At 47.0% G+C, this 60,948-nt stretch overlaps 1 protein-coding gene across 1 annotated transcript; it reads right to left on the reverse strand.

Moving 5' to 3' along the window:
• Positions 1 to 19,761: 19,761 nt before the first annotated feature.
• Positions 19,762 to 59,898, reverse strand: ABTB1 (ankyrin repeat and BTB domain containing 1). The gene is made up of 12 exons (XM_088479847.1): positions 59,624 to 59,898; positions 54,747 to 54,809; positions 53,801 to 53,856; positions 53,412 to 53,556; positions 52,355 to 52,514; positions 42,920 to 42,965; positions 42,310 to 42,426; positions 41,876 to 41,991; positions 26,254 to 26,352; positions 25,145 to 25,312; positions 21,525 to 21,725; positions 19,762 to 20,180 (listed from the first exon to the last, which is right to left on the reverse strand). The coding sequence occupies exons 1-12, from the start codon at positions 59,677 to 59,679 to the stop codon at positions 19,974 to 19,976; spliced, it is 1,434 nt and encodes a 477-aa protein (XP_088335973.1). The 5' UTR covers positions 59,680 to 59,898; the 3' UTR covers positions 19,762 to 19,973.
• Between the last annotated feature and the right edge of the window lie 1,050 nt (positions 59,899 to 60,948).

Below are 60,948 nucleotides of genomic sequence, written 5' to 3' on the forward strand. Positions count from 1 at the left end.
CACCTCAGTCAATGCCCCTATATAAATCACTACACACTTCCATCATGTCTATCCTGCATTCCCCTGATGTCTCTATATTTTTGTCTTCTTGGCTCCTTACAAAGACACAGAACAATGATATAGCTTATTCCGCTGCCTGTGGTATCAAACAGATTTATTATTATAGAAGTCATTTGGGATTTCCAAAGGAAAACGACTGTGTTTGGTATTAATAAATACTTTTTCGAGAGTAATCTGTGACCTACATTGTATAGGAAGATTGTTTTCCATAAGCCCCAATTATGAAGCTATCTTTGTGTTGGTGGCTAGAAGTGAAATGTGATAGCTGGTAACACAGGTGTCATGGCGGCTGCGATGTGCGTATACGATGTCGCCCTGTGACAAAGCTGTCGTTGCATGGTAATGTCAGACACGTAGCTGAGAGATACAGCGCAGAAGAGGGAAGAACGAAGGGGCACGATCCAGGGTTCCACAACCAAGATGCACAAAAGTTTCGCACTGCTCATTCGCACAGGTTGTGTTAGTGCTTAGACACAAGTTACACGTGTTCCTTTAAGATGTGCTATTTAGATCTATGCAGCGCAGGAGCAGGGCTCTGTGCCGCCCTGTGTTGGGCCCGCCTCCAAACACGTGATGTCATGATGTCACACCAAGGGGGCGTGGTCACCAGCACCAGGAAGTACAGCACTGCATGTAACATCCTTAGGATGCTCTGTGCAGCTCTATAGTAGGGATGGCCAACGCCGTGGTTACCATTGATGGCTAAATAGCAAGTGGCCATCGATGGTTACCAACTATGCAATGGATAACCATTGATGGTGTCACCAACCAATGGCCATCCCTGTTCTTTGACTGACTGGCCTGTGGACAAATCAGACTCGGGAGGGGGGCTTCACGGGTATTGGGTGTGGAGCTATGTTCCGTGTCCCGGAACCTTGTAAAAAAATAACCGGGAAGCTGGCGATAATATTGGGAGCTATATAACAGCCAAATGAAGCAATCAGGAGGAGGAAGAAAGATCCTGAGAAACCCAAATCATTTTTAACACTATATTAGCAGAAATATTCCCGCTGCTTTGCAGTATTACAGTATGTTTTATAGCTTTATTTTCTGTGAGCTCTGTCTCCTCTTCTCATGGGTAATGTCTGTATCATTTTATTAAAACGCTGCCAACATTCCCTGAACCCGTTATAACCGCTCAAGTTAAAATACATTTTACAAGTGCACTAACAGTAATGGTGGGTACACACTGGGCGATTAAAGTGGACGACTGAACGATAACGATATCGTTATCGTTCAGTCGTCCACTTTATCGTCCATTTTTATCACAAAAACGATGAATGATAACGACGACGCGCGTTCCCACGAGTCGTTCGTCATCATCGTTCATCGGGTTAACATGCAGGCCAACCTGATGATGTCGTCAGGTTGCTGCATGTTGGGGAATGGGGGAAGAGAGCCCGGCGCTGAACGATATCGTTAATGATATCGTTCAGCGGGTGTGCTCAATGTCATGAACGACATTGAGCACACCCTGCCGGGGACACACTAGACGATATCGCTCAGGGAGCATATAGTCTAGTGTGTACGCACCATAACAGTTGGGGCGGGTTGGATGAAGATTGAGAGAAAACAAAGATTCCCGTCGAATTATGAACTTGAGCAAAGATGTTTTTCTCTCCAGATAAGGAATTATTTTACAGGGAAACATTAATACAACGGTGTTTTGCCGATCATATTCTCAAAAAAGCAAAAGGGGGTTATTTAGAAGTGGACGTACAGTACGTGTGGTTTTCTGTGTGTAAGATAAGCTTTTTTACTTTACACATCATTGACGTGCGCCTCCTTGTGCCTGGAGCGGTGGAACAAGAGGGGTGTTCCTGAGACGTGGAAGCCTCAACAGATACGTTTAGGAGGCGCCTCTCCTGCAGGTGCTGTAGAGCTGGTACAGCAATACTCAACGATAAGGATGATTATCCGCAGCGCTATCTAGCTGCTTCTGATTGGCTGATTATGTATTGCCCCTCCCTCCCCAGGTGAAAGTGCTAAATTAATATCATGGCTATATTATTGATGTTATAACCATCTATTCACATTATTTATTTGACATTTCCATTTATTCAAAGCATTACTCAAGGCACACTAACAGTCCAGGTTTTAAGGCTAGCCATATTTAAGCACATGCGTCTTAATTAGTACCTCAGTTATTTTGATTTAACCATCTGTGCTCAAGCATGGATATCACTAAACCCTGGACTGTTAGGGTGCCTTGAGGACCGAGGTTGGGAAACACTGCATTACTTATTAAAGAGCAAAAAAAAAAAACCTAACGACAGGTCCACTTTATCCGTAATCTCCCAACGTTGGTGGTGAGCAGATCAGGACTGGGGGTGTGACCAAGTCATGGAAGGGGCGTGGCAGCATCTCAGAGGGGGCGTGCCTAGTGCTGTATTCATTAAACTCCCTTCAGTGACACCCACAACAGTGGTAGGTGCATATGGCACACATTCAGCACAGCACTACTAGGCAGAGCAGCAGAGGATGGACATACCTCCCCTTGCTCGGAGACTGGGACAATACAGTCCCAGTATTGATTGAGGGACTGAGCCCTGAAATAGACCCTGTCATATTATTTTACTATCCGTCAGAAAATATATCTTTATTTTTTATTTCTGCTGTGTTTATTATTTATAGGGTGAGGAATTATGGCAAATTGCTGCTCTCACCGAGCCGGCTTCTCTCCCACTGAAGAGTTAACACCAGCCAGTGCGCCGATAATGGGAAACATTGTGATGCATCACAACCAGCTCTTTTGAAATTCATAAGCCATTTCTTTCCCCTATCATGTGCATCTCTGTGTTTACCACTAATCATCGTTCTCTTTTTCCTGAGCTGCGGCTGTCTCAGCTATTTTTCAGCGTTTCCTTTAGCAATGTGTAATAACGCGGGCTGCGCGGCCCCCCACCACCCTCTCTCTCTCTCAGGAGATGCATCCCCCTCCCCTCATTCAGAATTTGCAGCTGTAACACTTGTATTCAGTCCTGAGTGCACCCAGGCGATAGTAATTGGCAGACAAATGCGCACACACACACTGCTGCGCTCTGGGCTTTGGCGCTCAGAGCGGTGGGCATGTTTATACCTCGGTCTATTGTTAATGGAGGATCCTCACTGTGCTCTGTGCTGGTAAAAGAAGGGTTGGCACCAAGTAGCATAAAGAGCCACTATGGCCCTTACATTGACGTGAAGCACATTACTGTATTTATCAAGGGCTGCTGCATAAAACAGCAGGCGCCTCGCTTTCCAGCGGTATTGTTCCCCTGGTGGGTTTGGAATTCTTCCCCAGTTTTATAATCAGACCTGACACATTGCAGTTTTTACTAGTAGTGTGCAGGCCAGTAATAGGCAAATGGATGCACATCAGGGGCCTCTAACCTAGTCCTATCCTCAATCTCAGAAATAAGTTATAACAATTATTTAATCAAAGTGACACATATCTGTAATAATATATCAGTAGGAATTTTATACACGTGCTATAAACTATGGATATGAAAATAAAGCAGAAAACAGTTATGAGGGGTGGGGGAGGTGGAGCAGGTGACAGCTTGCAGGGTCATATCTGATTGTAGGGTGTAGACAGAGCCGGCCCTAGCCAAATTAGTGCCCTAGGCAAGATTTTGGGTGGTGCTCCCCCTCCCCGTGTGATTCTGAAAGGGGGTGTGGCCTCATGGAAGGGACTGTCACCTAGCACAACACCCCCCTCTCCCAGCACAGCGTCAGCACCCACCACCTCTCTCCCAGCAGAGCACCCTTCTCCCAGCAGTGAGCACCACGGCACCCTGGCCCTCTCCCAGTTCCAAACTTACTTTACTTGAGCGCAGCCTGCAGAGCCGTCCGACTCAATGAATGACTCCTGAATGAGCCTCTGCCAATTCGCAGAAGCTCATTCTGATTGTGTGACGCCCCAGAGCTGGCACGGCGCTAACCACTAGCCGCCGTCCAGGAGCCCGGCCCCTGCAAACTGCCGCTGCCTGCTCCGCTGCTGCCCGCTCACTGTTTGCTGCTGCCAGGCCCGATCGGAGATCACCTGACAGTAGCAGCGGCCAGAGTCTCTGCCCAGCCGGCAGTAGGTGTCCCAGCTGTGCCTGCACCAAACTTCCACCGGTCCTAGGCGGGCTTGGGTGCCCCTAGGCATTTGCTTAGGTTGTCTATGCCTAGGGCCGGCTCTGGGTCTAGAATTAATACCTCTATCCCAAAGTGCAATGCAGAATAACCACCCAGTTTGCTGCTCAGAAACGGCCATTCCACGGAACTTATGGCACAGTGCTCTTTAGACTGTAAGCTCCTATGAGCTAGGTCCTCCTCCCTCCTGTTGTCACTATCTACAGATCTTGCACACCGGCTGCACACCACACCTCCTTAGGCAGCTCACTACCCCAGGCACAACTGCCGCGCCAGAAGCGCCCTCTTTTGAACTTGGCACAGTCTCAGTATCAGGCCAGCGATGTATAATGCTCTTGCGCTTCCCATCATCCCAAGTCTCTCTGGCTCCTATAATGTGTGACTTTGTTTTTTTTCCTTAAGGTCGGTTATGAAAGACAGGCTTGGAGGTCAACATAGGTCAGGGCCCTGCAGACATGTTTCCAGCAAGAGACGCTGACACACAGAAACATAAATCTACATACAGAAATGACAGGGAATTCGTACACAGACACACCCAAAACATTATACTATTTCCCACTGGTCGATGACTGTGTCCATTTTGATAAAATGCTATGCCATGCAATTTATGGCAGATAAAAAAAAGAAACATATAATTGTGTCATTTCATCAACCAAAGTATTAAACACAGATTCAAATACCTACATCGATGCAAAACTATACTGATCTATATAAGCTGGAAGTGTAATTATTAATTGGACATGCTGTTCTGCAGGCAGGAAGAGCACAGTGCCACCTGCTGTATAGAAACAGTACTGCAGCTGTGCGCCAGTTATGCATGATGTCTTGTCAATGCTGATAAACCAAAACAACAAAAGGCTGTGCAGGATTTCTTTTAAAACCAAACAGAACTGAAACGAAACTCCATGTTCCAATGCATTATATAATCATTTTAAGGCAAACTCACCCTTTATTCTCTCCTAACTTCGCAGTATTAAGTCTGCTTGTCTACAGAGCTATTATTACCATCTAGGTCCTATAATCCCATCTCAAAACCCTCCAGTCAATTTTATTCATGTGTGATAATCCTATCCCAAATAGAAGAGATTATAGAGGGCTTGGCCCCCGTGGCAGGGTTTGACATCATTGGGTTTTTAGCCAGAGCAGGGGGCCAAAATAACCCCAAAACAAGAAAGTAGCCACATCTACCTAACAGGATCCCCTGTACTATGCTCAATGTAGTAAGGACTATTTCCTATATTAGATTATATTAGGGATGAGCGGGTTCGGATTTCTGAAATCCGAACACCCCCCCCTGATCCGAGCCGGATCCGAGCCAGGTCCGAGTTTTCCTGCCTGACTCGGATCTGAAATTGAGGAAAAAAGTCATCATCCCGCTGTCAGATTCTCGCGGGTTTTGGATTCTATAAACGGTCCCGCGTCGGCGCCATTTTCAATCCGGCTGTGGACAGTGAAGAGGGAGGGTGGGAGTTGTGCTGCTGTTGTCGTCCATAGGGGCTGTGTCCACTCCAAAGGCCATAGGGGCTGGCTGGGCTGTGTTGTGCAGTCTGTTGTCCATAGGGGCTCTGGGCCTGATTAAGAGTTGGGAATAGAGAGAGAGATAGCATTTAACTGTGTACCTGGGCAAACCATGTTGCAATACAAGGGGTGTAAATACATATTTTTTTTTGCATGTGGGGTAAATACTGGCTGCTTTTGCATGTAGCACACAAATACTGCACAGCTTTATTATTACACTGCACTTTAGATGTCAGTTTGGAAACACTCCTCCCAAATCTAAATCTCTCTGCACATTTTAAATCTGCCCCCCCTGCAGTGCAGCATGGTGTCACCAAGATGATCAGTTGAGAGAGATATCTCTCTCTATTCCCAACTCTGAATCAGGTCCTGTGTCCACTCCAAAGTCCATAGGGGCTGGCTGGGCTGTGTTGTGCAGTCTGTTGTCCATAGGGGCCGTGTCCACTCCAAGGGGGTCATTCAGACCCGGTCGTTAGCGCCGATGCGCTCGGACCCGGTCGATGGCCCCCCACAGAGCATGAGCATGACGGCGCCGTCATGTGCACGCGTGAGACCCGCTACGACCGACAGCGCCGGTCGTAGCGGGTCTCGATCCAAAGGAGGCGAGCTGTCGATGTTGATTGACAGCTTGCCCCGTTTGGAAGGCGGGCCGGGGGCTGGCAGCCCAAACGGGGGTGGTCCCATGGGAACGCCTGCCGTTTCGGGGAGGCCCCACTGACATCACCAGTGATGTCAGTGGAGAGCTTCCGGCTCAGACAGAGCCAGAAGCTCTCTGGGGCTTACGACAAGGGAGACCCTACCCTAGGGTCTCGTCGTAAGCCACGGTGGTCGCGATGGTCTCTGACCATCGCGACCATCACCCGAGCGGTCGTTAGAGCTAACGACCGCAACAGAGGTGGGCGGTCAGGATGCAAGTGGCCACCCAGTTTCTGAGCGACCGCTTGCATCCTCCGACCGCCTCTGAATGAGGCCCCAAATCCAAAGGGGCTAGCTGGGCTGTGTTGTGCAGTGTCCCATAAGGGCTGTATTCCTAAAGGGGTGCTGTAGTGTTATCCAGGGGGTGCTCTGTCCATCAGTGGTAAAATTCAGGAAAATGACCTTAAAAAATAAATTTAAATCATCTGAGGAGAAACGTAAACTTGCCAATATGCCATTTACGACACGGAGTGGCAAGGAACGGCTAAGGTCCTCCCCTATGTTCAAGACTAGTGGTTCAGCTTCACATGACGATGGAAGCCCTCATCCCGCTACAAAAATCAAAGAACTGTGCTTTCTAATTCTAAGAAGATATCACAAATCCCCAAGGAGAGTCCAAGTGTGGTGGCGGTTGCGATGCCTGACCTTCCCAGCACTGGACGGGAAGAGGTGGCTCTTTCCACCATTTGCACACCCTCTGCAAGTGCTGGAAGGAGCACCCACAGTCCACTTGCTGATATGCAAATTGAAGATGTCACTGCTGAAGTACAACAGGATGAGGATACTGGTGTAGCTGGCGCTGAGGAGGAAGTTGGCGAGGAGGATTCTGATGGTGAGGTAGTTTGTTTAAATCAGGCACCGGGGGAGACAGTTGTTGTCCGTGGGATGAAAAAGCCCATCACGGTCATGCCTGGGCAGAAGACCAAACATTCCACCTCTTTGATCTAGAAATATTTCTATCCAAATCTGGACAACTGTCTTGCCATATGTACCATATACGTCACCTGCAGCGCATTCTTAAAAAGTTACTGTCAAGTTCAGAAACTGTGGCTAAGACCGTAAGCAGTCCAGGGACACCTAAATCCCTTTGTCCTGTTGTATCCAAGCACCTGCAAACCACACCGTCAACTCCCTCCTCGTCAATTTCCTCCTTAGTCAGGATCGGAAGTAGTCCTGCAGGCCACTACCTCTTTTACTAAGCAGTCCAACAGTCCTTAGCGAGGAGGATGAAGTACGACAGCAGTCATCCTGAAGCAAAGCGGATAACTGAGTCCTTGACAGCTATGTTGGTGTTAGACGTGTGTCCCGTATCCGCCATTAGTGCAGTGGGATTTAGACAATTGATGGAGGTAGTGTGTCCCCAACCAAATCCCATCTAGATTCCACTTTACTAGGCAGGCGATACCGAGACTGTATAGAAACGTCAGAAAAAGTGTCCTCAGTGTCCTAAAAAATGCGGTTGTACCCAATGTCCACTTAACCACGGACATGTGGACAAGTGAAACAGGGCAGACTAATGACTATATGACTGTGACAGCCCACTGGGTAGATGTATCGCCTTATGCAGCAACAACAGCTGCGTCACCAGTAGCAGCATCTCAGAAATGCCAGCTCTTTCCAAGGCAGGCTACGCTGTGTATCACCGGTTTCAGTAAGAGGCACACCGCCGACAACCTCTTAGAGAAACTGAGGCCACTTAGACTCTCCTGGGGATTGTGATATCTGACAACCCCACCAATATTGTGCGGGCATTACATCTGGGCAAATTCCAGCACGTCCCATGTTTTGCTCACACAATAAAATTGGTGGTGCAGAATTTTCTGAAAAACGACATGGGCATGCAGGAGACGTTTTGGGTGTCCCGAAAAATTTGTGCCCTCTTTCACTATTCAGCGACTGCGTGCCGAAGACTGGAGCGCCAGCAAACACTCTTGAACCTGCCCTGCCATCACCTGAAGCAAGAGGTTGTGACGCGGTGGAACTCAACCCTCTATATGCTTCAGAGGAAGGAAGAGCAGCAAAAGGCCATTCAAGCCTATACATCCACCTATGACATAGGCAAAGGAGGGGGTATGCACCTGACTCAAGCACAGTGGAGAATGATTTCCGTGTTGTGCAAAGTTCTCCAGCCCTTCGAACTTGCCACACGTGAAGTCAGTTCAGACACCACCAGCTTGAGTCAGGTCATTCCCCTCTTCAGGCTTTTGCAGAAGCAGCTGGAGAAAGTGAAGGAGGAACTAAGACGGAGCGATTCCGCTCGGTATGTGGGACTTATGGATGAAGCCCTTCATTTGCTTTGCCAGGATTCAAGGGTGGTCAATCTGTTGAAATCAGACCACTACATTTTGGCCACCGTGCTCAATTGTAGGTTTAAAGCCTACGTGGTGTCTATCTTTCCGGCCTACACAAGCCTGCAGAGGTGCAAAGACCTGCTGGTGAAAACACTGTCAGCTGAAGCGGAACGTGACATGTAAACAGCTTCTTCTTCATTTTCTCCCGCAACTGTGGCTGCCAGGAAACAACTTAGATATCCTCAGCAACCTGCTGGCGGTGATGAAGGGCAGACAGGACCAAGTTTGGACATCTGGTCCGGACTGAAGGACCTGGCAACAATTTCTGACATGTCTACTGTCACTGCATATGATACTGTCACCATTGACAGAATGATGGAGGATTACATCGGTGACAGTATCCAAGTAGGGATGTCAGACAGTCCGTACCTGTACTGGCAGGAAAAAGAGGCAATTTGGAGGCCCCTGTACAAACTGGCTCTATTTTACCTAGGTTGCCCCCCCTCCAGTGTATACTCTGAAAGAGTGTTTAGTGCAGTCGGGAACCTTGTCAGCGAAAGGCGTAGGAGGTTGCTTCCACAAAATGTGGAGAAGATGATGTTCATCAAAATGAATTATCAATTCTTCCAGGGAGACCAGCCTCCAGAACGTACAGAGGGACCTGTGGTTGTGGATTCCAGCGGGGACGAGTTAATACTCTGTGAGGATGAGGATGTACACAACACTGAAGAGGGTGAGGAATTGGTGGATGAGGACGACATCTTGCTTCCGTAGAGCCAGTTTGTGCAAGGACAGATTAATTGCCAGCTTGTTTTGTGGGGGCCCAAACGAACCAATCATTTTAGCCACAGTCGTGTGGCAGACCCTGGCGCTGAAATGATTGGTTTGTTAAAGTGTGCATGTCCTGTTTATACAAGGGTGGGTGGGAGGGCCCAAGGACAATTCCTTCTTGCACCTCTTTTTTTTCTTTGCATTATGTACTGTTTGGGGCCTAGTTTTTCAAACTGCCATCCTGTCTGCCACTGCAGTGTCACTCCTAGATGGGCCACGTGTTTGTGCCGCCCACTCGTATCGCTTAGCATAGTCATCCAGTTTACCTCGGTGCAAGATTTTGGACATAAATACACTATTGTGAGGTGTGAGGTGTTCAGAATAGACTGAAAATGAGTGGAAATTAAGGTTATTGAGGTTAAAAATAGCATAGGAGCAGAAAAAACCACAAATTCTGTGATTTTAGCTGTTTTTATGCTCTTTTAAAAAAAAATACAGATCCAAAACACAAAACCCAGAACCCAAAACACGGAAGGGTGGTTTTGGCAAAACCAATCCAGATCCAAAACACGAAGAAAGATCCAGATCCAAGACACAAAACACGAAAAGTGGCCGGTGCACACCACTAGATTATATTATATATAAATTTTCTTCCGAGCTCTTTGAAGACTTCTAAGAATAACTTATTTTTCTCCTTGTAAAGTATATCTCCCAACATGACACTGAAGCGGCAGTGCGCACACAGAACCTTGCCTGGTCCCAGCCTGTTGGTATGTACGGCCATAGACACGAAGGTGTGGAGGGGGGGAACATGCCTAGCAAGTTCATGGTCATTCCAGCCCCTCTTCCTGTCCTCTAGCAAAGCTTTTGAATAGCCACAGTGAATGAAGACATAACTCTCCACTTCCCAAGAGTTACAGCAAACGCGCCAACTGGCTTGACGGCTAAAACCAGCTCCGTCCTGACCATTTCAGTACAGTGAGGGCACTCTTTTACTTTGTTTTGTTATATAAATGTAGATCTATGACCCAGCCTGGTAATATCTACAAATCACATTGCCCTGTAGAGCTCGGAATTACCAGGAAGCAGCTTTTGGTAATATTTAACACAATTTTTTGATCAATGGTGGCCCACGCTATTGCCTAACCAGGCAATAGGCCGGGCGCCTGCTTTTTGCCACCTCACAAAATGAGGGATCTGTGTTCCACAGTGGAGAGTCCATTCGCCATCCTGCGTGCCACTCACGTGACAGCGTGCACATCATCATGTCACTTGCACATCTGATGGAGCACATGACGTAATAACGTGATGTCAGCTCTCTGTCTTGGGTGGCAAGAACATCCGAGGGCAGAAAAAAAATCAGAACTGTTGGCGAGATTTATAAATAGAATCCTTACTGCATTTTGGTGTCAACGCCTCGTTTCCCCTTTAAGTGAGACACTGAAACATCCTCTAGCAGTGCGGGGGTTAAGGACAGAACACTTGCAATTCCGCAGACACCTGTAACCCCATTCTTTGGTAGATAAAGGCGAATGAAGCCCAGAGGGAGATAGCGAGGCGCATACCTTCCTTCATGCTCTCCTTGCTGCGAGGCCGTGTCCTATATTAATGTATCACTGCTCATTCCCTGCAGACCTTTTAAACGCAAGATCAAAGTATTTCCAAAGATTCTTCAGCCAACTACTGTGCAACGGGGAGAGAAAGGGAAGATACAAAGAAAACTCCAGATGAAAGAAGGAGACAGTCCGAGCAAGATGTGAGCCTCCAATGTATAAAAGGACTCTGTGGCACAATAGCATCTTAGGTTTAAACAAAAGAAAAGTGCTCTCAAAATTAGAAGAAAAAAAAAAGAAAAAGTATTTTTCACATTAATGAAATGTACATTTAGCCACATATTTGACAATTACTATACATGTGAGCTCTTTCATTTACCCAGCAATATAGGTCACCTGCAATGTTTTCAATCTAGACCCTGTTGCAGTGCATTATAAAATGCTTGGGCCCCCCCAGGGATCATTATGGGCCCCCGGAAGCGAGGGGGACTGAAATGCTGGGTTGCCTCTCAATCTGGGAACTCTGGGCCTGATTCAGACCCGCTCGTGAGCGTTATGCGTGTCGCTAGCCTGCTCAGTCGTTTGCATGCGCGAGACCCGGATAGGGACGGGCAAACCGGTCTCGTACCAAAGGGGACGTGTTGTTGATGTTGAGTGACAGCACGCCCCCTTTGGTGGGCGGGCTGGGGGCGTGGCTGCCCAGATGGAATGCCTACCGTCTGGGGCCTGCCCCAATGACATCACAAGTGATGTCAGTGGGAGAGCTTTCGGCTCTGGTTGAGCCGAGAGCTCTCTTGGGCTTGAGGCAACGAGACCCTACCACAAGGGTCACGTCGCAAGCCCGATGGTCATGATGGTCTTGACCATCGCGACCATCTTCCTGGCCACTCGCTATAGCTGTGGGTGGTCACCCACAGCTATGCGAGTGGCCAGGAGGCCGCTCTAAAAAAAACAGAAGGCCGGCCCTGATTCAGAGCGAGTGCTCTGTCAGAGCATCCGGCTCTGAATCAGGTCCGGCCTTCTTGTTTTGGTTGTAGTGCTTGCACATTAATGATCCAATTGTTCCGGGAGGCTAAAATGGCACTGCCGGGTCCTTACCAAAATTTTACAATGGATTTACTGTTCCACCCCTGGACTCATTCACACTTGTATTCACTCCATTTGTAGTCGCCCAATTTGTCAAATGTTAAAATGCATAGCGCCATCATTTACGATATAAACGGAGAAAATAAACTCTCCAAATAATTTGCCTCAGTCAGGACTTTGGTACGCCAACCAGTAAATCTAACTAAGCCCCCAAACCAGTAGAGTACAGGGTCTAAAACAAAAGGGTTCTCCAGCTAAAATGGAGGGCCTGATTCAGGGGTGGACTTAGGGTCTATGTCTGCGCAGTTGAGGGATCTGCTACTGCATACTGATAGAGCCAAAGCACTCCAGGGCTTGCGGCAATGAGACCCTACCACAAGGATCTCGTCGCAAGCCCGATGGTCGCGATGGTCTTGACCATCGCGACCATCATTTTGGCCGCTCACTATAGCTGTGGGTTGTCGTCCACAGCTATGCGAGCGGCCAGGAGGCCGCTCCAAACACTAAGAGGGACGGCCCTGATTCAGAGCGAGCGCTCTGTCAGAGTGTCCGGCTCTGAATCAGGGCCTTAATCCCAAAACCAACATTTCCACTGCATTTCAGCCCTGACTCAAAAGGACCAGCTGACATGTCAGTGATTATCTCGTTAACACAGGTGAGTGTGTTAACGAGGACAAGGCTGGAGATCACTCTGTCATGCTGACTGAGTTAGAATAACAGACTGGAAGCATTAAAAGGAGGGTGGAGCTTGAAATCATTGTTCTTCCTCTGTTAACCATGGTTACCTGCAAGGAAACACGTGCAGTCATCATTGCTTTGCACAAAAAGGGCTTCACAGGCAATGATGTTGCTGCTAGTAAGATTGCACCTAAATTGACCATTTATCGATCGGATCATCAAGAACTTCAAGGAGAGAGGTTCAATAGTTCTGACGAAGGCTTCAGGGTGCCCAAGAATGACCAGCTAATGCCAGGACCGTCTCCTAAAGTTGATTCAGCTGCGGGATCGGGGCACCACCAGAGCAGAGCTTGCTCAGGAATGGCAGCAGTCAGGTGTGAGTGCATCTTCAAGCACAGTGAGGTGAATACTTCTGGAGGATGGCCTGGTGTCAAGAAGGGCAGCAAAGAAGCCACTTCTCTCCAGGAAAAACATCATCAGGGACAGACTGATATTCTGCAAAAGGTACAGGGATTGGACTGCTGAGGAGTGGGGTAAAGTTATTTTATTTGATGAATCCCCTTTCAGATTGTTTGGGGCATCTGGAAAAATGCTTGTCCGGAGAAAGAAAGGTGAGCGCTACCATCAGTCCTGTGTCATGCCAACAGTAAAGCATCCTGAGACCATTCATGTTTGGGGTTGCTACTCTGCTAAGGGAGTGGGCTCACTCACAATTTTGCCTAAGAACACAGCCATGAATAAAGAATGGTACCAAAACTTCCTCCAAGAGCAACTTCTCCCAACCATCCAAGAACAGTTTGGTGACGAACAATGCCTTTTCCAGAATGATGGAGCACCTTGCCATAAGGCAAAAGTGATAACTAAGTGGCTCAGGTAACAAAACATCGAAATTTTGGGTCCATGGTTAGGGAACTCCCCAGACCTTAATCCCATTGAGAACTTGTGGTCAAATCTCAAGAGGCGGGTGGACAAAGAAAAACCCACAAATTGTGACAAACTCCAAGCATTGATTAGGCAAGAATGGGCGGCCATCAGTCAGTATGTGGCCCAGAAGTTGATTGACAGCATGCCAGGGCGAATTGCAGGGGTCTTGAAAAAGAAGGGTCAACACTGCAAATATTGACTCTTTGCATAAACTTAATGTAATTGTCATTAAAAGTCTTTGACACTTATGAAATGCTTGTAATGTTACTTCAATATACCACAGTAACATATGACAAAAAGGTCTAAAAACACTGAAGCAGCAAACTTTGTGAAGACCAATACTTGTGTCATTCTCAAAACTTTTGGCCATGTCTGTAGAGAAAATAATAGCTAGAATCTGATTGGTGGGAGGAAACTGGGAGCACCTGGAGGAAACCCAGGCAAACACGGCGAGTGCATGCAAACTCAACACAGACTGGCCATGACCGGGAATTGCTCTTATGATCTCAGTGATGTGAGCAGTAACGCTAAACCATTACGCCACCATGCAGCTGGACTCATCTTCTCAGACAAGCCCTCTGCTGTAAAATGATTTGAGGAAAAGGGCTGTGGCTTAAAAAGTTGTGCCTTGGTGGAAGCTGCCATGAACCACTCCCAGTGACCAGTCTAGAGGCACCACTATCACTGGACATCTTCCCTATTTAGCACCCTCTAAACCATTGTCACCAGAGGGAAAAGGTAACGGAGAGTCCCATGGCACCGACATGGTGTCTACCTGAAGTCCCCTCAAATCCCAGGTTCTAGGGCAGAACTTTTTCCCCTTGTTGTCTAAGTGAGCATCTAGGTGACCTCAGGTTTCCTCAAGATAAAGAAAGACTCAAGGATGAAGGGGCGATTCCCTGTAAGCTGAGAAAATCAGATTCTTTACGCCCGGAATGATAAACACCATGATGCAACAGCTTTCTCTCAGGTAAAGAGGACATGACATAGATAATAATGTTTCTCAGTATCATTGGGGGGTAAAAAAAATAACAAATAGAGGGGCTGGTCGGAATGGGGTATATAGCAGATGTATGATTATCAAATATCACATGGGGTCTATAACAGAACATGTAATGTCAAATACCACACGATGCATTGTCAACTAACGTCATTTAACCTTATGGTTTTTTCTTTTCTAATAGCAGCGGCACTGAAAGCGTACGTCCTGTAGAACCAAATGGGTCCCTCCAGAGATACAAAAATATTCATAAATTGTGCAAGAAAAACACATGATGTGATAGCGTCATTTTAGCAAATAGCTCCCTGTGTCTTAAAAACAGCCAAGTGTATGGCAAACATTCTTGAAGGATTTTATAACGAGTACCCACCACAATAATTGTTGGAATGGCCACGGGCCTAGTTCTTGTACCCTTCGGGAGGCAATTCCAGTCCATGTTATCAGAGGCGTTAGGTGGGTGCATGGGATAAACCACAGAGGGGACTTTTATGAGCAAGGATATCTCCCTCCCCGCAACGCATAAATCACATTCAATGACACTAATATAACATTCATATAAAATAATAGTGTGCTACACAAATTAAATTAATATATTTATCAACTAATGATGTCACTGTTTAAACAAGATGTCACCAGTAAGGTCTGATATGCTAATCAGGCCAATAATTATGCTAATCATACCGCGTACAAGTCGTGAACTATCTGTACAATAAATTCATTTATAACCTCATATCAGTACTGTGTAGTGGGATATATTTTACAGATGCACTGTGGGGGAGATTTATCAAAGCTTGGAGAGAGATAAAGTACCAACCATTCAGCTCCTGTCAGTTTACAGGCTGTGTTTGAAAAAATGACAGTTAGCAGCTGATGGGTTGGTCATTTATCACTCTCCACTTTATCACTTTCCAGAGCTTAATACACCCGCCTCAACTTGCCAACCAATCAGCTCCTGTCAGGCAGTATTTGAAAAATGACAGTTAGGAGCTGATGGGTTGGTCATTTATCACTCTCCACTTTCTCACTTTCCAGAGCTTAATACATCCGCCCCAACTTGCCAACTAATCAGCTCCTGTCAGGCTGTATTTGAAAAATGACAGTTAGGAGCTGATGGGTTGGCCCTTTATCGCTCCCCAAGCTTTGATAAATCTCCCCCACAGTCACTTGTGTACTACAAAGCTATTCAAAATCATTTATGCTCCTTGTACAAATGCCAACTGCGACCTTGACCCTTGTTGTGGCCAATTCCATCCTCAGCGACCTCTAATACTAATAAGATGTAAAGTAGGACGGCAATTACCCCATGTACTATTGAAGGGCTAGTGATTGGTGCACTAAATCTGATTTTTAGCTACAGTAGAAGAATGTTTAATCACATTTTAAGTGACTGCGGCCATTCACATAGCAGCAAATTATGGTACAAAACGCTGCACAGAAAATCCAATATTCTCCTATTTATTTAAATGCTAAGGCAAGAAAGGACGGTAAGTGAAAGAGAAGAAAAATAATTCCTTTTCCAGAGATGTCAAACCGTGAAACAGGTTTTAGTGCTGCACAGAAGAGCGGCGGGGAACCACAGCGAGGCTTTTAAAAATAGACCTGCGCTCCCCGCTCGCTAATTAGCCAGCAGACCGGTGGCAGAGGAGAAAATGCAGAGGTGGCGACAGATTTGTACACAGAAATTTTTTTTTTTGTTTCTGCCTCTAAACATTTACATACTGAATTTATTTTAATGAAGATATATTGCGTTAAGCTGCACGGCTCTTGGAGAGAAGGGAGACTGAGAAACGGGCATCCTATGGGCATGTTAATAGGGGATTAAATGGATGCCAGGAATCCGTTACCTAGCGAGCCGTTTCCTAATGAATTAATAAGGCAGGGGTTGTGAGTCCATGAGTGCGCTGGGGGGCCCTTAGCCAGCTAATAACTGCAATGAGGCTTTTTTTTTTTTTTTTAACCCCATCACCTCTGGAGGGAGGAAAACACAGAACCACAATGGCTTTTGGATGCTTCAGTGGGTGCAACAAACACTTTGGCCCTGATTCGGACCCGCTCGCAAGCGGGTCGATGGTGGGCTCTGCGCACGTGCAGCGGCCGCACTGCGCGTGCGCAAGCACCGGAGCGAGAGAAATTCTCTTGCTCCGTGGCTCACTACAAAAGGGGCAACTGTTGATGTTGATCGACAGCTCGCCCCGATTGGTAGGCGGGTCGGGGGGGTGGCTTCACAAACGGAGGCGTTCCCAAGCGAACGCCTGCCATTTGTGGGCGGCCCCACTGACATCACCAGTGATATCAGTAGAGCTTCCGGCTCTATTAGAGCCAGAAGTTCTCTGGGGCTTGCGGCCATGAGACCCTACCACAAGGGTCTCATCGCAAGCCCAGATGGTCGCGATGGTCTTGACCATTGCGACCATCATACTGGCTGCTCGCAATAGCTGTGGGTAGTCACCCACAGCTATGCGAGTGGCCAGGAGGCCTTACAAGAAAAAAAAACACACGCCCTGATCCAGAGCGAGCGCTCTTTCAGTGCGTCCGGCTCTGAATCAGTCCCTTTATTCTCTAACACTGGCTGCTCCACCTGCAGGAGAGAAATTCCAGTACAGGCGAGCATTGTTCCCTCTGTGTGACAGGCCTTGGGTACTTTTTGTATATTCTCCCTGCGTTTGCGACAGTTTCCCCGCAGTTCTCCGGTTACCATACTGGGTATAATAAACTAGTTTGTAAACAATGGAGTTGGCTTAGATCCATTTCTCATACTAAAGGGGAGTATACACCGAATAGATATATCTGCATAGAGTCTGCACTATGCGTCGTGACTGGCGTCACAACTGGGCGGGCGTTTACATGCCCGTGCATTCCATTAGAACATAAGCTCTCACGAGCAGGGCCCTCTTCCCCAAGGTGCTTTTCCTTCCCTTAGTATTACTTATGGAATCTAATCCTTGACTTCTGCCCCCATACTACTTATTTGAGTGTTATGACAGCTTTTGAAGCAATGGGTTTTTTATTTTACCATGTATTTGTTCTGCAGTCTTGTACTGTAAGTCATTGTTCTCTTGTTTATGTATTTTGTAAGGCGCTGCAGAACCCTTGTGGCACCATAGGATAATAATTATAGAGCTAGCAAATGAAACACAAAGACAACGGGCAGACTAAACGGGCACACGCAGGTAAATGCACACGCAGGCTGGTGGCGGGTATCTGCATAGAAAAATATTCAGACATGACAAAGAAAGATCGCTGGATTGGATCATTACCGGGTATTGCTGGTAATTCTTAGAGCAGCCGATACGGGCGCCAAGATAAGCCTTCCATTGCTGAAGTCACAAAACTAGTTCCTTAGAAAAGTTTAGTCATCCGTTTTGAGCGCTGACGTCATGAGTATAATACTTCGAGATGAGGCCTTAGATGTATAAGGGGGCAGGGTTGCAGAGGAAGATCTGTCTTGTTGCAGCATTTAGGGCAGATGGAAGTGGGGGGACAGAAATGCCACATAGGACGGGAGCTGCCATAGTGGAATTGGGAAAAGAGGAAAGGTTTACAGATTTCCCAGATTTTAGACACTAGGGGCTCCCTGGGGGTACTTAGGGTTAGGCACCCCCCTGGGAGGGTTAGGCACTCCTAAAGGTGGGTTAGGGGGGTGGGGGGGGGGGGAGAGAGGTTAGGGATAGTTACTCACTTACCTTGTCGGGATCTTCACTGCTGCCGATCTTCCATAGGTCCGGCGGTCATTCATACTGATCCCATTCCAGGGATACAGAGTTATAACTGGATTTTGCTCCACTCTAATTTCTATACTACAAAGTTCTCAAACATTAGAAACCCTGGAGCTGCTACTCCTCAATTCCAGCCTCCTACAACCTCACCTGGTAATGTGACATTGTCTATTATTCCTGCATTCTGTCCTCACACATGTAGCAGCATGGCATCTGTTATCAATCTCTCTAACTTCTATGTGCAATATACTTGCTTTGCATGTCTCTCCTTACTCCAGCATCATGGACTTCCCACTCTACCATCCCTCACCTGGCCACCACATCATGGACTTCCAACTCTACCATGCCCTTTCCCCTGACTGCGACATCATGGACTCCCCACTCTACCATCCCTCCCCTTTCCCCTGACTGCGGCATCATGGACTTCCTACTCTACCATCCCTCACCTGGCCACCACATCATGGACTCCCTACTCTACCAACCTTCCCCTGACTGCGGCATCATGGACTTCCCACTCTACCATCACTCACCTGGCCACCACATCATGGACCCTACTCTACCATCCCTCACCTGGCCACCACATCATGGACCCTACTCTACCATCCCTCACCTGGCCACCACATCATTGACTTCCAACTCTACCATCCCTCCCCTGTCCCCTGACTGCGGCATCATGAACTTCCCACTCTACCATCACTCACCTGGCCACCACATCATGGACCCTACTCTACCATCCCTCACCTGGCCACCACATCATGGACTTCCTACTCTACCACCTTTCCCCTGTCTGCAGCATCATGGACTCCCTACTCTACAGCCATGGGCAAAAGTTGAGAACACCACAAATATTGGTTTTCAAAGTTTGCTGCTTCAGGTTTTTATGATGGCAATTTGTATATAGTCCAGAATGTCATGATGAGTGATCAGATGAATTGCAAAGTCCCTCTTTGCCATGACAATGAACTTAATCCCAAAAACATTTCCACTGCATTTCAGCCCTGCCACAAAAGGACCAGCTGACATCATGTCAGGGATTCTCTCGTTAACACAGGTGAGAGCGTTGACGAGTACAAGGCTGGAGATCACTAGGTGCTAGCAGACGGATTACAAGCACGCCCTCCCACTGATGCTTCTATTCGTGCTGCTGCAGCAACCTGGTCGCATTTATTTATTTATTTAAGATTTGCATTATGCTGCAAATCATGTGCATATACTTTTGTTTTACCTGGCCTAAGTCAGGTGCATGCGCCATTCTTAGAGAGCAGGCTATAGCAGCAGTAACGGAATCTGGTTGGCTCTCTGGAGCATGTACGTCGTAGCCATCCACAAGTAACAAAACCACACCGCAATCAGGGAGCAGATGCTTTAATACGGGGAGTGAAACAAGACAATGGATTGTAGCGATTGAGCTCGGACTGTAACCAATATCTATTGGAAATAGGGGTCACACTTGGTACAAATGAACAGAAATGGGATAAAGCCCAAGAAAATAGCAATTTCAAAGATACTTTTTAGTCCCCAGCCCAGTACTGTCATCTGTACATTATATCTTTATAAACGCTCAGCACTCCAGCCCCAAACTGCCCAGTAGACTCTCTAAAGCCTCCAGCCGCTGGTTGGCCTCCTCGATGGCGCTATAGGTCTGTACGTTGCTGGTGATGTGGAAGCGAATTTCATCGATCAGTGGGATGGAGTCTGTCTCCTGACGCTCTTCAACTGCCGCTGCGTCGTCCTGTATTGCGGCAGCAAACTCCTCCGAATCAACCAGCTGTGGAGAGAAGGCCCCAAAGTTACAAGACGCTTGCAGGTCTGTTATGGGAGGAAAGTTTAGTGTTCGGATAGGCCAGCAGCAATATACAATCAGATAACGGCCCTCTGAACACATCATCCCATTACAGTACATGCATGTACTGAGAATAGGAGATATTACCATAGTAAGTGACAGCGCCAGGCTCTGCAGGCAGGTCCTTTTGACAATACTACAAACCCCAGAATGCATAGCACATTTGTTGTAGTGAGTGAGTCTCTGGGTAGCTGGTAACAGTTTCTGAGGTGGAGTGGTCACGCCAAAACACCAAACAGGGAAAAGTGCAGGTGTCATGTCATGTCAGGGGAACAGACCCTACTTATACATAGACAATGTGAGAGGGGACTAGAAAAAGAACTGTACGAACTTTGGCTGTTTTTTTTTTAGCTTTCAGGTGCCCTCCAGGAACTTTCTATTAGGCCAGTGGTCAGGGAATACGGGGTAAATTACCCCACATGGGGTAAAAATGAAATTCCTGGGGGTAATAGATGGACATCCGGGCATGTATATGAATCATTCTATAATATAGAAGGATTCATGTGCATGCCCGGCTGGCTGTGCCGCAGGGAGGTTCTAAGCCGGAAGCCTGCTGAGATGTTATTACCAGCGGGCGCCCGGCTCCTTCCCTGCAGCGCCGCGTTAGCTGGAGGCTGGAGTTCTCTTCTGGACTCCAGCTTCCGGCTCTCCCCATGCGCACTATGGGAGAGATGTCATGACGTCTCTCTCATAGTTCTGAGGAGCAGCCGGGCGGACAGGACGGCGGCGGATGCAGGAGCGGGGATTAAGGAAAGTGTTTTTTTTTGTACAAGCGGCACTACAGAGGCATTATATGGGGGCACTACTACAGGGGCACTATATGGGGGCACTACTACAGGGACATAACTATGGGGGCACTACTATGATTTCCTGCCTTTCAAATCAAGGGGGTAACGTCGGCATATCTAAATATATTTTGGGGTAAAGGGTTCCCTGACCCCTGTACTAGACGCATTGCTTTATCTGGCTGGTGTCCTTCTGTACAGTTTAGCCATTTGTCCATTAGTGTACAGGAAGCTCCTTTGCCCCCTCCACAACGGAACCACTGGGCAACAAAAACATTCAAAAACTCTGCCGTGGATATTAAGAGACGGCTGAAAAGCACAATGATTGTAGGAGGGATAAACAGACATATTTGGTGAGAGTGGTTGGAGGACGCATGGCAGCTAATAAATTAAAGTCACCGGTCGGTGGGAAAACCCCTTAAAAAGAGATCTGGTTTGTCACTTGGGACAAAATCTATGTATCCGTAAGCTGGCGGTTCCGTACCTTCTCAATGATTCTAGCCATGTACTCTGTGCACTGATCCTCTAGACGAGTCAGCTGGAAGAGCTTTGCTATATTCCAGATTCCGATCACACTGTCCTCGTCCAGCATCTGCGCCAAGATCTTCCCGCACAGGCGCTTCAGCCCCAGCAGCAGATACATGTCCGCCACGCACAGCACCTCGTAGGCATTCTCCGGAGACAGCTGAAAAGCATAGGGACAGGGTTAGGGGGATCAGACAACAGGACAGAAGAGTGCGCCACAAACAGGGAGAGTGCCTACGGGCACCGGTAAGGGAAAGGTTTAGAACAAAGTCACCGGTCTCGCTCGGAAACGTTTAATAGTCGGCACCGATCTTTAAACAGGATCGTATGCACAGAATCTGTCAGCAGATGGAAGTACGTGATTGGCCGAACGTTGCAGCATCTGTAAGACTTATCCTGATCTGTAAGACTAGGTCTAATGCCATCAGCACGATGTGTAATAGCTACACAGAGCGAAACCAAAGACATCATCGTTTACCCAACAGAAGGATAGAATATATTGTATGTTGTTAACCCCCAACCTAAATACAGGAAACAAAGAGGCACAAAATGCCGATATTCGCGCAAATTGTTTTTCAACGGCGTATGCATCAAAGTCGCTAAAAAGCCACACACCGCACAAGTCCCAAGGTTTGTGCGTGCAGAGGCGCAGATGCGATTGAAACCCACTGTCTCAAATGTATTGGAAAGGTATTGTGCGTTCCTGGGCGGCAGGGCTGGTGCAAGGTTTCTTGCCACCCTAGGCATTTCTTCAGCCTTGCGCCCCCTCACCCCCAGATAGCTACGCAAACCCCTATGCAGTGCCCCTTATATAAGGCCACCAGTAGTAGTCCCACCTACGCATTGCCCCAGGTAGTGGTCCCCCTATGCAGTGGTCCTTTATATAATACCCCCAGTAGTAGTAGCCCCCCGTAGTAGTCCCCCCCCCCCCCCCTGTGCAGTGCCCCCAGTAGAAGCCTCCCGGCCCTAGCAATGCCCCCAGTAGTAATAGTGCCCCCAATAGTAGCCTCCACCCCAGCAGTGCCCCCAGTAGTAGCCTCCGCCATAGCAGTAGTCGTGCCCACAGTAGTAGCCTCCCCCCAAGTAATGCCCCCATAGTAATCGTGCCCCCTGTAGTGATCCCCCCAGCAGTGCCCCCAGTAGTAGTCATGCGGTGCCCCTGTAATAGCCTCCCCCCAGCAGTAATCCCAGCCAATCATACACGTAAAAAATAAAAAAAACTCCACTTACCTTAATCCCTGCTCCGGCGTTCGCTAGTATGCCCCCCCCCCCCCGGACGGGCCCGCTCTGCATGATGGGAGAGATATCATGAAGTCTCTCCCATCACCCATTGCGGGAGCCGGAAAATGGCCCGGCTGTGGCGGTGGGCGCAGCAGCTGATCTGTCAGACTCTCATCGGCTGCTAAAACAAACACCGCTGCCGGCGGCTCTGCGTTTGTTCCTAGTAGGTAGTGCGGACTGCACTCATGTGCCGTTCACACTACCGCCCTGCAGGGCCGGCACTCTTAGGCAGCTGCCTAAGTTTGCCTAGTGGTAGCGCCGGCCCAGATGGGCAGTGGCTAATCAGATGCACCATCTTATGGGCGCATCGCAGAAGTGATAGCGAACTCTTAATTGCTTACAGCGAGGGCCACACTCGGACTTAGATTCTGCACCCAGCAAGAAGCAGGTGCAAGTTTTGATGGCTAGACCGATGATTGGGTCTAAAAATGCAGAAAGTGGCGTCTCAGTCCTTGCACAGAGTCAGACGCACGGCTGTACACCAGGGGAAGGGCTGATACCGGCACTGAGATAAAGTTGCAGGCGCCACTACTGCAAGAGGCGCTAAAGCAGTGGTAGCAGCAGGTTACTCTGATGCAGACCCTACACTTCTGTGCTATGGGGACCACTGGCCTTTGGAACATTAGAAGTTGAACACGATTATTTCTACCATAGGGAAAACCACCATAGCAAAGAAAGAAAAAAAAAAACAAACACATAAATTCTCCCCAATTATAGCAATAGGATAACTAAATCCCTGTAATTAATAACGACATTCACGGATTTAGCAGCGCAATTATTTACTAGCAAAATAAGCTTGTGTGGAGCGCAACAGGCTGAAGTGACAAACCTTCAATCCGCCCATTACCCCATAATACATCTACGGTACATGGAATGGCCACAATAGGTGTCAGAATTACTCTGCTGCCCCCTGCTGGAATATTTTGTGCTGCAGGTTTTTTTTTTTTTTAAATTAAAAAAATACTCTTAACATAAAAAACAGTAGTTCTCAAACTCAGGGCTTGATTCAGACCCGATCGCAAGCGGGTCGAGGGTGGCCCGGTGCGCGCGAGCGCAAAAAGCACTCGCTCCGTGGCTCACTACAAAAGGGGCGGCTGTCTATGTTGATTGACAGCCCCCCCCTTTTTGTAGGCGTGGCCGGGGGGGGGGGCTTCACAAACGGAGGCGTTCCCAAGCGAACGCCTGCCGTTTGTGGGCGGCCCCACTGACATCACCAGTGATGTCAGTGAAAGAGCTTCCGGCTCTATTAGAGCCAGAAGCTCTCTGGGGCTTGCGGCCACGAGACCCTACTACAAGGGTCTCGTCGCAAAAGCCTGATGGTCGCGATGGTCTTGACCATCGTGACCATCATCCTGGCCGCTCGCAATAGCTGTGGGTGGTCACCCACAGCTATGCGAGCGGCCAGGAGGCAGCAACTCAAAAAAACCAGCGCCCGCCCTGATTCAGAGCGAGCGCCCTCAGTCCTCAGGACCCCAAAACAGTTCATGTTTTCTAAGTCACCCAGTAGGTGCACTGGTGTATTCATTACACACTAAAAAACATTTTAAAAAGATCCAAAGGTAAAGCTACTTATTTCACTTCTAAATCTTTGAGGAATCTGGAAAACATGCACTGTTTGGGGTCCTGAGGACAGAGTTTGAAAAAGCTGTGCCATAAAGTAACGAAGATAAAATATATAGTTACCAACTTTAATAAGTCCGTTACCAGCTCTGCTGATTAGCATGTATGTAAGTGGCACGCTATAATATTTCGTTATTTGGGAAATATACACGTTGATGGAATCTGTAGAGCTTAAATTTGTTAAATCCTTATAATTCCTAATGACGAACTACAGATTACTGAAGACAGCGGATGCAGGTAGAACATCAGGATTGTAATACAATAACCTGGTACCAGTAGACTGAAAGCTATTCGGAATGTAATTTGGTTTCCGAACCACAAACCAAAATCCACTAACTGTACTGTGACCTGACTAGTAGTATTAGTGATCGCCTGACCTGTACCCTGTGACCTTGTATTCCTGGTTAGTGAATATGACCCTAAAGCAATTCTGCCCTGTCCGTCCAGTCTGAATAACTTGTTAAATTGTAATATTTCCTCCTGGTAAAAGTGAAAAACACAGTCTAAGCTAGGGGTCTTCAACCTTGGAAATCCAGCTGCTGTGGAACTACACATCCCAGCATGCACTGCCACTTCTTTGATATACCAGCATGCTAAAACAATGTTGGTCTAAGCCAATAAATGCTATATGAGCAGCTTGCTGCATTATCCGATACACAAGAGGCGCAAAGCTCTCACCTCTGTGTCGTCGCTGTATATGTAGTACAGAACGCGCGTAAAGGTCTCGGCGGTGATGTTGTGCAGGGTGATCACCGGGATGCTGGGCTGAGTCTGCAGCTCCTGGCTCTCACAGAAGTGATCCTGCAGCAGAGCTTTAAAGTAGTCACTTCGGCCACAGAAGAAAGACTGGAATGAGAGAGACCGGAGGTTACAAATCAGCGGGATGCCAGCCGCAAAAGGAACAGCGCCATTCACGTCAGCAGCACCGCGAAAGGCAGAAAACACTTAATTACATTGCTAACCAAGTGTAATTATTTGAATTTATATAAAAAACAAACAAAAAAAAAACCCACCCACACACCAATGCATTAACGTATTGAAGTGGCCAGTAGGGACACACGGGTCTAGTTACTAAGCAGTGTTAGGATACAGAGTGAAATGTGATAAGAAAGTGATAAGGTGCCAGCCAATCAGCTCCCAACTGTCATTTTTCAAACACAGCCTGTGAGATGACAGTTGGGAACTGATTGGCTGGCACATTATCACTTTTCACTCTGTCTCCTAACACTGCTTAGTAAATAGACCCCACAGTTTGAAATCTACACACAATTATACAAAACACACACAAAATAAATATATATATATATTTATTTTAATTAATACATTTATAAAAAAAGTTTTCAAAATATATTTAAAAAGACCAGTAACCTAAACCGAAAATACATAAATCTAAAATTAGCCCCTGGCTAAAACATCGCCCCTCCGTCCCTCCCTCCTCTTCCCTGACCACCACTTCGGCTCACGCCACCTCGCACACAGTGGCCAGTCACTATTGCGCGCTCCTCACCCTGGAAGGCATGGTCACCGCAGGGCACCATGTGATGTAATAGCGGTATCTTCCCTCCCCCAATTACGGCCTATAGACTAGAAGAGGGAGATGTATGTGTGTGTGTGTCCATGTGGGATGTTTCATGGCACTAGGTGAAGCTGGCCGGGCTCCTGGTGGTCAGGGGAGTAGAGGGGACATTTTAGGAAGGAGGCATTTAAAATAATTTAGGTTTGCTGGTCTTTCCCAAATCTAAATATAATGGTATAAATAAAAGACCCGTAATCTGCTATATCCTTACCTTGTGACACAGAAAATTGTAACCCATTATCCGGAAACAAACGTCAGGATAACTGCAGAAGTTATCAGTGCTGTCAAAGGGCAGCTCCCCGAATCCCACCTGACGGAGAGAAGAACGGACGTGAGATGTTACAGGCAGGGACAGCGCACATAGACATCATTAATACACCAATAAGGGATTATTAGGTCACAATAAACAGCTCTTGGTCTACAGACTGACTCATCTACCCAACCGCTCAGCCACAATACACCTAGTACCTGACCATGCCAGGTCAGAAGGTTAGTCAGCACTAGGTTGGGTCACTTGTATTTATTGATGATGTGACTGCTGACAAAAGCAGCAGAATGAATTCTGAAGTGTTTTGGGCAATATTATATGCTCATATTCAGTCAAATGCTTCAGAACTCATTGGACGGCGCTTCACAGTGCAGATGGACAATGACCCAAAGCATACTGCAAAAGCAACCAAAGAGTTTTTTAAGGCTAAAAAGTGGAATGTTATGCAATGGCCAAGTCAATCCCCTGACCGGAATCCGATTGAGCATGCATTTCACTTGATGAAGAGAAAACTGAAGGGAAAATGCCCCAAGAACAAGCAGGAACTGAAGACATTTGCAGTAGAGGCCTGGCAGAGCATCACCAGGGATGAAACCCAGCATATGGTGATGTCTATGCGTTCCAGACTTCAGGCTGTAATTGTCTGCAAAGGATTTGCAACAAAGTATTAAAAAGTGAAAGTTAGATTTAGGATTGTTTAGTTTGTCCCATTACTTTTGGCCCCTTAAAACGTGGGAGGCACATATAGAAACCATTGTAATTCTTACACCGTTCACCTGATTTGGATGTAATTACCCTCAAATTAAATCTGAAAGTCTGCAGTTAAAGCACATCTTGTTTGTTTCATTTCAAAGCCATTGTGGTAGTGAATAGAGGCCAAAATATGAACTTTCTGTCAATGTCCCAATATTTATGGACCTGACTGTATGTATATATATATATATATATATATATATATATATATATATATATATATATATATATATATATATATATATATATATATATATATAGAGAGAGATATAGATATAGAGATATATATTCTTATTCGTATTAAAACAATTAAACCCTATTTTTCTACAGCCCAGGACCACAGCGGCCAACTCTTCATGCAATACATGTTTTTGTGATCGTGACGCGGAAAAACCACCCAAAGCAATTCTACCATAAACGATAATCACCACACATACTGATACTGTAACTGCATTTGAAGCGAAAAGAAAATTGATGCATTCAGTAAGGAGAGCAGTTATGAATGAGTAACAGTAATTACACACACACAAAGCTCCTAACAATGAGGCCTATCCCTTTGTGAGACATCTGTGATACGTGACCGCATTATATGTACGTAACAGCAATCACGGTGGAAACATGGATCCTCCTTCAGATTTCCATGATAAAACCTAAGTGGTTCACAACAGAATGATTTAGAGCTGCGCCGTGAAACCCCCCCAATAAAGTGTGCATAATTTGTCCCACGCGTGTAAAGAGCTGGGCGCATATTAGACTTGTGCTTGGAGAGGTGCATCGGGGGGGGAGGGGGGGGGGGTTCATATGCAAGTTCAGTACAGCAGCGGCGCAGAGGTGCAACCACTGGAATCGGCATGATTTACCGCCATACCCATGCCCGGCAATTGGAAACCCCAAAAGCGGCATCCCAGCAGAGGAGGAAATCCCGATCGTCCTAAGGTAAGTACTAACTAACCTATTACTACCCCCTAACCCTCCCTTAGGGTTGCCTAACCCTAACCCTCCCCCCCCCCCTCAGTGCCTAAACCTAAACCCCCAACGCCTAAACCCAACCTAACCTCCACCCGGGGGAGCCCAACGCTAACCCCCCCCCTTCCCCTAGCCTAAACCTAACCTCCCGGGGGGGGGGGGTGCCTAACTAAAAGTAGTCCCCAGGGAACCCTAAACCCCAACCCTCCTGCCCCCTATCCGCGCGCGGCGTCCCTTCGATCGGGATGCTGGGCGTCGGGCTCCCGGCGTATGTCTGATGAAAGGCGTCGGCATATCGATGCCTGTGTTTAGACCCTAGCCGGGATATGACAGTCGGGAAGCCGGCTGTCAGGATTAGGTCCGCCAGCTTCCCGACTGCATACCCAACCACTACCCCTAGAGATGCCTCAAATTCTGACATACAAAGGACTTATAACTGCCGCCCTTTAGGAGGCAAAGCTCGTGCATCCCATCAGCTCTGTGCGAGTTACAGATGGGAAGAGAACAGGTGCAATTTACACCAGGCACCTCAATGAATTATATTAAAATACTTGCAATTCAATATACAGCTACAGCGTGTGTGGACGTGTCCCCTAGTGTACACAAGTGTCACATGTTTACATTTAACCCTGTCAAGAATAAAAACACCAGTCTCACCAGTCCATGGTTATCTGGGCATGTAGTATATGGGCACTGTATGGGTACATGGAACAAGGTAAAAAATAAAACTAAGATACTTTGAATGCAAGTAGTTAAAATAACACTTATTTGGCTTACAACGCAGTGCCTGTGAATGTTACGCAGAGTGCCATGCTGGCTCCCGGCCCAGCTTCCACATGCTAAGTAAAAGGCTTTCCCGATGGGACACCCTTACTTCATAGCTGACACGGCCGAGTGGGAGTAAATAAAAATAAAATGTAATGCAAGAGGACCTGGAGAGGGGTCTATAAAACAGAGGCAAAATGATGGTGGAGGTGGGTACCGCACAGTAAGAGAACACTAGATATAATACATTTCCTGAGATGACCGAAAGAGTTCTTGGCACCGAGCTGCCCCCCGGCCCAATGTGCCAGTCAGTAGGCATCAGAAGAAACTTTATGCCACCAGGGAAGGGGCTGGCACGAAGCAGCTCTGTGTAATAAATGGTAGACAATGAGGGCGTCTATGTGCATAACAGGACTGGTAAATGGAGGGCTCGGTACAGTGTGAGGCTGGAATACGTGATGAGGACATCTACAGAAATATAGGGCTGGCATCGGGGGAAGAAAATGTGCTCTGAGCATATTACGGGGATGAATCCATCCATATTCCAAGCCTAGGAATACAGCAATGACCCTAGACTGGGAAGAAATGTGGTCATCCTCAGTCAGCGGATGTGGAAAACTGAACATGTTAAAAAAAAAATCCCTGACTCACCATTTCCGACCATTTTCAGGTCGAGATTGGGTAAATCAAGATTTTCCTGAGAAATTGCCCTTGGCAACCAAATGGATAGGTAGAACCCGATTAGTTGCTATAGGAACTTCTCCACCTATCTCTTAGATCTGAACATCGCCCCCTATATTCCTTCTGAGGAACATCCTTGAAAACAACATGACAGAAGCATATAACACTGCTGTTGGGTCCGATTCGGTGATGGACGAAAACCCGATGGTTTACACATCTGATTTTTGTTGGCCTGCGGATGTGCAGAACGCAGTGCCCCCAAGCTGCAGCATGGTCGACATGCTGCGGAAGATTGGGGACAGGGTGGCAATGGCCTGCGTTCCCAGACGGGCGTATCGCCACTATTTACTGGGAGTGCCAAGGCCAGGCATCAGAGGATGCAGGTTTCCTGGCCTCGCAAGTGGCGGCCATTCTGAGGTAAGCCGATGGTCTTATCTTTGGACACATCACTGGGAACTGCAAAGCTGGCTATTGGCGTCTTTTTCACCTCAGCCGCCTCCTGCCGCTGGCATTAGCATATTAGTTGTACGACTATATTGCACAGCCACTTCCCTGCGCTGTGCAATACGTACATATCCGAATCATCATCGATGGATATGGAACAGGCTTAGGACTATAGGCTCTCATGTGTACCTCACGTTTGAACCCCTACATAAGAGATAACCCTCCATTAACAGCTTTAGGATTGGGCACTGCCCAGTGTACGAATATTTACCACGACGGACATTGCACTGATGGTGGATATAGTGTCACAGCGAGGGTCCTTGTATTCTGTATCCACTGACCTTACACAGACCTGTCCAGCACAGTCACACAGCGCAGTCCCCAGGTCCCTTCAAGCCAACCCAACCAGGAATAAAGACATTCTGTTCCCGAAACATGAGCCAAGTTATATATAGAAGCCAGAGGTCGGCCAGCGCACATAAAACCATTAATAGCTCCTGTAGACTGGGCACGCAGAGGTCCAGCGCTTCTCACTCTGTAACTGCAGAAATACTTAAGGGCCAAATACGATTTTTTTTTTTTGTTTCTCATTGTGCCAACAATTGGGATTAAAGGCCATTCACTAAAGTGTGCAGGACATCAATGGCTGGCAGAGCGACGTACCGGCCTAGAACAGACTCCGGCTGTGCCCACCTCCCACACACAACCAGGCACTGGCCCATGTACCACAATTGCCATTTCAGGTTTCTTAACTACTTCACTACTTCACTACTTGATGCAAAGACATTTGCCTGTGTAACGTGTGATAAATGCCTTGTGGTGGCAAGTTGACGTTTACGGTGAAGCCACCGGCAGCGGTTTATCGCATGATGGTGCCAGCGACGGCTGTTTGATCAGCAGTGCAACCGTTCTAGTCAGTGTTAGGCTCTCAAAGCATCGGACGCCGATCATTGTCTGACAAAGTGAACCGGATGTTCATGGCAAAAAAAATAAATAAAAATAAAACCATTAAAGTGCTATGGGCTTTGAATACAACTTGTTAAACAATGTAAAGTACCAGCTCTAGACCCAATGAATTACTCCCTACCACAACCAGTCGGCAATTATTTCTGTTAATGTATCCTCTCTGCCCCCATTCCTGATCCTAAACGGCACCTGGCAGGACCGTCCGCTCTTCCCAATAACATTATACCATTTATCCATACAGCGGCAGCAGAATCCAGTGGAAAAAAAAAAAAAAAAAAAGAAATGAAATAAAACTGGGAAACAAAAGACAAAGAGGAAAGAGCCCCCCACCTTACATTCTATAACGCATTGGGTATGATTTACCGGTGGCCGCACAGCCGGCGGTTCAAATCCTGGCAACACCAGCCTGACAGAGGAGGAAATCCCGATCGTCCCCAGGTAAGTATAAACTAACCTAATTTTACCCCCTAACCCTCCTTTAGGGTGCCTAACCTCCCCCCCACCCGTGCCTAACCCTAATCCCCCCCTTCCCCACCGCCTAAACCTAAGTCCCCCGGGGGGTGCCTAACCCTAACCCCTCCCCCTAATCTCCCCTATGGGGGTGCCTAACCCCAAGTCCCCCCCCCGCAGCTGTCCACGTTCGGCATCACTTCGATCTGGATGCCGGGCGCCGGTATCCTGGCGTAGGTAGAAACGTCAGGCGTCGAGATTTCGACGCCTGTTACTTAACCCTCGCCGGGATTAAGTAGTCAGGAAGCCGGTTGTCGGCATTGCGTCAGCCGGCTTCCTGAACGTATACCTCTATAACATTTGTCCTGGTCTTAGAGCGGCGGCTGGTCAGAATTAGATTAGGATTAGAACAGCGTCCAGAAATTAGATCATGGGCCTGATTTGGAGTTAGAAGTGGAAATTAGGAAGGATCTTGCGGATCTCAGCGCATACAGTATGCGCCAAAGGAAAAAAAAACAAAAAACAAAAGCTGGCCGCTACACATCTGCCAGAGCAGGTGTACGCGTGCCAATGAAGGTCGTTGGCGTTCACGGATTGATCAGTCTGTCGAAAAACACATTCTTTCCGTGAAACGGGCGTTTCTGGGCAGTAACCATGCGGTTGGACGGAACTGTTCCGTCGTCTCAGAGGAGCGCTGTTGGGACTGTAAGCAGACTTCAGTGCTGGATCGTAGCGATTGGAAACAGATTTCAGACAGATCTTTTACACCCACAGAACAGGATGGGTTCAAGTCCCAAAAAAAAAGTGGGCGGGAATGGCTTCCACATGCAGACGCACAGATCCGCAGTATAAACCGGCGGATTCTCGCACTAGTATAAGGAAGCAGGATGGGGCGGCCGGGCGGAAAAGCTGCCGTATGCAGGTAAGAACTGTAAATGATAGCCCTTAAAGCTTGAACATCTGATGTTTTATATCACCAATCAGGATTATAGCTTGATCCCCCACTTGGAGGATTTTACAACGGATCTTGCTATTTGGAGAGAGTGCTTCATTTCAGGGACTGCTAGTCCTCCTCGTGTTAAAGATTGACCCAAAGTCTTCACGGAGCCAAATCTCGAGCTTCATATTGGCACAGAAACAGCCCAGGACCAGAATGTGAACACTGCAAAATCCAACTGTAGATGGCGGTCTTGGCGTTCCAGACATCACAACGCCGGGCATCACGTCCAATGCATCTGGATACACATTTCCACAGGGACTAAGCTATGGTAGACACCATACTACATTTAGGGGTCAATCCAATTAGGTGAGAGTTGGGTTCTGTGAGCCGTTCTCGTGGTGAACTCACAGCGCAAATATCCCATTCAAACTTGCAATACTTTTTTCAGAGGAAATTCGTGTTTTTGTGTGCGAACCCCCTGAGCATATTTCAAAAAGAAAAATATCAGGACCTCTGGTACACTATTCAGAAATGAGTGATCAAAAAAAAAAAAAAAAAAAAACCTTGATAAACATGAGACAAGTATAATTCCATGACTGAAAATTAATTTATAGCAACATAGGAACCTGGCTCGCTCACTGTAACGCAACCCCTCAAATACTACTAGTAGGCCTTATGCAATTACCAGGATGCCCTGAACCCTGCCTAAGCCTCTATGATTTATATCTTCCCGGTACTGCTCTCCCCAGCAGGCCTCCAGCTTTCCCTAACCCCATACCTCTCCCCTATCTATCCACTCGCCATCTTTCAAATTCAGAATTAAATGTATTGTGATACCGCTGGATATTGCTATACCAATCTGTAGTCAACAGATATGTACAGCAGCGCCTGACATACTTGGATATCATAACTGGCACCAGTGTACCCTACTGTATAAAACCCATCTACAAAAAAAATAAAAAAAATACAGAAAAACAATAAAACCTATACCTTTTGCTGAGCCTTAAAAAAAAACACACACACACACACACCCCAAAAAAAAAAAAAAAAAAACACACCACCACACCACACAAACCCTGACATCCAAAGCAGCTATGATAAAAGGAGATTTATGTACTTACCTGTTAAATCCTTTTCTTCGATACCATAGGTGACACAGGCTTTACGATGGCGAGGAGGAGTCTAGGCACCAAATAGTTAAAACTTTTTAACCCATCAGCCCCTGCTCCCTCACCCCTATGAACCCCCAACCAGCCAGAGGAAACTGTTAAGATAGCAAGCCTAAAGCAAGAAGGAGGAAGTGACGGAAGACCAGCTTACACACACAGATGCGGACAGGGGAACCTGAAGCAGAGCAAAGCCCTGCAAGCCAGGTCCGTCAGGGTGGGCTCCCTGTGTCTTCTATGGAATTGAAGAAAAGGATTTAACAGGTAAGCACATAACTCTCCTTTTCTTCTTCCTTCATAGTGGGACACAGGCTTTACGCTGGGATATCCCAAAGCTAATCTCCTAAGGGAGGGACGCTCCTGAGCTGCGCTGAGAATTCTTCGCCCAAAAGTCACAACAGGGGAGGTGAAGGTATAAAGGAACAGAACTTCAAAAAAGGTATGGGCAGAGGACCACTTGGCACCTTTACAAAGCTGCTTCGCAGAGACACCATGTCGAACTGCCCAAGAAGTTCCGACCGGGTAGAACGAGCAGTCACAACGGTCGGGAACAGAAGGTCTATCACAGCAAAAGCCTGGTGGATAGCCCAAGGAGCCACCTGGCTATATACTGTTTAGACACCGGCCAGCACAGTTTGTGAAAGTCATACAGGACAAGAGAGCATCTGTCCTATGAAGCTCTCTAGTCCGAATCACCGGAGGGTCCGTACGACCTTCAAGGAGACATCCTCCGATGTAAAATCCGTAACATAGAAAGAAGAGACCACGATCACTTGACTGATGTGGAACCTGCAAACAACTTTAGGAAGGTAGCTCAATCATGTTCGAAGGACAGCCCTGTCCTGGAGAAAGAACAAAATGGAGAGCGACAGAATAATACGCTCAAAATAGACACCCCCAGGCAGAAGACAGTCTTCCAGGTAAGTTAACGAATATTCACTGTCCAAAGGCTCAAAAAGGCAAAGACTGAAGAGCTCTAAGAAAACTCAGACAAATTCCAAGGAGCCACAAGCTGAAGAAATGGAGGCTGTACTTGGAGGACACCCTGTAGAAAAGTCCGAACATCAGACAACAGTGCAAACTGTCCCTGGAATACCACAGAAAGGATTGAAACCTGTACCTATAGAGAAGAAAGGTGGCGGCCCAAATCCAGTCCTGCCTGCAGGAAAAATAGGACTCGAGAAAGTCGGAAAAACTTAGGGTGACAACTCCCAGCTGAACACTGGACAAAGCAAGTCCTCCAAACCCAGCCTCAGGTGGTTTCTGGGTAATGAGCCTAGTGTTAATGACCGACCTGGAGAACCCCTTAGCTCTCAGGACGGATGTCTCAAAAAAAACCCATCAAAGACGTCCAGAGCCAGATAGATGCACGGGCCCTAAGATAGAAGATACGGCCGCAGTGGAAGACAGAGGAGAGTCAACGGAGAAGCCCTGAAGATCCACGTACCACGCCCTTCACGGCCAATTTGGAGCAACTAGGATCTCTGTGCCACTCTCCAACTTCAACCTGCGGAGGACTCGCAGAATCAGAGAGATTGGAGTGAAGATCCACAAGAGAACGAAGGCCCACTGAACCGCCAATGAGTCTACCAGAAAAGTACCCGAATCCTGATGCATGACCAGAACTTCGGTACCTGGCGATTGTGCAGAGAAGAAAACGTCAATGTCCGGCAAGCCCCAGTGAAAAACCAGGAGTTGAAAGACATCTGGATGCAGAGGACATTCACCCAAAAGAACATCCTGGTGACCTAGGAAGACCGCTTCCCATTTATGCACAGGGATGTACACTGCCTCCACATTGACGGAAGAGGAGAAGGAAGGAGAATGCGACCGACCTTCTACCTGGAACCATGACAGTGCCCTGCTGATGGAATATGTAGGCGACAGCCGTCGTGTTGTCGGACTGTACCTGGACTGGATGATGCTGGAGGAGAGGCAGAGCTAGACAGAGTTTTGTAGACCGCTTGGAGGTCCAGAATGTTGATCAGTAGTTGGCTCTTCCTAAGCCATCCACTGACCCTTAAACGTCTGATGATAGATTACCATCCCTCACTCCAGAAAAAAATTGCAATGGTGGTGAAGAAGCCCCTGTCCTGATCCAGGAGAGATGTCCCCTGACCAGATGGGACCCCTGGAACCACCACAAGGAGTAATGCGCCTCCCGAAAGAGGAAGACAGATTGTGACCTGAGCTGCAGATGGGACCTGTTCCATCGGGCCAGAAATTCAAACTGGAGAAGCCAGGAATGAAACGGAGCACTCTCCCTCAAGTCTAAAAGGTGGAGACCAGGATTTGCATGCAAGCGTGAACCAACATTTCGGCGGTGACACAGAAATAAATAAATAAATGAGAATTTTGCCGTGTATGTCCTGCATTTTACATGCAGGGAGGAACACCCGCTAAACACTGGAGTACAGTAAGGACTCCAAATGCAACATCTCCTGAGACTACTGTAAGTCAGAGTATTTATATTTCTTTTTTTTGGTAATCCATCCGTGAGTTGGATGGGAACATGTAAATAGGCATTCTGGAAAATAAGAGGCCAAGTCGTCCCCCGGCCCCAAAATTAGATTGATGGAGCAAAGCGATTTCATACCAAAGTATCCTGAAGTTCCCGCTAGAGCCCAGAGAATGTGGATGGACTGAAACAAGTAGTCGGTCGTCTGACTAGTAAGAGGCTGGTATAGAAGCTCACACCTTCAGAGACAGGGGACCAGGACAATGATTCTGGAGGCCAGAGAATAAAAAGTCTCCCAGAGCTGTAGCTGCTCCTCTGAGATTTTGGGAAACCTAGTCACTATGGGACTCAAACATGTGCTGTGCAGGTACAAAGACAGGAACACTGCAGCAGAGAAACTAGTCAGCTAGGTGCCATTCATGATCTCTACACTATGAAAAAACGTCGGAAACCATCCACTCATGCTGGGGTTGCCCAAGTGGACTCGACCCCCAACTTGTGGCAACGCACCTGCCAAATGTCCCATAAGAGGGCACAAAGAGGAGGAACTTCTTAATCTAGAAGTTAGAGGGTACGGTGCAGACAGATAAAATATTTGGGTGCTACCTGGAGGCTGTCCCATCCAACTGCGGACCACGAGGACCATCTATAAAAACAGAGGAGCCTTTAAGCTCCTAGAGTCCGTAACAGCGTGCCAGGAATGCAGCCAGAGGACTTCCTGACCACGATGGCAGAAGTCAGCATCTAAAGAGGTTAATACTCCAATCAGAACTAGGTAGTAGCCCATCCGTCCCACAAGATACAAAAACTTGCCCTTGAACCGAGACAGTCCTATAGGGCATCTGACAAGCAGCCCCTAGCCCTAGCAATCCCAGCGAAACCGAAGAATGAGCACAAGAACAGAACGTTCTGGGGAGACTATCCAGCTGCCCAGGATAGCAAATTTAATAAGCTGGGCAAGAGCAACCATCAGAGGGAGATGGGTTCCCAAGTTGTCAGCTCCATAGCCGGTAGCAGATAAACCAAGCAATTGTACTTAAAGAAGCCTCGGCTAACATCAAGTACCTGGGCTCTGGACCAGGGCCTGCTCGGTTTAGAATTACAGTAAAAGATACTTACAAGAGCCTCAACAATTAAAAGTAATAGAGACTATATTCCCGCGGAGGCCAAGAGAATCACAATTGGTCAGGCCTAAAGCGGTCTGGCTTGGAAGACCTGTGCGGATTTATGTCCTCGCTGGTTAACATGTGCCACTCCTGTACTGAGTAAGTAAAGGAGTGTTGCACTTACCTGGCTGCATGGCCGGTGTGAACCCTGTGTATAATGGAGACCTGAGCTTTAAACCACCAGACCACAGAAGGTTCTAACTGGGTCATCTGCCAATTGGTTATTTAATATGCACATTACCTGTAATTCAACACCTCTGACAGCTTCCTTGACTGCTTGGTCGAAGGAACCTCCACGCAGCGCTGCTATGAAACACCTGACACCGAGGCCTGTATCCTATGCCATTGTGGTTCGAACCCAGAGTCAAACAAACGTCCAAACCCAGAGGCCTCTAGAAAAAGGTTCAACAGCTACGCTGCTCAGGTGCACCCACCTCCCCGGCTACCTCAACTTTGAAGACCATGTAAAAGCAGCCCAAGTGTATCCCCCACACAACGGGGTTGTGCCGTGAATGAGAAGCGCCACAAATCAATAAATAAGTGGGGCTATAAAGAGAAAACTCAGATCATACTGATATTAAAAAAAAAAAAAAAAAAAAATTCTCAATGACCGAGACATTAACGGTCCATTCACTGTTACCTATAGTACAGTGCCATCTAGCTTCACTAGTGGGGTATTTCATTATATATAAAAACACACACACACACACACACACACACACACACACACATGCACGCACGCAATGATAGTGCTCAACAAACCAGCCGTAACCGAGCAGGAAGGAGTTAAAGGTATACCAGACCAACCATAGTGAGGTATACATGGAGACAGGAGCCCAACTACTCTCCGGAGAGGTGCTGAGGCTACCCAGCATTTCACCATAGGAGGTGAGAGTGAGTGACGCCGACCGCTGTAAGCGAACCCACCCAGGTGTGGGGGTAGGAGAGAGGTAAACAGGAAGCCCGACTCCGCCCTCTGGTATGAACGGATATTGCCACTAGTAAGACTGCTCCTAAATCAACCATTTATCGAATCATCAAGAACTTCAAGGAGAGCGGTTCAATAGTTGTGTAGAAGGCTTCAGGGCGCCCAAGAACGTCCAGCAAGCGCCAGGACTGTCTCCTAAAGTTGATTCAGTTGCGGGATCAGGGCACCACCAGTGCAGAGCTTGCTCAGGAATGGCAGCAGGCAGGTGTGAGTGCATCTTCACATAGTGTGAGGTGAAGACTTTTGGAGGGTGGCCTGGTGTCAAGAAAGGCAGCAAAGAAGCCAATTCTCTACAGGAAAACGGATATTCTGCAAAAGGTACAGGGATTGGGCTGCTGAGGACTGGGGTAAAGTTATTTTCTTTGATGAATCCCCTTCCAGATTGTTTGGGGCATCTGGAAAAACGCTTGTCCGGAGAAGAATTGATGAGTGCTACCATCAGTCCTGTGTCATGCCTACAGTAAAGCATCCTGAGACCATTCATGTGTGGGGTTGCTTCTCAGCCATGGGAGTGGGCTCACTCACAATTTTGCCTAAGAACACAGCCATGAATAAAGAATGGTACCAATACATCCTCCAAGAGCAACTTCTCCCAACCATCCAAGAACAAACAAAACATCGAAATTTTGGGTCCATGGCCAGGAAACTCCCCAGACCTTATTCCCATTGAGAACTTGTGGTCAATCCTCAAGAGGCGGGTGGACAAACAAAAACCCACAAATTCTGACAAACTGAAAGCATTGATTAGGCAAGAATGGGCGGCCATCATTCAGTATGCGGCCCAGAAGTTGATTGACAGCATGCCAAGGTGAATTGCAGAGGTCTTGAAAAAGAATGGTCAACACTGCAAATATTGAGACTTTGCATAAACTTAATGTAATTGTCAATAAAAGCCTTTGACATTTATGAAATGCTTTTAATGTTACCTCAGTATACCATAGTAACATCTGACAAAAAGGTCTAAAAACACTGAAGCAGCAAACTTTGTGAAAACCAATACTTGTGCCATTCTCAAAACTTTTGGCCATGGCTGTAATACCGACATCTGAAGCACCACCCACATCTGTAGGACATTGTGATGGAGTCTCATATAGGTAAACCAAAACAAAACCTTGCCCTTGTGTATGGATCAACCAATTCAATCTATGCATTTCTTCAAAGCAAGTCTGCCAAGCTGTCAGTCACTACCTGTCAGGTCAGCTGAAGAAGCTCCACCCTCCTAACATGGCAGCCTGCTGCAGAAGTGGAAGAGCAGTGTGTATACTGCCTTTCTCCCCCGTCCCTTTTTACTGCACCCTGGCATCCTATTGGCCACAGAAAAAGTATTTAATCCCAGCCAGAGTACACTGCTGGCTCTGAGTGTCTGATACCACAGGGGGAGGGGGAAAGGAGCAGCCAACACAACCTCCTATATTACATAATACTGCAGTTATAAGGACTCAGCAGCATCTGGCCACCTGCATATAAGATGCCGTCAGCCCTAGTAGAGGATCCTCGATGTAGGACTGGGTGGCACAATCAGTGACAGTCTCTGCCAGTCAGCAACCATTTACACCCGCTGCCCATATTCCTATACCTCACAAATATATATCTGCCCATATACAAACAGATGAGCTGCTCATTTTATGCCAGACGCTCTGCAGCTCTCACTGGCTGCACAAGACAGCACCAGTTAGAGACGGAAGCATCTTTTTACCGCCGCCCAAGAGTGGACTTTCCGCATACAGACTGCAAGCTCCTCTGATCACAACATTCCCCATCAGTAATTCCATTTGCTGGTGTAAGACCAGAGATGAAAGAAACAAAATAGCAGCTGCAGCATTTAGTATTGTCAGGTCGCCGAGTGCAACGCTTGTTCCTGACGACCTCAGGTATCGGAAACATCCCAGAGGAATCTCCCCTAATGAAGGAGGCTGCTGTAGCAGAGGTAAATCAAGATGGCTACATCATTTATGACAGGATTATCGGTCAGTGTGGATGAACATTATTCTCCATTACAGCTTATCAGAAGAGGACTGAACAGTAATCCTGTGACCTCATTTTACTCCATTCCCGATACTGTCCAGTGTCCATCTTATCAATTAGTCCCATCCTAACTAAGACTTCATTCCACGAGGTGCTGGATCAGAGGGAATGAATATTGGCGTAGTCGACAAAATGGCTGCCTGCACTATGAGTAAGCGACTGGGCACCTGTAACACAGACTGTGTGCAGATGTGGCTCAATAACAGCCATTTGAGACTTACTTTAACAGCATCTGTTAGGTATACAGTGGAGGCCGCCATTTTGTGGGTCGAACCAAAAATCCAAACACTATGGCCCTGATTCAGACCCGCTCGCTGCCGCAGGCAGCTCCCAGGGTCTGTGGGCGTTTGTTTTCTTTTCTCCTGCCTCTCGCAAAGCTGTGGGAGACCTCCCACAGCTTGTACGAGGGGCCTGGAGACAATCATGATTATCGCAACCATCGGCCTGGAGACAAGACTAGGCTTCCTGCTCTAAGAGCAGGAAGATCACTAGTGATGTCAGTAGGTCCTCCCACAAACGCCAGGCGTTCATAAGGTAATGCCTGAGTTTGTGCAGCCACCCCCCCCTACAAAACGGGGTGAGCTGTCACTCACCATCGACAGCCGCCCCATCTTGTAGCGAGCCCCGTAGCAACTGGACTGCAGTCGCTCGGCGGGGAATGCGCATGCTGAACACGGCGCATGCGCAGTGGCCAAACATCGAGCCGCTTGCGAGAGGCTCTGAATCAGGCTCTAAGGGCCTGATTCAGAGCCGCTCGTAAGCGGCCGCTCGTTCGCTCCGAGCAATGTTTGCCCAACTGCGCATGCGTGCGGATCGTTATAGGCATGCGCGAACCAGTCAGTGCGGCCGAAATTCATGTGCTCGCAAAATAGCGAATGCCTGCTAATTTGAGTGACAGGATGAGGCGTATGTGGGTGGTAACAGGGGAAGGTGCTTGAAAACGGGGAGTGGAGATCCGAACGCAGGCGTGCTTAAAGGTCAAAACGGGCGTTTTATGGGTGTGCATAATTAAAACAGCAGCGTCATTGACCACGTCACTGGGTTATTTTATAGCCAGAACTGCTCGCAAGATTGTGGTAGCAAAAACTAACCCCAAGAATAGCGAGCAGTTCATACGCTGGTCGATGTACTCGATTAACCTAATAAATAGCGGACATGACGTAGGATGTGAGCGGCCAGGGGGCGTATTTTTAAAAAAAACGACCGCAAGTTTTGTTCGCTCGTTCAGACCTAGAGGCGTGAACAGACCGCAAAGAGCGTACGGTTCATTTGAATAGCCACCCCTTTTTTCTGGACGAGCGAGCGCTAATTGCGTCCGGCTCTGAATCAGGCCCTAAGTGCAGTGAGTTAACTCTGTGTGCGCCAATAAGTTGCACATCCTAAATCCAGCTGCACTTCATAAGTTAAAGGTCAGAAGGCAGCAAGCACAGTCCTGGCAGACATTTACTATACTAGAAGCAGCACCCAGTATTCCTCCTCCATCCTAATGTGTGACACCTGATGCCCAATACGTAAGGTTACTTTATGGCAAGTTTGTTTTAAAACTGTATAATGGAGTATTTCTTGAAATTCATATTAATTTGTGGTTAGTAGCGCCACTGTTCATAAGATGGACAATCGATGCCACATAACCAAAAACACTTTAACAGGTGGCGTGGTAGGAGGGGATAATAAAATATTACATTAGATGTGTCCCAAGGTTAACGTACTGAAACGCCTTTAGGGTTACTGAGGTTTCTGGACAGGTCACAATAATGGACACAGAGGAGGGATATCAGCATCGCATAGAAATCTCACCCTCAGCTCTGACGGCAGCGCGCAATCAGCTAAAATCGCCAGGTCCTCGCGCAGGCACCCGTTCCCGGAGGGTTCCACAGTCAGAACTTTCACACAAGTTCCAGGCTTGGATGAAACTGGAGGAAGAACAGATTCTTCATTTAAACTTTTATCATGGGTCCCTCGAGGATGTCGAATAATTAATAAGTCAGTGTATTTGCTCATAGTATTTATCTGTAAACAATGAGTGCAGAAAGATTACTAAGGGTAGCATTACATTACTTATGGCTGAGTAAAAACAAAAAGTTATACAAGTACATTTTTGACTATTACACCAGCGTCCGAGTTTTCAGCTTCCAGAGCCCAAACGTGTTACACCCCGACAGAGGGGCCAGAGATCCAGCCTGGATAAATGGGATACTGCGATTCAGACAGTCTAGGACCTACACACATACCAAACTCATAGACCTTTTTACACTTCTCCTCCAGCTCTTCGATGAGATCCTGCAGCCGGCACTGCTTGGCCAATCTCTTACAGTCCTCCACGTGCTCAACGCTGATGTCCAGGCGCCCTGCGGCAGAAGCATCGGCTAAGTCACCACAACAACTGAGGGACCGTAGAGAGTCAGTTATCGGGGGCAATTCAATTTGGGTCCTAACCTAACCTCCCCCTGGAGAGGCCTAACCCCCTTCTTCCCATAGCCTAACCCTCCACCCCCCGGGGGCCTCTAACCTAACCCTCCCTGCAGTTGTTCGTGGCCGGCTTACCTTCGATTGGTGCGCCGGGTGTCGGGCTCCCGGCTTAGGTAAAATGACTAGCGACGGGATTTCAACACCTGTCATTAGACCCTTGCCAGGATTAGACAGTCGGCATCCCGACTGCATACCCCGCAATAACTAGGAGGGCTGAAGGCGTTACCCAATCAGAATTAAATAAAACTCAGCACTGCAGTCAATATTTGTACTTAATAGGCATTTACCTGGCTGCCCTGATATCACCCACACTGGGTACCATGAACAAGGAGAGGGCCCGTGGCAGCGAGTGTAACGCCTTAGATCACTTACCTGTGTATAGATACTGGAGAATGGAGCCGAAGGCAGCTGGGTTTATCTGCAGAGAGATAAGTGGCCATTTACCGGACAATGACTAACACAAGTTTAATAGGTTATGCCGCTCTTTATGGGAAATTATTTAATAATAATTCAGCAGCATCAAGACTTACAATGTTCTAAGGGCCTGATTCAGAGCCGGACGCAAGTGGCTGCTCGTTCGCTCCGAGCGATGTTTGCCCAACTGCGCATGCATATGGTTCGTAATACGCATGCGCGAACCAGTCAGTGCGGCTGAAAATCGTGTGCTCGCAAAATAGCGAATGCCTGCTATTTTGAGTGACAGAATGAGGCGTATGTGGGTGGTAACAGGGGAAGGTGCTTGAAAACAGGGAGTGGAGATCCGATCGCAGGCGTGCTTAAAGGTCAAAACGGGCGTTTTATGGGTGTGCATATTTAAAACAGCAGCGTCATTGACCACGTCACTGGGTTCTTTTATAGCCAGAACTGCTCGCAAAATTGTGGTAGCAAAAACCAACCACAAGAATAGCGAGCAGTTCATACCCTGTTCGATGTACTCGATTAATCTAATAAATAGCGGACATGACGTAGGATGCGAGCGGCCAGGGGGCGTAGTTTCCCAAAAGACGAATGCAAGTTTTGTTCGCTCGTTCAGACCTAGAGGCGTGAACAGACCGCAAACAGCGAACGGTTCATTTGAATAGCCACCCCTATTTTTTGGACGAGCGAGCGCAAATAGCGACCGGCTCTGAATCAGGCCGTAAGTTCCATCTGCAGAGTGCAAAGTAACTATAAGGAGACTTTAGGACCAGACACTACAAATACATGAACATAACTGCTGTAACATTAACTTAGAACAGAAATAAAAATGAACAGTTCTTGCGGTTTTTGTTTGATTTTTCTTTTTGTTTTCTATCTAACATGGGTGGGTGACATACGTGGGGCTGCCAGTTTGTGGGTTGAACAAGACCACGGTAGAACAACTCACAAAGAAAAGAAAAACGACAGTCACAAAAAGCCTTGTACCACACAGATGTCACTAAACCACAACAAACGGTCATGAATAGATCGGTTTGAACCACGGAAGAGAGGCTCTCGCTGTGCACTGGCAATAAAACTGCGGCCCAACATGGTATTACTACAGAACCTTATATAGGGTTGTATGTAATCCTCTTATCTTCCTCCATCAGTTACCCCTGTATCGGTGTAAAGCTTCAAAACTCAGGGCAGATAAACGCAGCTCTAAGACAATGCTTGGTATGAGTGGGCACTTGGCCTAGGACCTGTATAAATATGGAAATAACATTAAATATGGGCTTTATGTACAGTGCCCAAATTATTGCCTTTAGAAGAGGTAAGAAAAAAAAAACAAAAAAAACTTTTGATCAAAGCAACTCCAGCGATTATACCCCTGCGACTGACCATATTCCCTAGTTGATGGGCACGATGGTAAAGCTGTAAGAAGAGTGGCTTTAATATGTATTTGAGGTTGCCCGTCACATGTACGAATTTTATTGTGTTAATACACACAGGGGCTGATTCTAGGTTGGAAGCAAAAAAGGAAAAAAAAAAAAAAAAAGGTAACAGAGCCCCTGGGTAACGCCATACTGCACTGCAGGTTGGGCAGAGGTAACATGTGCAGTGAGAGTTAGATTTGGGGTTGGTGGGGACGTGTCCAAACTCAAATCCAAATTGCAGTGTAAAAATAAAGCTGTGTAGCATTTGTGGGCTACATCCAAGATACATGTATCCCCCCCCCCCCCCCCCCATGCATTGCAACATGGATTGTTCCAGATAAAAAAAAAATAATAATAAATCTATTAACTTTTTTTATTTGCTCCTAACTAATAAACAGCCCCAGTCACGTTAGTCATACAAATCCTATTTGAATGTGAAAATACAGACAAAATATTTAATATTCACATGGTGTCTGCTAAAGAAGTAAAAACACCCCAACAAGCGACTGTAGTTTTATAGAGACCATGTAGCAGGATAATATATTATGTGGTTATAGAGTCCATGTAGCAGGATAATATATTATGTGGTTATAGAGACCATGTAGCAGGATAATATATTATGTGGTTATAGAGAGTCCATGTAGAAGTATAATATATTATGTGGTTATAGAGTCCATGTAGCAGGATAATATATTATTATGTGGTTATAGAGACCATGTAGCAGGATAATATATTATGTGGTTATAGAGACCATGTAGAAGTATAATATATTATGTGGTTATAGAGTCCATGTAGCAGGATAATATATTATTATGTGGTTATAGAGTCCATGTAGCAGGATAATATATTATTATGTGGTTATAGAGTCTATGTAGCAGGAGAATATTATATTATGTGGTTATAGAGACCATGTAGCAGGATAATATATTATGTGGTTATACGGACCATGTAGCAGGATAATATATTATGTGGTTATAGAGACCATGTAGCAGGATAATATATTATGTGGTTATAGAGACCATGTAGCAGGATAATATATTATGTGGTTATAGAGACCATGTAGAAGTATAATATATTATGTGGTTATAGAGTCCATGTAGCAGGATAATATATTATTATGTGGTTATAGAGTCCATGTAGCAGGATAATATATTATTATGTGGTTATAGAGTCTATGTAGCAGGAGAATATTATATTATGTGGTTATAGAGACCATGTAGCAGGATAATATATTATGTGGTTATACGGACCATGTAGCAGGATAATATATTATGTGGTTATAGAGACCATGTAGCAGGATAATATATTATGTGGTTATAGAGACCATGTAGCAGGATAATATATTATGTGGTTATAGAGACCATGTAGAAGTATAATATATTATGTGGTTATAGAGTCCATGTAGCAGGATAATATATTATTATGTGGTTATAGAGTCCATGTAGCAGGATAATATATTATTATGTGGTTATAGAGTCTATGTAGCAGGAGAATATTATATTATGTGGTTATACGGACCATGTAGCAGGATAATATATTATGTGGTTATAGAGACCATGTAGCAGGATAATATATTATGTGGTTATAGAGTCCATGTAGCAGGATAATATATTATGTGGTTATAGTGACCATGTAGCAGGATAATATATTATGTGGTTATAGAGACCATGTAGCAGGATAATATATTATGTGGTTATAGAGACCATGTAGCAGGATAATATATTATGTGGTTATAGTGACCATGTAGCAAGATAATATATTATGTGGTTATAGAGACCATGTAGCAGGATAATATATTATGTGGTTATAGAGTCCATGTAGCAGGATAATATATTATGTGGTTATAGTGACCATGTAACAGGAGAATATATTATGTGGTTATAGAGACCATGTAGCAGGATAATATATTATGTGGTTATAGAGACCATGTAGCAGGATAATATATTATGTGGTTATAGAGAGTCCATGTAGCAGGATAATATATTATGTGGTTATAGAGACCATGTAGCAGGATAATATATTATGTGGTTATAGAGACCATGTAGCAGGATAATATATTATGTGGTTATAGAGACCATGTAGCAGGATAATATATTATGTGGTTATAGAGACCATGTAGCAGGATAATATATTATGTGGTTATAGAGACCATGTAGCAGGATAATATATTATGTGGTTATAGAGACCATGTAGCAGGATAATATATTATGTGGTTATAGAGACCATGTAGCAGGATATTATATTATGTTGTTATAGTGACCATGTAGCAGGAGAATATATTATGTGGTTATAGAGACCATGTAGCAGGATAATATATTATGTGGTTATAGAGACCATGTAGCAGGATAATATATTATGTGGTTATAGAGACCATGTAGCAGGATAATATATTATGTGGTTATAGAGACCATGTAGCAGGATAATATATTATGTGGTTATAGAGACCATGTAGCAGGATAATATATTATGTGGTTATAGAGACCATGTAGCAGGATATTATATTATGTTGTTATAGTGACCATGTAGCAGGATAATATATTATGTGGTTATAGAGACCATGTAGCAGGATAATATATTATGTGGTTATAGAGACCATGTAGCAGGATAATATATTATGTGGTTATAGAGACCATGTAGCAGGATATTATATTATGTTGTTATGCATAAGAGAATATAAGAACGCAAGCAGCGAAAAATCCCATCCTGTTTACAGAATATGAACTTATTATGATACCACTAAATTGGGATGTAAGGACACTGCCAAAGGACCCCCTGCGGAGTATTTACCCTAAAGTCTATAAAGGGGGTATATATTGCTCTTAGGGTTCTGGTTATAGCTTGACAAGGTTTATATAAAAATCCCCATTGTGTTATTATTAAGATACCCAAAACAACCTTTCAAAAATGTGCTGGAGATTGTATGTGAGCTCCGTTATTTTACTGTGGTTTCCTCATTTAACGGTCTAAAAACTAGGGGTGAGCGGGTTCGGATTTCTGAAATCCGAACCCCCCCGATCCGAGGCCGATCCGAGTCAGGCTCGACTTTTCCCGCCTGACTCGGATCTGAAATCGAGGCAAAACGTCATCATCCCGCCTTCCAAGTCTCGCGGGTTTTGGATCCTATATAAGGTACCCGCGTCGGCGCCATTTTCTCACTCGGCTGTGGACAGTGAAGAGGGAGGGTGGGAGTTAGGGCTGTGTAGTGTAGTGTAGTGTAGTGCTGCTGTTGTCCACTACTTCAAAGTCCATAGGGGCTGGCTGTGTTGTGCTGTGCTGCTGTTGTTGTTAATAGGGGCTGTGTCCACTACTTCAAAGTCCATAGGGGCTGGCTGGACTGTGTTGTGCAGTCAGTTCTCCATAGGGGCTGTGTCCACTCCAAAGTCCTGTGCAGTGTCACAGTCCTAAAGGGGTGCTGTAGTGTTGTCCAGGGGGTGCACTGTCCATCAGGGGTGTTCCCCCCCAAGTGCTAAAAAAATAATATATTTTCTGTGTTTGTGAATTGTGTGCGCAGTAACCGCACGTGCATCAACAAAGTAGTGCCAAGCGTGCGCCTGTGTCATAAGTAAAGGGCCGGCTGGCTTGACCGTTAAGGGTGCTGTAACCCCCGAAAGTACACTCCAGTCCAAACCAAAAAAAAAATTATTTTCTGTGTTTAGCCGCACGTATATATCAAATTGATATAACATAAATGGAGGACCAAACTTTCTCCGATAAAAATAAAATAGAGAAAGATCAAGAACCACTTCCTCCTAGTGCTGAAGCTGCTGCCACTAGTCATGACATAGACGATAACATGCCATCAACGTCGTCTGCCAAGGCCGATGCCCAATGTCATAGTAGAGGGCACATACAATCCCAAATGGCAAAGTTCAGGAAAATGACCTTGAAAAAGACATTTAAATCAGCTGAAGAGAAACGTAAACTTGCCAATATGCCATTTACGACACGGAGTGGCAAGGAACGGCTAAGGTCGATCCCTAGTATGTTCATGACTAGTGGTTCAGCTTCACATGACGATGGAAGCCCTCCTCCCACTAAAAAAATCAAAAGAGTTAAGCTGGCAAAAGCACAGCGAAGAACTGTGCTTTCTAAGAAGATATCACAAATCCCCAAGGAGAGTCCAAGTGTGGTGGTGGTTGCGATGCCTGACCTTCCCAGCACTGGACGGGAAGAGGTGGCTCTTTCCACCATTTGCACGCCCCCTGCAAGTGCTGAAAGGAGCACCCACAGTCCACTTGCTGATATGCAAATTGAAGATGTCACTGTTGAAGTACAACAGGATGAGGATACTGGTGTAGCTGGCGCTGAGGAGGAAGTTGGCGAGGAGGATTCTGATGGTGATGTGGTTTGTTTAAATCAGGCTCCGGGGGAGACAGTTGTTGTCCGTGGGATGAAAAAGCCCATCACGGTCATGCCTGGGCAGAAGACCAAACATTCCACCTCTTTGGTCTGGCAATATTTCTATCCAAATCCGGACAACAACTGTCTTGCCATATGTACCATATGTAAAGGTGAAATAAGTAGGGGTAGGGACGTCAACCACCTAGGAACATCCTCCCTTATACGGCACCTGCAGCGCGTTCATAAAAAGTTACTGTCAAGTTCAGAAACTTTGGCTAAGACCGTAAGCAGTCCAGGGACACCTAAATCCCGTTGTCCTGTTGTATCCAAGCGCCTGCAAACCACACCGTCAACTCCCTCCTCGTCAATTTCCTCCTTAGTCAGGATCGGAAGTAGTCCTGCAGGCCATGTCACTGGCATGACTGACTCTCCTATCCGGGATTCCTCCGGAGGATCCTGCATTGCTACGCCTACTGCTGCCGCTGCTGCTGGGAGTCGTTCATCATCCCAGAGAGGAAGTAGGAACACCACTACTTTTACTAAACAATTGACCCTCCAACAGTCCTTAGCGAGGAGGATGAAGTACAACAGCAGTCATCCTGAAGCAAAACGTATAACTGAGGCCTTGACTGCTATGTTGGTGTTAGACGTGCGTCCGGTATCCGCCATTAGTGCAGTGGGATTTAGACAATTGATGGAGGTAGTGTGTCCCCGGTTCCAAATCCCGTCTAGATTCCACTTCACTAGGCAGGCGATACCGAGACTGTATAGAAACGTCAGAAAAAGTGTCCTCAGTGTCCTGAAAAATGCCGTTGTACACAATGTCCACTTAACCACGGACATGTGGACAAGTGGAACAGGGCAGACTAAGGACTATATGACTGACAGCCCACTGGGTAGATGTATCACCTTACGCAGCAACAGCAGCAGCGTCACCAGTAGCAGCATCTCAGAAACGCCAGCTCGTTACAAGGCAGGCTACGCTGTGTATCACCGGTTTCAGTAAGAGGCACACCGCCGACAGCCTCTTAGAGAAACTGAGGGAAATCATCGCTCAGTGGCTTACCCCACTTAGACTCTCCTGGGGATTTGTGATATCTGACAACGCCACCAATATTGTGCGGGCATTACATCTGGGCAAATTCCAGCACGTCCCATGTTTTGCTCACACAATAAACTTGGTGGTGCAGAATTTTCTGAAAAGCGACAGGGGCGTGCAGGAGACGCTTTGGGTGGCCCGAAAAATTTCTGGCCACTTTCGCCATTCAGCGACTGCGTGCCGAAGACTGGAGCGCCAGCAAACACTCTTGAACCTGCCCCGCCATCACCTGAAGCAAGAGGTTGTGACGCGGTGGAACTCAACCCTCTATATGCTTCAGAGGATGGAGGAGCAGCAAAAGGCCATACAAGCCTATACATCCACCTATGACATAGGCAAAGGAGGGGGTATGCACCTGACTCAAGCGCAGTGGAGAATGATTTCCGTGTTGTGCAAGGTTCTCCAGCCCTTCGAACTTGCCACACGTGAAGTCAGTTCAGACACTGCCAGCTTGAGTCAGGTCATTCCCCTCATCAGGCTTTTGCAGAAGCAGCTGGAGAAAGTGAAGGAGGAGCTAAGACGGAGCGATTCCGCTCGGCATGTGGGACTTGTGTCATTCGCTTTGCCAGGATTCAAGGGTGGTCAATCTGTTGAAATCAGACCACTACATTTTGGCCACCGTGCTCGATCCTAGGTTTAAAGCCTATGTGGTGTCTCTCTTTCCGGCCGACACAAGCCTGCAGAGGTGCAAAGACCTGCTGGTGAACACACTGTCAGCTGAAGCGGAACGTGACACGTCAACGGCTCCTTCTTCATTTTCTCCCGCAACTGGGGCTGCCAGGAAAAAACTTAGGTATCCTAAGCAACCCGCTGGCGGTGATGCAGGGCAGGCAGGACCAAGTTTGGACATCTGGTCCGGACTGAAGGACCTGGCAACAATTTCTGACATGTCTACTGTCACTGCATATGATACTGTCACCATTGACAGAATGGTGGAGGATTACATCGGTGACAGCATCCAAGTAGGCATGTCAGACAGTCCATACCTGTACTGGCAGGAAAAAGAGGCAATTTGGAGGCCCCTGTACAAACTGGCTCTATTTTACCTGAGTTGCCCCCCCTCCAGTGTGTACTCCGAAAGAGTGTTTAGTGCAGCTGGGAACCTTGTCAGCGAAAGGCGTAGAAGGTTGCTTCCACAGAATGTGGAGAAGATGATGTTCATCAAAATGAATTATCAGCTCTTCCAGGGAGACCAGCCTCCAGAAGGTACAGAGGGACCTGTGGTGGTGGATTCAAGTGGGGACGAGTTAATACTCTGTGAGGATGAGGATGTACACACTGAAGAGGGTGAGGAATCGGTGGATGAGGAGGATGAGGATGACATCTTGCCTCCGTAGAGCCAGTTTGTGCAGGGACACATTAATTGCCAGCTTGTTTTGTGGGGGCCCAAACGAACCAATCATTTCAGCCACAGTTGTGTGGCAGACCCTGGCGCTGAAATGATTGATTTGTTAAAGTGTGCATGTCCTGTTTATACAACATAAGGGTGGGTGGGAGGGCCCAAGGACAATTCCATCTTGCACCTCTTTTTTTTCTTTGCATTATGTACAGTTTGGGGCCTAGTTTTTCTAACTGCCATCCTGTCTGCCACTGCAGTGTCACTCCTAGATGGGTCACGTGTTTGTGCCGCCCACTCGTGTCGCTTAGCATAGTCATCCAGCTACCTCGGTGCAACCTTTTGGACATAACACTATTGTGAGGTGTGAGGTGTTCAGAATAGACTGGAAATGAGTGGAAATTAAGGTTATTGAGGTTAATAATAGCATAGGAGCAGAAAAACCAACAAATTCTGTGATTTTAGCTGTTTTTATGCTTTTTTTCAAAAAAATACAGATCCAAAACACAAAACCCAGAACCCAAAACACGGAAGGGTGGTTTTGGCAAAACCAATCCAGATCCAAAACACGAAGAAAGATCCAGATCCAAAACCAAAACACGAAAAGTGGCCGGTGCACACCCCTACTAAAAACCTCTTCGACAAGCTGTGCGTTTGTGGCCTCTGACGGGGAGAAGGAAGACTAAGCTCTATCAGGGTAAGGACTGATGAGCATGAACAAACATTGTGACTGTACAGTACATTAGAATGTTATTACTGTATAAAGTACAATATAAATATTCTAGCTATCCATTCTGATGCCAAATTTGTAAGACAGCAAAGCTGGATACACACCTCAGCGATGTCACCCGGAGATGTGATATAATGATTAATCGCATCACCGTACAACGACGTGCTATATTGTTGCATGCATTGCTTAATATAATACCGTATCGTCTGTGGCATCGTCCCTAATGATGCCCAGCACCTCAGATGAGAAGATTTAGCCACCCAATTCAAGAAACGATGAATTGGGTGGATTTGGGGGGTAATTACCAGACGATGGTTGTTGTGATCTATCGCGCATTGACGATCGAACAATATAAAGTGTCTACACCGCTTAATACATAGAGAAAATCTAAATAACCAAAACATCCCCCAAGCAATATATTTATCTCAGCAACTTCTTTACTTTTTTTCGGTATGTCCCATCTTACCAGCGGGTGCGTCAGAGCAATCATGTTTTTCCCCTTCCACTTGGTCTCAAACATTTCGGCAAAGTAGGGGCTGCGGGCGCTGAGAACACAGCGGTGAGCGCAGAAGGACTCCCCGTGGACGTGGAACGTGGTATCACTGTAGGAGCCTTGCTCCAGAAGCCTGCAGAGACATGGAAGAGAGACTAGGAGTAACATTACTTTCTGGTACGCGTTTAAACATTGAAATAACACCAGTACAGAGACAGGCGCCCAGGTATGAGTGTTTGAGATGTCGCTGTGCCAATAGATATCCAGAGAGAAAAGTCCTATGACATATTTAACATGGAATTTTAGATTTTTGGGTTTCCATCAATAACAGCTTTTTTTTCCTGAATTTCAGTACCCTGATGAAAATGTAGGCATGTGGTGTTACGCGTATGGGCTATAACCCTCATTACTTATAGTAGTATAATCTAACAATTTTTTTTTTGTAAATCTTAATTTTTTTTAACTTATTCTTTTTCTCTCATCATCATGAAAGCCACTGTGTCTATTTAAATGTTGGATTTGCAATATAAAACAGTCCTTAGGTAGCAGCAATTCTCTCCTAGGTCAAGGGAGCGATCAAGCGGCCCGAAGGTTCATTCTCTGAGGGCGACAGAATGACCAAATTTAACCGGAGATTCCCCTGCCTCCCCCTTACACAGGGGTGCAGCTTTGACTGTGCCAGGGAGGTGTGCAAAGCTTAGGCAGGTGTCATAAGCGGGGACAAAGTCCCCAAACATGAACACAATTACGCTTCTGCAATCACCGAAACCGGAAGTGGGGAGACTCCAACTCACGCCAACAGGATGACCCACGTTCACCTCTGTAATAATAACACCTGGTAGTTAAAAGGGGGGTTTCGCTTGGGACCACAGCATGACATGGTCTATTACATCAGTAACATACCACTGTGGCACTGAAAGCGTTCAACGCCATGACACTTACGTCGGCCGTGTATGGCGATATACTCCTAAACGTGTGGAAATGGAAAACAAAACAGTGACGCCCACTCAACATCCAAGACCCGAATTACCTCTGTAAGAAGTCGTCATAGTAATCTCTCTGCATGCACTTAGCCGTGATCTGCTTGTATTCCTTCAGCACTCTGCGAATAGTGTCACTCAGTGCGCCATATAAACAGCGCTCGCCATCAAACGTGTTCACTTCACACCTAGCACCTAAGCGGGAGGAAACAAAACAGCTTGTTAAAGTGTCCTGTCCGCGACACGGCGTGGTGGCAGAACGCAGCCTATTCATGTAATACAGTCACAGGCTCCTAGTGAACCCATAGGCTGAGCTCATGAACACTGGGCCTACATGGGGAGTTATGTGAGCTGATAAAATAAAGATCATAGAACACAACGGCCGCCACTGTTGTATGTGATAGGGACAGGTGCGCTTCTTCTATGTAAACTTGCTTACCATTGGATAAAAGATACCGCACAAGTTCCTCGTGTCCACACAGACAGGCATAATATCTTGGGAGAAAAAAAGAGAAGGAAACATATTTATGAGAGGCGACAATGCATTCTGCAGTCTCGGTCAGTGATGCATAAACAATGGCTATTTTACTAATGCAATAACATAATGCATCAAACCTCTCTGCATGTAAAAATGTGAAGACCATAAGGATCAATTAGTTCTTGACTTTAAGCACGCACTAAACTACTGGACCCGGTGTGACATGGGTGACCACCAGCACCAAGGATCTGGTATGGAAACGGCTTCTTATACACAAGCAGATGATTACTTGTTAATAAAAAGCAGTTTGCAGCTAGGATCATTGGCACAGACTGGGCCATCGTCAGACTGATCAGCAGCACTGGATTGAGATCGGGTAGACAGAAATACAGGCCCTCACCAGTTTCCCCATGTGTGCCTCTGCCCACCCTGGTGGGTGCCAATCAGATGCGGTGTGGATGAAAAGAGAAAACATCCACCACCACCACATAACTAAACCCAAGGATGGCAGGCAAGCACACATCTCCATTGATAAATCAGCGAGCTTCTCTAGCTCTTCAAAATGTTACGGATGGCGAATAATTGTAATACTCGCACCACCGCTTGAGTAAAACATTACTTTACTACATTTTTAAAAGTTTGTTATAAAAAAAATCTATATATTTTCATCTATTCTACTATCAGGTTAGGCTAAAAGGTGGTCCTCACTCCATCCTGCTTTGATGTCTATTAGAGGAGGGGGTGAGATGGCATTCATACAGCTCCATGTGGGTGGAAGAAGACACTGTAAGACCCACAGTTAGAACTTTGCTCATTGAGAATTCCCTTGCGCTAGTGGGACGGTCGTACAGACATATTGAGGGATATATTTCATTCGGCCCACCAGAATTTTTGTGATGAGACTTACAAGGGCGTACTGTCCCACTTGTCACGCACATTCAGTTCCACGTCTCTCTGCTCCACAAGATACCTGGAGGAGAAAAGGAAAGATATTGCAGACAACAAGCACTGCCGAATACAGCCTGAAGAAATGGTCGCTTTCCAAGCGCAAGAGAAGCAGTAACAGATGGAGGAGGGGGGGCTCTGAATGCAGAGTCATGTTGAGGATCCTGTGTCACCAGCTGCCCCCTATCACACACAGACGGACACCCTGCCACCGAGAAAGCAGGACGCAGTCACACTCCAGCCTCGTATTGTACTCCACAATGGTAAACAAAAGTAATTTCCATGGAAACGGGGCATCCACGGTACAGAGAAAGAGGGCTGTATTCAATTTGGAGCAAAAAGTCATTAACGGCAATCCTTTATTGCCGATGACGTCATTTTCACTTATTCCCGTATTCAATTTCCCCAACTTTTCGCCGGTGCGGAAAGTCAGAGGATCGGACCCAGCGATAAAGTATCACAAATGAAGAGGTGGCGAGAACAAGTGCAGAATTGGGGTGCAGACTTCCAAAAACCACCCTACACCCTTTGGACAGTCCCCCAAATTTATTCTGTATCAAAAGATTTTGTTTTAAAACGGATGACAGGACACCCCAAAAAAGGTATTTTCATTTTGGGGGCAAAAAAAAAAAAAAATTGGGGGACAAACTTCTAAACTAGCAAAAATAGACTCAGAGGGGGGGGGGCCCTAAGTATGCAGCAGGTGTTTTTTTTTTATTGCAGGTGGATTTTTCACAATTTTTAAAACTTCACTTAATATGTTAGTACCCATTTTCATGTACCCCAAATTTGATGGGACTACTTATTTTTTCACAAAAAGGTTGCTAAATGCTATTCTTCACCACTTTACCAAAGACGCTATATAGCACCTAGTCAGACCGTTTAAATACCTCACATACCTTCAGCAGGGCTATTCGGGGGTACCCATAGTGAACCCCCATGTCAGAGCATCTTTTGGGGAGTGTCAGGCTGATTTCCCCAAAAATGACAGGACTTTTCGCCGGTTTCCATTTCAGCCAAAATGAAGTTGAATACAGGGAATAGCGGGGACGAGCGCGATACTTTATCGCTGGCAAAACCTCAGATGACAGCGAAAAGTCCAGCAACAGACTTTTTTCTCCAAACTTAATATACCCCAGAATCTAGAGCCAAGCAGAGTGCTGAGCTTCATGGGAGATAGGGGAACATTTCTGACTGCGTCCTATGTTCCCTATAGCAACAACTGTAGAGTAAATGTACTGTTCCCGGAGACCACACTATTCTGCCATAGTCCATTTAGTACAATGGACTAAAACAATAACAATTCAGATCTCAAATACCAGTCCTCAGTTTGACTCCTCTAAGCCCCAGGCCAAGTGCAACTGACCCTATGAGAACGACACAGAGCAAAAAAAGAAACCTTTCCATGAGGAAACTGTGGTAAGTACAGGAGAGGTGAGGGAAAGAGGGCCCTGCTCGTGACAGCTAACATACTACAGGGAAGGGGGAGAAACAGACAATGGTGGTGGGAAACATGTGGATGGGGCAGGTGGAGTGTGAGGTAGAATTACACGCAGGATGGTGCAGGTGGAGTGTGAGGTAGAATTACACGAAGGATGGTGCAGGTGGAGTGTGAGGTGGAATTACACGCAGGATAGGGCAGGTGGAGTGTGAGGTGGAATTACACGCAGGATAGGGCAGGTGGAGTGTGAGATGGAATTACACGCAGAATGGGGCAAGGAGAGCAGGATGCGAATTAGGAGAATGCGATGGGAAGACTGGAGGTTGGGAAGGAGAAAGCGATGGAAAGACTGGAGGTTGGGAGAGAGTCTGGTCAGGGAATTACAAATATAGGTAGCAGCTCAAAAGTTCAGAGATGGAGGGCTGGGTGTTGTAGTGCTTTATGGCAGAGGGGAAGCAGCCTAAAGTGTATTGTAGAGGGAATGGCGGGCTTTGCAGTGATATATAGCAGATGAACCAAGGTGGTAAAGAAAGATTAGGCATGATGTTGCATTCAGGGCTGATAGCAGGAGGTGGCAGGACAAAGGCAACGGCATAGAATTGCGCAAGGGACTGGATGTAGGGATATGCCAAGAAGCTGAAATTTAAAGCTAGATACACACCTATACAAACGTTGTACAGTTTTTTTGACCCGTTCATGAGTGTGTACCCAGCTTCGATCATGTTATATTGGAAGAAAACTGATCGCATCTGAAGTTCAGGTCTTATGGGCTTCATAATACTCATCAGATAACATTTTAAGTGTGTACGCACCATAGACCATTCTGTCCCATGCATCTGCCGATGCGACTCCTTACCCACTGCTGGAGGCTCAACATATTCAGATGATGGTTTTGACAGATGAGGATTACGGATTGGAAGTTAGACGTGTGTACACATAAATCAGCACATCGATTGGAACTTCAGACCGTAAGTGTAATTGAGGAAAAGAATCGCATCTGAAGTATTATAGTACAAGTGTGTACACCTAGCTTAATGACCTAGGCCATGTGTATGGGGATCAGGGGATGTGATCAACTGGGTGAGAAATGGGAGGATGGGGCGTGACCTTGGGCAGTGGAAAGGTGACCAGCTCAGTTTGGTTATGTTGAGATTGAGGTAGTGCTTTATAAACACATGGGGCGGAATGCATTCCGCCGGTCATCGCATGTATGCCGGCTTGGTAACGACGGTATGCAGGACAATCCTCTCAGAGGATCGCTCTGTCGGTAAGAGCAGCCCTTTCCAATGGAGGGACCGAATTTTCTCCTTGCCTCACCTGAACGTACATCACTGGCTAAACAGTACCTCCAGTTGGACACCACTAGTGAAGATGCTGCTACACCACTAGAGAGTATCTCTATTCCGCCATTGGGGCAACACCAGGACCCCGTAACCCCCACCATTGATTCTCCTTCTCTAGGAACTTTTGTGGGTAAGAAGAGGTTAGTAGAGGGCCGGGACGCCACACTCTGAATACACCGATTGTACTGTGCAATCATAATCTAACCATCAGCATTTAGACATATTACTTACAATCTATTGTGGAAAACCGCGACCCCAAAATAGGTGACAGACTATTTTCTTTCCTTTCGCTGAGCTATGCATTAACAGTGTCACATATGAGACACATAACTTGTTGCATAATTGTGTTGACTTCTATTTACTGCACTGTTATGTGGACATTTAAGTTGTGAACAATAAAGTGGCACTTACCAGTTATCCAGTCATTCTTACATTCCAATAATTATGGTTGAGCGCTGCACCTTGTGTTATATGTATGTAAGAAGGTTGGGTACCTTAAATATAGCAGCTTACCTACACCATTAGACCACTTTGTTAGTGCGCAGGTCTCCTATTTATATTGAGGGAGGGACTGTCCGGCTATATAGGTGGAGGTGCGGATGGACTCATGGGGGAAGGGAGATTAGAGCGATAGAGAGATGATAGGCCGAAGGTAAATGGCCAAGAGGAGTAGAACACACAATCCATAGCCTTGGCCATGGGCTATGCTTAGAATCCACCTCCATTTGGTCTAAACCCACCCTAGTGCTACTCAAATATAATCCACAGTCGTTCTCCTCTAGGCCTCCAGCAAAGGGCAACAATTGGTCCAGTCAATCTGCTCAATGTCCCCAGCCAAGGGGGAACTTACAGACATCTGCCTCAGTGGCTTAATGCTCACAGTAGAGGGCATCACCCAGATATAATCCCCCTGATGTGGCTTCAGCCTCTGCACTGGGATAACTGCCCCATTGGTACTGCTGCAGCCAGTGCCCCCCGGCACTGGTGTAACAGTCCTCCTGGTGGTGCCACTCCAGCACCCTGGACCCTGTGTTGGGGTAACAGTCCCTGGTGCTGCGATGACTGCCTCCGCCTGCATTGGGGTAATTGTCCCACCTAGAGGTGTCGATGCAGCCCCCACCCTCCACATTGGGGGGTAACTGCAGTCTGGTGCTACTGCAGTCCCCGCATTCAGGCAAGTCTCTCCGGAGTAGCTGCTGAACCCCCCATCCCGCGCATTGGGGTAACTGCCCCCGATGCTACTGCAACTCCCACCTCCCTTATTGGGGTAACGGTTTTCCCCAGGAGGTGCCGCTGCAGCCTCCGCCCCCCGCACTAGGGTGAATGCCACTGGTGGTGCTGCAACTACCCCCCACCCCCCAGAGGTGCTGCTGCTGTAGACAACGTATTGGGGTAACTATCCCCCTCCCTCCTGGGAGGTGTAGCTCCGGCATTGGGGGCAACTGTCTCCCCCAGAGGTGCAGCCCCCGCCAGCCTCATTGAGGCAACTGTTCCCTCAGGTGCAGCCCACACCCCTGGATTAGGGTGACCTCCCCCTCAGAGGTGAAGCCCCTGCATTTGGGGTAACTGTGCCCTTGGAGGTGCAGCCGCGTGCATTGGGGTAACTGTCCCCCCCAGAGGTGCAGCAATAGCCCCCCGCAGGTAGCATTGGGGTAACTGTCCTCACGGAGGTGCAGCTCCCGCCCCCAGCATTAGGATAATTGTCCCCCCCCTGAGGTGTAGCCCCAGCCCCCCGCATGTAGCATCGTCTCCCCGGAGGTGCAGCCCCCGCATTAGGGTAATTGTCTCCCCTCAGGTAGCATTGGGGTAACTGTCCTCCTGGAGGTGCAGCCCCCGCATTAGGATAATTGTCCCCCCCCCCCCACCCGCAGGTGCAGCAATAGCCCCCCGCAGGTAGCATTGGGGTAACTGTCCTCACAGAGGTGCAGCTCCCGCCCCCTGCATTAGGATAACTGTCCCCCCCCGGAGGTGCAGCAATAGCCCCCCGCAGGTAGCATTGGGGTAACTGTCCTCCTGTAGGTGCAGCCCCCGCCCCCCCATAGGCCGCTCACTCACCGCACTCGGAAGATGTCGCCCTTTCTGCAGCTGCTGAACAAGTCGTTAGTGTCCATCGGCCCGGGCCCGGCGCTGGGCGGAGCGAGCGGCTCATTGACCCGGCGGGTTCGTAGCGCAGCGAGCGGAAGCACCGGGAGAGGGCAGCGGGCGGACACAGATCGAAGGCCCAGACAGAGGGTGCTCAGAGCGGATACAGAGAACAGCTGAGCGCCGGCCTGACACAGCCAGATATGACCCCGCCCACCTTCGCCAGTGAGCCAATCATCGCCACTGCTAGTGCAATTCTCCCGCCTAAAACAGGCCCACCTCGAACGGATATCCAATCATCGCCGCAGCTGACGCACTGCTCGAGCCCAGCACACATGAAACTCCGCCTACAGCCTGTTGGAAACGCCCCTATTTGAGCTTTATGGGACCGGCCCAGTGCTGCTGCTGTGAGTGTAAACAGACATATCATGTGTATGTACCACCTCCTAACATGTCATATCATGTGTACCACCTCCTAACATGTCACCTCTGTGTCACCTCCTAACATGTCACCTCTGTGTGTCACCTCCTAACATGTCACATCTGTGTGTCACCTCCTAACATGTCATATCATGTGTACCACCTCCTAACATGTCACCTCTGTGTCACCTCCTAACATGTCACCTCTGTGTGTCACCTCCTAACATGTCACATCATGTGTACCACCTCCTAACATGTCACATCATGTGTACCACCTCCTAACATGTCACATCTGTGTATCACCTCCTAACATGTCACGTGTGTGTCACCTCCTAACATGTCACATCTGTGTGTCACCTCCTAACATGTCACATCTGTGTACCACCTCCTAACATGTCACATCTGTGTACCACCTCCTAACATATCACCTCCTACCATGTCACCTCTGTGTACCACTTCCTAACATGTCACCTCCTAACATGTCACATCTGTGTACCACCTCCTAACATATCACCTCTGTGTGTCACCTCCTAACATGTCACCTCTGTGTCACCTCCTAACATGTCACCTCTGTGTGTCACCTCCTAACATGTCACATCATGTGTACCACCTCCTAACATGTCACATCATGTGTACCACCTCCTAACATGTCACATCTGTGTATCACCTCCTAACATGTCACGTGTGTGTCACCTCCTAACATGTCACATCTGTGTGTCACCTCCTAACATGTCATATCATGTGTACCACCTCCTAACATGTCACCTCTGTGTCACCTCCTAACATGTCACCTCTGTGTGTCACCTCCTAACATGTCACATCATGTGTACCACCTCCTAACATGTCACATCATGTGTACCACCTCCTAACATGTCACA

Source organism: Taudactylus pleione, unplaced genomic scaffold, assembly GCF_031769625.1.
Source record: "Taudactylus pleione unplaced genomic scaffold, aTauple2 ptg000247l, whole genome shotgun sequence".
Taxonomy (NCBI): domain Eukaryota; kingdom Metazoa; phylum Chordata; class Amphibia; order Anura; family Myobatrachidae; genus Taudactylus; species Taudactylus pleione.

Coding starts and splice junctions, on each gene's coding strand:
- ABTB1 (XM_088479847.1), bottom strand. CDS start 59,679: ATGGACACTAACGACTTGTTCAGCAGCTGCAGAAAGGGCGACATCTTC. Junction 53,557..53,800: donor GCGGTATCTTTTATCCAATG/GTAAGCAAGTTT, acceptor CCTCCCGCTTAG/GTGCTAGGTGTGAAGTGAAC. Junction 26,353..41,875: donor CGCTGCCGTCAGAGCTGAGG/GTGAGATTTCTA, acceptor TCTCTCCGTCAG/GTGGGATTCGGGGAGCTGCC.